This window comes from Chiroxiphia lanceolata, chromosome 19, assembly GCF_009829145.1.
Source record: "Chiroxiphia lanceolata isolate bChiLan1 chromosome 19, bChiLan1.pri, whole genome shotgun sequence".
Lineage (NCBI taxonomy): Eukaryota > Metazoa > Chordata > Aves > Passeriformes > Pipridae > Chiroxiphia > Chiroxiphia lanceolata.
In genome coordinates, this window is record NC_045655.1 from 2,907,291 (window position 1) to 2,975,311 (window position 68,021).

At 50.3% G+C, this 68,021-nt stretch overlaps 1 protein-coding gene and 1 long non-coding RNA gene across 2 annotated transcripts; both read right to left on the bottom strand.

Annotated features, from left to right (window-relative positions):
- Positions 1-2,609: 2,609 nt before the first annotated feature.
- On the bottom strand, positions 2,610-3,318 carry LOC116796278. Its single transcript, XR_004360304.1, has 2 exons — positions 3,029-3,318; positions 2,610-2,843 (listed from the first exon to the last, which is right to left on the bottom strand). It is a non-coding gene; the product is annotated as an uncharacterized LOC116796278 (long non-coding RNA).
- Positions 3,319-33,424: 30,106 nt separating this feature from the next.
- LOC116796324 (heparan sulfate glucosamine 3-O-sulfotransferase 3B1-like) lies at positions 33,425-60,155 on the bottom strand. The gene is made up of 2 exons (XM_032706852.1): positions 59,650-60,155; positions 33,425-34,487 (listed from the first exon to the last, which is right to left on the bottom strand). The coding sequence occupies exons 1-2, from the start codon at positions 60,072-60,074 to the stop codon at positions 33,869-33,871; spliced, it is 1,044 nt and encodes a 347-aa protein (XP_032562743.1). The 5' UTR covers positions 60,075-60,155; the 3' UTR covers positions 33,425-33,868.
- Positions 60,156-68,021: the final 7,866 nt, after the last annotated feature.

Here is a 68,021-nt window from a genome sequence, read left to right on the forward strand (position 1 = left end):
GGCACGACTCAGAGAAGAGTCTCGAGCTGAGCACAGCAAGCCTGACCTCCACAGCAGGTTGATTGATCTTTGCTAAAGGCATCAGTAATCTGATTTTCTCCTCAGGATTTTTTCCCCAGTCCTTAGCCAAGTGAAGGACATACAGTTGTTTAGACCTTGGTGAAACTGTGGGAAGGCAGATGTACCCCCAGTAGCCCTGTGCAACAACGTGTATTTCTACATCAATCCATTTTTTTTTTGATGTGCTGATTTTTTGGCAATATGTTAAACAGCAAAATTAATCAGACCTTTTCGTTTCCCTAACCAGCTTTAAGGGATTTGTAATATTATACTCAGTTACTGGAGAGCACAAGGAAATTTTTTGTCTGATTATGAATCTGTTATTTATTGCATATTAAGAGCAAAATCACCTAATGCAGGATATTTTCTCCCAGTTTTAGGGAGGTGGGAGGGGAAATCCACAGTCCCATCCCACCAAATGACATAAACCCTCTCTGATCTCACAAGTCACCTCCCGAATACTAAAGAGCTGGGACATAAAAGCTTTTAAAGAATATAGTTTCCAATTAGGTCATTGGTTTCAAACACAGGGTGCACTAAATTAGTAACATTTGGTGGTAAATTTCTTTGAAGTTCTCATTAATCTTGGTCTTGGATTTGAACTGTTCTTGGCCATGTTCCTCATAGAATTTGGATCCCAGTTATGTCAAAACAACTGATTAGCCCCCACAGTTTGAAGGCAGAGGGGATTAGGTAGGGCTGGGTGTTGGATTTCATGAAAGGCCTATTTACCTCGGCGTCGAGCACGACCAAACGGGAGGGCAGCCAGCAGGGGAGACGTGCTGGAAGGGTTCCAGCCCTCCTGTCTCATTAGAGATCCCCAAATGGGAGAGATGGATTTGTGAGAGCAGCCACTGTTCAGAGGCAGCTGCCCACAGGGCCCAGGCGAGGGCTGAGGGCTTCCCTTGACCTGTGGTGGCTCTTCTGCATAAAAAGGCTGCCCACCTCTTCAGCTGCTGGGAAGTCAGTGGAAAGGAAGGAATGCTCTCAAGGAATGTCTTCAGGTGGTGTCCTTTCTTCTCCGTGAATGGTCTAAAGCAAACTTCCCCCCAAAATCAATTGAACTCTTTCCATCTGTTCCAACACATTCAAAACCAGGCTCCTGAACATCTCAGAACCAGCAAAAAGCAAGAACTGTTAAGCAACTCAATGGGATGCTCTCATGTAGCCTCTATCTAAGGAGCAATAAGTTTAATTTGTGACCTAATGAACCATAACCCAGAGGAGAAAATGCACAGTGAGCCGTGGCAGTGGTGAAGCTTGGGAAGTTCTCCATGGGCTGTGCTGCAGAGAATCAAACCTGGGGCACACTCACGCCCACGGAGCACATCTCCTTCCTGAGGCTCCAATTAGTCACAGAATGAAGGCACTGGGAGGCCTTTCCTGGAGATCACAGCCCAGCAGCAGAGACCTGACGAGCAGAAGGCTCAGAAGCTGCATGAAGAAAGGTGCTGTTGTCTCACTGGAGCACGAAGGGACTGAGAGACAGGCTCCTGTCAGTGCCCAGGGGACACCTGATCCCCAGCCAGGACAGAGTGCCAGCTCTGCAGGGTGCAAGGCCAGCCTTATTTACAGGTCAGGTGGATTCAGGCAGGCTTGGCACAGCTTCAAGCCTCTTGTCATCTCTTGCACTTAACACTTAACTTCTGTGGCACCAGGACGGGCAGCAACAGCATTTCTGGGTGGTGGAGCTGTGTGAGACAGGAACCAGCCTTCCCAGGGCTCTCTGTGGGCAGTGCTGCTCCTGCCTGTGCTGGGAAACTGCCCTGGGGGGGAACAGCTCATGAGGAAACTACAACTGGTGCAGCAGCAGCAGGGCCTGAGGACACCAGTAGAGTGCTCAGTCACAACAACATGGTATAAAAGTGTTAAACCCATCTGTTCCTTGACAGGAAAAAACAATCTTCGTGCTTTAATTTGAGAAAATTATTGGTCCAGGGCTTATTTTATATAAAAATCTTGCTTCTATCTCTAGACAACCTGTTTTGAACACATCAGTGATCACAAAGTCTTCTCTTACACCAAAATGCAGTGAATGTCTTGTTCCCACCAGCCCTGATAAACACATCCAGCTTTCAGCCTTAATCCAACCTCACTGGTTTTAGCAGGAGCTCTTCCCATCAATAATCTGTACATATGTAGAGGTGTTTGCAGGATCGTGGCCACGCAATTAATAAAGAACTGACTTTAATAAGCCTAATTAGGGTCATTCCCCAGTAGTGTGAAAATAGCACTGATTGGCTGGGGAGGGAAAAATCACAAGTACTTTCCCACAAGTTGGTGACCTCAGGGTAGGACTTCAGAAATCTCTCCCATAAAAGTGGAAAACCCAGTTGGCTGCATTTTGATGGAGCCATTGGAAAATACTTTCTTTCTTTCTTTCTTTTTTTTTTCAGCAGAACATTTTGGCTCAGAACCATTTCTTCCACAGTTTGGAGCTCAGTAATGTCCCTCACATAATGATGTCAAAGCATGGAAAAAAAATAGCCGAGAGGAGGAGAAAGAGTGTGCAAGAGCCCTTTTGGAAGGATTCTATTCTGAAGACAGGGAGCTTTTTAGGGTATTTAATAAAAGTTACACAGGCAAAAAGAGAAGTGTATTGTGGTGCTCATTGTCTTGTTTTCTTCGGGAATACAAGCTGCAGCTGGAGGGCAGGTGGCACAAACCCAGTTCATTTATCTGCTGGCTTTGGGGCCTTGTTTTGACACCATTAATGAAGTTCTTCTCAGCAGAGCAGAGTCGTTTCCTCCACTTGTCCTCATCTCTCCAGCTCCCAGGACCTGCTGTAGAATCCTAGAATGGCTTTAGTTGGAAAGGACCTAAAAGATTATCTCGTTCCAACTCCCCTGCCACGGGCAGGGACACCTTCCACCAGAGCAGGTTGCTCCAAGCCCTTCCTGACCCGTCCCCAGAACAAACCAACCCCCCCAAACCCACGAGGTGCTGTGGCCTCTCCAGCACTGCCCACCTTGCCCCCAGCATGTGGCCAAATCTTCAGCGAGTCCAAAGCCCTTGAGCTGTCCCTGGGCATTCCAACAGTGATTTGGAAGCTGGGTGGTGTCTCTGTGTCCTTTCCTGAGGTGGAAACCTCCTCCTTGACCCACAGATGCTGCAGTGCTTCCATCCCGGTAGGACAGAGCGGGCGGCACACGCTCCAGCTCCACAGGAGAGGGAAGGTGGGAGTTTTCCAGGGTAAAGCATTTCCTCTGGTTCCCATCCAATTAAAAACCATTCAGTGGCCGACAACAGCTTCTCATCTGGCATCTCATCACAATAGTGGTTGTGAAACCACTATTTCAGCACAATTTACAGCCTTTTGGGGAAGGGAGAACTCGGTTATTTAGTAACTTCCCCGAACGCCCTCAGGAAGGTCAGATCCTTCTGTTCCCTGCCAGAACGGTGAAAGCTGTAAACTCACAGGAGGGGGGACGTGTTGGGAGTTTGTACTTCCAGTGCAGTGCACCTGGATAACCCTGCAAACAGCCCTACAGTGCAGGGAGGTCAGGCATGGAGGGGTGGGATGTTATGGGACTGGGGCATCAGAGCACGTCCAGCGGTGCAGAGGCAGCTCAGGAGCTCAGTGCTGCAACACAAAGGACGGGGTTGATGCACCTCACCAGGGTTTGGGTAAAATCTGCTGCTTAAAACCAAGCACCAGGAGGGGCTGATCCCCATTAATTTCCCCTTAGTAGCCTTTTTCCTGCTAGGAGACGGAAAATAGGTGCAGGTTTTCTTCCCCACAGCTACTGGCACCTCTGGAGCACAGTGTGGGACTCAGCTTTGCTCCCAGGCTCTTGTCAGCAGCTGCCTCAGCTTGCAGGGCACTGCAAAGCTTGTATGGGCTCAGAGCAGGGCAGGAAAACCCAGGGCTAAGGCAGGAATGAGACTAATTTGCCAAGGAGCTTCCCCACCCTGACAACATTTGTTATTTTTTAAAATTATAAGAGGGGAAAAAAAAGTTAGTGACATTATTTCTATGCTGCCTTGTGTCCAAAGTTTTGTGGGGATTTAATTGTTGTTATTTTCCACACCTCAGGCAGGTTCACACGACACAGACCCAACGGGGAGGGAGAAGCCAGTTGAACACACCACTAATTGTTGCACCGAGTTTTCCCATGAACCTCACTCAATTCCCAACCAGGGGTTTGGGGAACAAAGGTTTAAAAATCCTTCGGGCTCAAAAAATTCCCAAGGAAGAGAAGGAAACATCTTCCATTGTTGCTACACATTTGTTAACATTTCATTTCACCAGAAATCAATACATCCCAAACATTTCTGCCAAAAGCACAGAGGAACAATGGTTCAAGGGCTTCAGAACACGGAGATTTTTTTTTTATCACCTCACCAAGGTATAAAACAAACACTTTCCCTCTGCCTCCCTGTTTATTCTCAACAATATTTGTCCAAGAAGAGCTGAAACTTATCTCCAGGAAGTTTGCAGAGGAAAGATAATGGGTGAGCAGAGAATCAAGATCAGCATTTTGAGCAGCCCAGGCGGGGATGGCAAAGCAGCAGTTCCCAACATCATCTTCACCTCATCTTGCTTGTTCAGCCTGACAATCAACATCTTATTATGCAGCCCCAGCGTTGCTCTGCAATTTAAACAAGATGTGGGTGATGGTGTGTGATCTCCAAGGTCGCTTGCTGCAGAGCTCTCTTTAGCCCAGTGGTCTCCAGCTATGAAGGAATAAAAATGACAATTTCACCAAAGCAAATTACGTCCTGGAAGTGCAACACACTGCAGCAAGTGCACTGGGAATTATCAGATGGGAGATATTGGAGATCCAGCTTGGAATACCTTAACTTTTCCATGTATAAAGGAAGTTTCTGGGATCCAGAAGCGTTCCAGTGGAGCCCCCAAAGAAAGAGTTTCCCCCCTTCATTTGTCTCCAGGTACATGGATTCATAATTATAGCAATCTCTTCCCATTATACCTGGATTCATCAGCCTATTTGGAGTGTATTTCCTTGGATGTTCTTTACCTTGAAAGAATTCCTGTCTGCCCGACAGGGAAATATTACATTCTGCACATTAAAAGCTCCTTTAACCTATCATGAAATTTCCATTCTTTCTTTTCCCATGCTCTTATCTGAAGAGAATCTTTTTCTTCCTCCATTCAGCAACTGGCTCCTGTCTACTTTAGCCAGTAGTTGCCTGGGGCATCCCAGTAATTCCTGTGATGATTAACCCCTGTCACCAAGGCCGGGCTTCGACATCACAGAACAAGCAGGTTCCTTTTGGGAACAGATGGATTTATATATTAAGATTTAACCAAGGTTGGCAAATGCCACGTGGTGTGTATTTGCCAAGCCCTCAGGAAGGATTTTCTCACCTCATAGTGAGACAAACCAAAGTTTGGGAAAAGTGAGAACATTTGGCGGTGCGCATTCGAGTCAACTGGAAGTGATTGCTTGGAGGGATTGGTGGTCACACAGATGGTGAGAAGATGATGTAGGCCCATGGGTTCACTGGGACATCAAGGTGGTGAAAAGACTGGGGTTGGAGAAGGAACACATTTAAATTTACCTGCCAGTAACTCCCAGTGGGCAACTTTTGATGCCTTTCTCCATTTCATAACGACTCCATACAGAACGACTTGCAAATTTATCATTCCTGTCAAAGTCCCTATCCTACCAGCTCTGCTTTGCACATAAGTCCAACACATCCCAAGCCAGGACTGTGTCACTGACTCGACTGGAGGTGGCAGAACCAGCCCCAGAGCAGGGTGTGCTCCTGGGCTGGGTGAGCAGCATCCCAGGCAGCCTCACACAGAGAAACGTTCACAGTGTCTGGGCAGCATTCAGATTCACAGGGCTTGCATTCATTAACATGCCAATTTCTTGTTTAAGATGAAAAGGGGAGGAAACCTTTCAAATAAGCTTGTAAATAAGATTTTTTTTTTCCCCCTTAGCAGAATGACAGCTTTTTGTATGTTAAGTGTATTCCTTCTGGGTACAGCACACACGCAAAGAATTTTTGAGCAGTGTAATGCCATGTGTGCAGGTTGCTAATCTGGGAAAGAAACCCCCCAGAATAAAGGCTAACATCGAGGACAGACCCCAAAAACTGAGTTAGCTGTGGTCAGCAGACTCCTCAGCCTTGCAAAACCTTACACTTCAGTCAGCTCTTCTTAGAATCCGAGGGAGTGGAACCACTTGTCTTTTCAGTGTTCACCACGGACACACGGGCTAAATTTAAAGTGACAAAAGGATTTTAGTTGTTCTTTTTTGGAGGCATGGTCAGGACCACAATATCTACTGAACTGGACTGGCCTTCAGGTGTTTTTTCCCAAAGGATATAACCCTGCCAAAAGACCTCCTTAACTTCCAGCAGCAGGAAAGCTCTGAGGTTTCCCAATCATTTCCATGAAAACCATGTGTCAGTTTTCCATAAGAGATATCATCACAGCTGGAAAACCACAGCTGCTCCCTCCAAAAACCTGTGCTGGAACCTAAACCAGCCTCACCAGAACTTTACCAGTTACACCTAAAACAACCTCAGGGATGGAAAAAGTGCTATGGAGAGAACCAGCTGGGCCTGAAGGATGGTTGTGATTGGGATAGGGTGGACCAGGACATCACCCCAGCCTGGCTGCTGGCACACCTGTGTCACTGAGGACTCCAGGAGTAGCTGCTCTCCCCCCACAGATTACCCTGGTGCTGTTTTGGGGCTGGGCAATCCCATTGCTGGGGTACATCACATGCCATGGTGCCTCCCCTGGAAAAACCTTGACACTTTCACGGAACTCCAAGCGCTGAAGAACAGTTGTGTGATATCCCTGCAGTGCTTCCCAGGGCGGCTACAAAATTCCAGTGTGGCAGTCTCCAAGTCTGCCAACACTTTTTGGTCACAGGCACTGCCTCAGAGCATCCCCCTTTGGTAGGAGAAGCCAGAACAATGGCTTTATATTAATTTTGAGATTAAGTTGTTTTGTTCATCACAATCTCCCTGAGATGACACCCGTAGGATGTGCTGTGGTGACCACAGACCTCTGGCCACACTCCACCAGGATAAAAGCCACTGGGATCTAATGTCCCTCTTGACTGACCTTAAACCTCGAGAGGCAGCTGACCAGCAGGAAACACTTGGTTCAGGCATGTCACAGTGATTTAGATCATCCTAAAAAGACCCTAAATCTTCATGTATTGCCCAATTTTCTGGTGTCAACTGTCCCAGAAAGATTCAAACACCCCAAGGCTGGGAACGGGACCAATTTACCCAGAGCTCACAGACACGAGATTAAAACCTAAAACATTAAGAGCCTTCTGGGGTTTGGGTTTCCCCCCCACTTCCTCTCTTGCTGGAATCAGGAAGTGCAAAGAAGCAACTGTGAAAATAAAACTCAGTTTCTTTTCAGAAAGTTACTTGAACTTTCTGAACCTTGTGTTCATTCCCATTGAGGGCAAAGATCCAAGATAGTTATTCTTGTACTTAAACCAGGTTCAGTCATCCTTAGTAATTAAGGGCACTAGATCAAAAATTAATTTTATTGTACCAGTAACACAACCACAATGGATCTTCATAAAATTTAACCACATGGAGAAGTGGGTTGCCTGAGATCTGCCATTCAAACAGGCTTTATTGCATTTAAATATAGAATCATGAAAAATAAATTAAGAATGGGGATGACCCTTTGTCCACCTAGAGGCCCAGGAAAGATGTTTGCCTCTGATACAGTCTGAAAATTAGCATTTTATAGGGCCTGGGATGCTGCCTGACACACAAAATACTTTAAAATTCTGTAAATAATGTAAGTAAATTAACAAGAGATAGTGACTGCAATGAATAAAACATTAGTTAAGTACCTTTCCCTTTCCTCTGAAGCCTAGTGAAAAAAGTGACTAGATTCAGCTCTTTGGGGGAAAAAAATTGCAAGTACTTGTAGTGTTTGGTCAGAGAATACACAGATTATTCAGAGAAACACTGAAAAGTCAGGCTGAAACATCTTCTATTTAACTATGGAAAAGCCAGGCTTTTGTGGCAAAGACAAGTCCCTTGGGTTGAGTTTTAGCCTTGTCAGGGACAGTCCAACACCCATCAAGTGCTTGGGAAGATCATCAGGGATGAGTCTTCCCCTTTCCTCACTCCCCCTGCCCCCCTCACACCCAGCAGGCTCCTCAGAGGAGGCTGCTCCTGGGGAGGGTCAGCACAGCTCAGGGGGGGCTTTTTCCTTCCAGCAAGGGCTGCTGAGCCCTGCCCAGAACTCTTCTGCCCTCTCCAAAGCTCAGAGAGCCCAGGAAGAACAGGGAAGCATGAAAAACACGACCCTCACCAGCCCCAAACCACTTCCCACACTGGCACAGGGCTCTCCCTGCTTCCTTAAGCCCAGCTGAAAGCCTGGGCACACCTGAGCAGCCCTAGAATGTCTCTGTCAGCCAGGCAGCATGTGGCTGTCTTGTGGATCCATCTGGAGACAGAAATGAGCCTGGATCTCCTCCTTTAACATCAGTGTTTCAACGGGGTTGCCCCGTTCTTTGCACACCCTTTAAATCAGAGAAAAGTACCAAAAGGATTTGATATGACCCTGGACAAGAAAATCAGTCACCCACCTGTGAAAAAACCCTCATGTCCCAAAGGGGAGCTCTGAGGTCAAAGGCACTACAGCTGCTGAGGGCACCTGCTTGGCACAGCATCTACTTTTACATTTACAGTTTGGATCTGGACTTGGAGCCCTAAAGTGACAGCCCTGGTTAGGGCAGAGCAGGGATCCTGCAGCAGCATGCAGGCTCAGAGGCACGAGCCTTATCAGATGGGCTGGAAATACGACAGCAGGAGCCTCTCCCCGGATGTTTGGGCTTGTGATCCGGGATGAACACCTGGAAGCCAAGAGGAGCCTGGAACAGATTAAGGGAATTGGCCAGACTTTCTCATCCTGTTAACACGCTGCAGGCTTCCTTTGTGCTTTGGGCAGGGATTCAGAGTGGTTCTTTATTTGATTCAAACCAGATAGACCATCACGAATCCAAGACTCCTGCTCGTATCAGCATCACCCAGACGCTGTCTCTGCAGAAAAGGGCCTTTGTGACAAGAGCATCTCTGACAAAGTCAAACAGCACACACAGACCAGGGTTTGGCTGCAGGCAAGACCTAGCAGAATATTCCACTTTGTCTCTTTTTTTTCCACCTTTCATCCTCTTTGCTCGCTACTCCACGTTAAGTTTCACTGCCCCAAATCACAGGAAGATTCAAACCATGGCAGCTTCCAAACCTTGCAGCAGGAAGCTCAGCTGTAACCTCCCCAAGGACAAACACTGAGATCATCTCCTTGAAGAGCCTGAATTATGGTCATGATGTGCCATGGCTGGGATGTGGCTGGGGCACAGTGTCCCACCACCCCAGACAACACCTCCTGTTCATTTTCCTCCTGGACAGCAACACTCTTATCTCATATCCTTGGGGGTGACTCAGAGGCCCCAGAGAGGTCTCGTTTCTGCAGCCATCTCATGCCTTCAGGAGATGTGAAGCCAGGACAAGAACACCCAGATGACTCCAGTGGGTCACACACATACACACACTCTGTCCTCTGACCCACATCCCTCTTTCACCCAGCACTCACAAAAACTTTCTCTCAGGGATCACAGTGTCTTATAAGGTATAAGGAAGGACATGGAGGGGCTGGAGCAGGTCCAGAGAAGGGCAATGAGGCTGGGGAAGGGTCTGGAGCACAAGTGCTGTGAGGAGCAGCTGAGGGAGCTGGGGGGGCTCAGCCTGGAGAGGAGGAGGCTCAGGGGAGACCTTCTCACTCTCTGCAGCTCCCTGACAGGAGGGGGGAGCCGGGGGGGGTCGGGCTCTGCTGCCAGGAACCAGCAGTAGGACAAGAGGGCACAGCCTTGAGCTGCCCCAGGGCAGGTTTAGGTTGGACATTGGGAAGAAGTTCTTCCCAGAGAGAGGGATCAGCCCTTGGAATGGGCTGCCCAGGGAGGGGGTGCAGTCCCCGTCCCTGGAGGTGTTTGAGCAGAGCCTGGATGTGGCATCAGTGCCACGGTCTGGGAACCACAGTGGGGTTGGATCAAGGGTTGGACTTGATGATCTCAGAGGTCTTTTCCAACTCAGTTGATTCTGTGATTCTGTGATAATTTAATTTAAATGTAGTTGAGTGGCAACGTCCAACCAAGAAAGGTATAACACGGTGAGGACCCAAGACAGCAACACCACAGGCATGAAACGAGCTCTCTGTCTTTGCTGCTCCTGGACCAAGTGGTTTCATGGCCAGGGAAGTCCCAGCATGACTGTTTGCATTTGCAGGTAGCAAATAAAAGCCAAATGCTCCAAGAGAAAGGCAGCTTCTTCTCCTGCCCCTTCTCCTGCCAAGGGCCCAACATCTCATCGATCATTTCCACATGGTCCGTGCTGACAACATAAAACATGTTCTGTGCAGGAAGGAAACTGCTGACACCAATTACCAAACCAAGAAAAGGGAAGGATTTTATCAAGTGCCATTGCTGGCAGATCTGCCTGTGTGTAAGGCCTTCCAGTGAAGATATAAATCATTAGATAAATGGTTTGGAGTGAGGCATATGGCCATACTTTGCTGCTAGAAGAGAGCTTGGCTCCCAGATGAGGGAAATAGTCCTGACCTGCTTCCAGGAAAGCCCAGTTAGTGCCCTCTCGAGTCTCTGCACAGCCAGCTTGAAGCAGGAAAAAATTGTCATTTATTCATTTTATGATTTTGGGCAAGGTACAGCCCTATTTTTGCCTCAGTTTCTCTAATTCAAAGTTGAAGTGAACCCAGTCAACTTCTGAGAACTGCTTTAATACTCACGGGAAAATAAAAAAAACCCCGAACATAAAAAAAAAACAACCAACCAACCAGCCAACCAAACAAAACCAAAAAGCACAAACACTAGAAGACAAAAACCCAAACAAAAAAATAAACAAAAAACTAACAAACAAAAATCAAACAAACAAAAATTAATCAAACAAACAAACAAACAAAAAATCCCAAGGAATGGTCTTACAGACTCATCAGGATGAGGAAGCATCAACTATTTCTTTCCTTTGCAACAGCAGAAATTTCCAGTAAAGACACTCTGTGGGTTCAGGCTCTTGCAGCTGCTGATGGGAACACACAAGAAGTGTGGATTTCCCTGTTCAATGATTTTGGTCAAAGTTGTCCCTGCCTGGGGGCTTTTCGCTCAGAGGACACCAGGATTTAAAGTTCATTGTTTTACAGGCAGACAGAATGGGTTTTTTGCTGTTAAAACCATTTTCCACTGAGAACTGCCCGAATAATTTCCCTTCTCTACCCCCCTTCCTATTCCCTGGCCCTTGTACACCAACGCTGTCAATTTAGACCTAGATTTGTTTAAATGCTACTGAAAGCCAGCAAGAAAAATCTATCTGTCAGCATTCTGTCTGTCTATCAGCTTTTTTGGAAAGAAAAGTCCAGTTTTCCTTCAGCCAGCCCACAGCTCCCTCACTGGGCCAGGAGATCTGGGGCTGCTCCTGGTTCTCAGCTTCACTTCAACATCTCAGTCTTTGGGAGAGGATTTGTAGCCAGAAAAGCCCCTACCATGCTCATGGTGCTTTTCTGGAAGAGAGAGGGTCCCAGCGAACTTTAGACATAGAATCCCAGAGTGGGTTTGGGTTGGGAGGGACCTTAAAGACCATCTCACTCCATGGGCAGGGACAACTTCCACTAGACCAGGTCACTCAAATGTACGTGTGGGTTGTTGGGCCAGTGCTCTGGGGGAAATTTCCATTAAATCCAAACTGAATTTGACTGTCCCACGTTCAGGACTGCCCTGGCCACTGGCTGGGCAGCCCAGGGTTATCTGCTGGCACACACAGTGCTGCTCCAAGGCAGACAGAGCTGAAGGGGCTGCTCAGCATTCCATTATTTGCTATTCCTGCGGCACAATTTACACCCGGAGCTGCTCCTGGAGGACACCTCAACTTCAGGCACACATGAGGAGCACCTGATGCTGCCAAAGGGACAGCAGGAGCTGTGCTGTGAGACACGAGGTACAGGATGGTGCATAGGATAGAATTAAGCAGTTTGCTCTGACAAAGAAATTCTCCTTGCTGGGAAGGAAACAGCTCTGCCTGTGTGATGAAAAATTAAAGAACCCCCAGCCTGGTGCTTTCCTCCTGAGGGGACTTCAAGCAGCAGACTGGAGAGAGAGGCAGAGTTTTCCCTTTACATATCGATGCAGATACTCTGCCCATCTCAGTGACTTCCCTAAACACATTGCTCTCCTTGTTCCCCTAAAATCCAGGGGGATGTTCATTCCTTCCCCTCTCCAGAAGAGAATCAACTAAAAGAGGAAGAAATCTTGCTTTTCAGTTAATATTTTGCTGAGGCTGAACTCTTGGAGCTGCACCACCCCAGACTGAGCCAACCCAGCATCTCCCTCACCCAACATGAGCATTTGCTACTCAGATTTTGGAGGCAAGAGGCTGAATTTGGGCATTTACTGCCCTGTAAACCAGCAGACTCCCTGACCGAGGAGACTGTGTGGCTACCAAAAAGAGAAACGACAGCATTTCTTTGGGATTTCACCCCTTTCCTTTGGGATTTCACCTCTTTCCTTTGGAATTTCATCCCTTTCCCAAGCTCAAGGGACAGAAGCATCACCCTCCTTACAACTCAGGAGTAAAACAGGGATGATGGAGAGGTTACCCAGGGTGGGCACTCGTGGTGGCACCACATGGGCAGTGCAGTGGCTGTGCCCTCCTGTCCCATCTGTCCCTTTCCAGTGGGAGACCTGGCTGTTCTCTCTGCAATCCTGGAACACAGAGAAACCAGGGAGGGAATTTGGGATGAGGGTCCCTCTGTCCCTGCTCCATTAACCACCCCTAAACCCCTGAGCAAACCCAGGGGCTCCAGCAGACAGAGGTGGGGCAGCAGCAGCCCCCACAGAACAAGGGGGGCTTTATCCAAACATCTGCACCTCTGCTCCCAAACACAAACAAAGGCACAAGCTTTCCATTTTCTTCTTTTATTACCCACCTTAAAAAAAAAAAAAAAAACACAACCCTAAAACAAAACACTGGTCAGCCACAGGATTCCTGTTTTTATGGAGCCCATCCTGCCACGCTATTGCTCCACAAGGACATTATTAATGCCATTTACAGCTCAGCTAATAACCCAGCCCCGGCCCCTCCGTGTGGAGGAGCCATTCCAAAGGTGATCCCAGCAAAACCTCCTTCTGCCTGGCTGCAGCACTCCCTCTGCATCCTGGCTGTAAAATCAAATTAAATAAAAGATCCCATTTCAGCAAGGGCCTAATAGTAATTTGTGTAACATTTCCATTATACAGTGCTGCCTACAGAAAACATGCACTGGAGCACTTTGACGATTTAACAGGGAACATTCCAATAGGAAACATTATTAGATTTTCCTATTAAGCTGCTCAGGGCACACGCTCGCTTAATAGACGTTAATTACATTAGCAAGGCTGCAAATTCAGTCCTGGTGGAATCCAAGAGACTTTCGCAAAATTGACTCAGTCCTGGAATTTCTGCAGGGACAAAAGGTAAGGAAAAAAAAAACCACCAACCCCAACACGCAGATAGAAAATTGGAACAAAGCCACCATGTCACCACTTCCTCAGCAGTGGCTCTAAAACACTTTAATGTGCTGGTGTGTTTTGCTTTCACATTCCCAGAGTGGAATTTTCACAAATTTCCCAGCTTGGTAAAATAATGGGAGACAGTTCATAATATTTGAATAATGGAATTTTTCAATTTTTTTTTTTTTTTTTGCCTGCGGAAAGAATGGTTGAAACAGCAAAAAGGCTGAATATTTCAGTTCAGTCTCTTTGTGAAACCACTAAAAGTGTTTCAGATTTCCTCAGCATGTGCTTCTGTCCTATTACAGTCAATGGGGGTTTAAATACACATTTTGAGTTAACAAGGCATATCATGATTAGCCTAAATCAAGATCTAATTACAGAAGATTGTTGACAAATGATTTCAGACAACATGTAAATGCAAGCCAAACACTATTTCTCTTGCACCCAACAGACTTACTCTTTTTGAGACAATTAGCTTTGGCCTGGACGTATCATACCCAACCTTTGGGGCTCTGCTTCCACAGACAGCTCACCTCAGCCACAGTTTGGAAGCATCCTCAGTTTTCCACTGACTGCCAAGGGAGCCTAAGCATGGATTTGGGACTCCACAGCTACATAAAATTGCTTCTGGCTCTGGCATTGGTATTTTGGAGGTACAATTCCTCTTCAGTTGTGCTGTCCACCCTGACACTCGGGAAATGGAGCCTAGAAAATGATCCCCACTTGCAGGGCAGGGAATGGGGAGACATTTTCCAGGGGCAGGGGCAGAACTGGAGCTGAAATGTGCCCCCAGGGCCCCCAGCTCTGCTGCAGGGTGGGGACATGGGCATGACACCCCTCGGGGTTCTCTCCTGACCCTGGAGCAGGGGGTGGCACAGACCCCAAGGCACAGGGGCTGGGCAGGTGAGACCCATGGGGGGTCTCTGATGTTGGGTCTCTTCCCAGCAGCAAGCACAGGAAGAGGTCTCTTATAATGAAATTATATAATGCATGTAATTACATAATGAAATCTCCTAAATCTTAATTAGTCACACTTTACTTTAAATTCAGTAATGAGCTGATGACTCAGGGCCCTGGACAGACTTTTCTGTTCATTTTAACACGCCAGTGTTAGAAATACTAAGTACAGCAGACACTCCCAAACCTTGTCCTAATCCCTTCCCTCGCTCTGAGCTTACATGACTTCTGACAGATGTGTTGCATTAATAATTAAGATAAATCTGAAGGAAGATTAGGCCTGAGTGCAAGTTTCTGGAGAAGAGGGAGGTGATGGAGTTCGGCACAGTGGCATGGGAAGGTGGGACTCAGTGATCTTGGTGTTCTCCAAGCTTAGGGATTCTATGATTCCAAAGAAAAGGACCCACCTGAACTCATGTGTTACTGCCAGGCTGGAGGAACACCAGCCCTGTCCCCTCCAGCCTTCAGTGCTACCACTTCTGGCTACTGGGTTATAACCTCAGGGCAGTTTTATCAGCCTCAGGAGGGGGAAATCAACCCTGAGGTTCCTCTTCATTCCCACTTCTGCAGTGCTGGGGAGCTGAAACACAGCTTTTGGGGAGGACACTCTGGTGCTGGGCCCTGCTGTGTTACTGCTTCCCATCAAGGTGACACAGCGTGGGACATCTGTCCTCCAAAAGCAGTGACCACACTGGGGGTGACCACCACATTCCCTCACGGACTGGTGAACCTCCCCAGCTCATTACTTTGAATTAAATCCTACATGAATACACCTCTTGGCCTGACTCACCTCCACCCAGTGTAGATGGAGCACCTGGAGCTGCCCTGCTCCAGATCAAGACCTGTGTTTTCCCCATATTTCCATCTCTAAGACTCACAACTTCCAGAGTTGCCCATCTCAGCAGCCAGGAGAGACCATCTCGCCCAGGAGTCCCCCAGTCCTGCTGCACTCATGGGCTCTAACTCAGGGATTCCCAGTTGTCTCATTTTGACCTCTTCCAGTGAGAAACCAGCAGGGGAGAACACTGGAGGAGGAATTTGATGCCCAGCACTGCTCCCTTCAACACTTCGCAGCAGGACGTCCCCATACCTGGCAAGGAAGGGTCTCCTGGTGCCAACCACCACCAGGGCTGTGAATTGGGGACCATCTGGGCTGTGGGGAGCTGGGTGAAGGTGGGAAACCACAGAGGAGAAGGGCAAATATTTCATCCTGACAGTGCTGGGCAGACTCTGAGTTTGAGGGAGCTTTGGGTAACTCTGCTCAGCCCCTCGGAGCTTGTCCTGACCCTTCCCCAGCTGCAGCCAAAGGACTCCAGCTCCATTTCCACCCCCCTGGGGCAGGGCTGTGCCACACCAGACAGGAACAGCCATTTCCCAACATCACACTGAGGAGGCAGAAATAAGAAAGTGCTTGTCTCCACATAAGATTTCTGGCAGCTTTTAAGCAGGCAGGCTGGAACTGAAAGCCACCATTAGCAACCCGTCCCCCAGGCAATCCCTCACGTTCTGTCATTTGGGCTGAAGTGACTAATTGGCCTTTTCCAGAGGCCAAATATTACTTATGAACTCTCCCTTTAAACTACATACAGCCAGTGACATCCCCAGTGTGAAGTTTTTTGGGCTCAAAACATCTCATTAAGTACATGATAACATCAACCCAACTTCTGCAGGAGCTGTCATCACACACAGCCACTGTTTTCTGCAGTTTTTATCATGAAATCCATTATATTTGGCATTTCTCTGCAGTCCCCAGCACAAGGACATACTCAGTTATACATGCAACTCTCAGCTTTCTAATGTAACTCCAGTTCTACCATTAATGCTTGGAAGAAAGAAAAAAAAAAAAAAAGGCTCCAGAAATCATGACCTGAGTGTAATTGAGGCCTCAGAAGTAGAAGCTAATTCAAAGGAAAACAGACCACCCCCCTCCCTGCCATCATGCCCTCATTTCCAACAGCAAAGCAAGACTCAGAAGCACTTAAGATATTACTCAGCTCAAGTGAAGTGTCAGGAAAGCAGCTCTGGCTGCAGATAATCCACTGAAATCAGCACTAAACCCTTAAAAGCACGGATGGACCTCGTAGCATCTCCCACATCTCACTGTGTGCTGGGACAGCTCGAGGGACTGGGCTTAGCTGGACAAGACAAACTTGTTTCTTCACAACATTGAAGTGTTCCATCAGAGAGGCTGAATGAGTGCAACTGTGCCAGGTGTTTCATCCAAAAATAAGAATTGTGCAGGAAACACAGCCTGGGGCGAGACGTGGTGCCAACAAGTCAAAGGGCTGGAAAGGAGAGATAACCAGATAGGAGAGCAGGGCTGAGCCCAGTGAATGCTGCCTTTTTGGCAAGTTTTCCCAAGCACCCTTCTGAGATGGGAAAAAAACCCGTGGTGTTGAGGAGCTGATGGCAGAAAGGAAAAGCTCTTTGGGTTGCAGCTCAGCAGCAAAGGGCTCTGCCCAGCCCAGGGCAGCCAAGGCAGAGCTGTCAGTGGGCACCACGGGGGACAGGGAAGGGACATTCCAGCCTGAAGGGCATATTTTGCCTGGAACAGCAGATTGGTTTCCTCCCCCAGCTGCAACCCAGATGCTGTTTTTCACATGGCAAGATGTGTTGAGCTCTGCTCACAGCATGCACAGCACCAGGACATTGGGCTGGCAGCTGTGGGCCTCCTTCATGGGCAATTCCACAGTTTTAAAGGCTCTGGAGGCACAGCTGAGCCTGCTTTTAGGAGCAAGGGGGTGAAACTGAAAAAAAGCTGATTTTTCACCTCAAGAAATGCCTTTGCATCTATTCATACCTGTGCTCAAGGTAGGAGAATCTAGTTGTTGGAACAAAAAACTCTTCTCCTACAGAGATTAGGTGGATTCAGAACCCACATCTGGTCATCTCAGGGATTCCTCTGCTCTCCCTCTGCCAAAGCCCCACTGACCATCTGAAACTGCTTTATCACTGGGAAAACACGACTCTGCTTCCTTTTCATTAAAAATCTTCTGAAATCTGCTCCATCTCTGCCTCCTTCCTGCAAATGGCACCGACCAACATTTGTTTGGGTGTTTACACTTGCCAAGAAGCCACTCTGTCACCTTTCTGCCACTCAGCATCCCATAAAAACCCTGGAGTACCTCACAATATTCAGGGACAATCTCTAGGCAGCAGCTGTTGCTAATCCCCCGACCCACTGATTTTTGTCTAGGACTTCAAGATGATCGTCCTCGGGAGGTTGATGACCTGCCTGACACTCCAGCTGCTCTGAGGCAGGGCAGGAGCAAGTGGCCAAGCCCACAGGTACCAACACAGAGCTCCCACAGCGCTGCATCCACGTGCTGATCCTCACCCAGGAGCTGGCCTCGTCTGACCCTGCTTGGCTGGTGAGATCAGAGCCCAGAGAGGTGTGGCTGCAGGCCAGGGAGAAAACAGATGTCTGCCATAGACACCATTCATTGATACTTTCTTCCCATTTATTATTTATTTCATGCACACTGTGGGTCAATTAGGGTTCTGTTATTGTGAACTCTGCACTAACATTTTTATAAGCAAGATCTAAGAATAACTGAAGGGACCTCCCTGCCAGGGCACATGAAAGCTCCATGCAGTTTGTTGCAAGAGGAAAACTCTGAGTGATGCTTTTTTTTCCCCCCTCTCCTGTTTTGTGCTGTCCTTGTTCAGCCTGGAGAAGAGGAAGCTGAGGGGAGACCTCAGTGCAGTTCCACCTTCCTGGGCAGGGGCAGAGGAGGGGCAGGGACTGAGCTCTGCTCTGGGGGGACCAGGGACAGCAGCCAGGGAATGGCTGGAGCTGTGTCAGGGCAGGCTCAGGTTGGATCTCAGCAAAAGGTTCTTCCCCCAGAGGCTGGTTGGGCACTGCCCAGGCTCCCCAGGGCAGTGGGCACAGCCCCAAGGCTACCAGAGCTGCAGGAGGGTTTGGATGATCCTCTGGGGCACAGGGGGTGACTCCTGGGGATGGGCCTGTGCAGGGCCAGGGGTTGGACTGGATGATCCTTGTGGGTCCCTTCCAGCTCAGCACAGTCTGTGATTCTGTGATACAGTTTCTTGTCCTCTGGTGGGTAACACTTCAAAAGTTTTTTGGACCAGCAGCTCAGGGTCTTCTCCAGCCCAATGACACTTTCTCCAAGGCGGAGTTCAGTGTGAATCCAGTCTTCAGGATCAAGGGAAGTTGACAAAGAGATGCAGTGCCTGACTACCAGCTTTCCTGGCACAGCACATGGCTACTCCAGAGAGAGGCACAAGACACTTTGGGTGTTTTGCAGCAGAAACCCTCAGTTTCTAACTCAGCCTTGCCACTTTTATGCTGAAGACTCCACAACCAATATTTCTTCAATTACAATTGAGGGAGATGGGAGGAAAAAGAAACTATATGATAAAAAAATCACTGTGCCCTTTAACATCATAAAACCAGCTCAGTGGTGGTAAGTGCAGAGATTGACCTGTGAATATCAACATCATTGGGGGCAGAAAGGGAAGGAAAAAAAACCCTCAGTCCATGGGGCAGGAAAAATTTCTACCAGTGTTGGGAGCAGCCCCATGGGGAAAAGAAGTCTGGAAACTAAATTCTCCAGAGAGAGAGACAGAGAGAGATGTTGCATTGGTTGTGGTCTTCTGATGAAGAGAGAAATGTGAGTGCAAACAGAGCAGCTCTCACGTTACTGCTGCTTTGCTGGAGGGAAAACATCCCCTGTCCCCTCTGTCAGATCTGCCCCAGGACTGGAGATCAGAGATCAGCCATGGGGTTATTTTGGTCCAGACTCACCTCACTCCCATGAGGTTCCATCAGGGATATAACTGACCTGGAGCCCCCCCATCCTCACCAGCCAGGACAAGGCACCTGGACCCATCTACACCAATCCCATGTGCTGGGGAGGTCGAGGCTGGAGGTTGTGATGGGCATTTTGTTCTCCCTGTGCTCCAGGGTACTGCAGCAACATTTCCAACCCCAGCAGAATCTGTAGCAGTTTCCCAGCAATCCCCAGTGGAAACCCAAACTCGGTACAGGTGTGTCCCAGATCCCTTCCCAGCTCTGCATTCCAGGGGTGAGGGAGCAGCCTGTGCAAACACAGCCAGGGAGGCATTATCAAATGACATTTTCCTTTATCCAGTGATAATTGATGATCAGGCCATTAGAACAGAGATTAATGTCATAGGGTCACAGAAGATAGTCTAGAAGGGACCTCGAGGTCACCCAAATCCATCCAAGTGCCCCACAAAAGGCTCATTTCTGACAGATATTTGACCTCTTTGGAATGAGAAGGAAGTTTCTGACATAGATAATATTTTAAACAAATATTTTCTTTGGCTGACTACAAAATACTTCGTTCATTTCTCCTGTATCTAAAAACTCCCTAAAGGCACTTTTCTTCAGGTAATTTGGACATGGGATCAAACTCTCAATCAGAAGAACTGCTTCTGAACATCTATGTTGCTTCTAGGAAAATAATTCATCTTGGGGCAACAAAAACTCCGGGGGGTTATTTTTCTCTTGCTTTTTTTTTTGTTCGTGGTCGGCCAAAATAATGTTGTTTTAATTTAAAAAATATTTAGGATTTCCAGCAAAAAAAAAGTAATTCCTATCTGCACAGATGTGAGGATCTGGTCTCTAGGACCAGGGATGTGTTGGGTGGGGATGGGCTGAGACACCAGTGAAGCAGAAAGGACATGAGTTTTGGTGTAATAAGCTCTGGTTTGCAGCCTTTTCCCTCATCCTGTTTCCTCCTCAGCTCCTACCTGTGCCAAACCAGGGTATGGGGGCTGGCAGGGAGGGAAGAGCAGGAGGAGGGACCTTCATTAGGTACCTCAGTGAACGTGCCTGGGAGGTGCCACCCAAAGTTGCAGCTCTGGGATGAGGGATGTGAAAGTGTAACATCGTGTTTCCCTCCCGTAATTACAATTAAATCATGTAATAATAACGGGTTGAGATTGATTGTGGCCCTTCACCACTGCAGGATGTTGGTCATTAGGAAGAACTGATTGATCACTGGAGCTGTCACTTGGCCGTGCAGAGTCCTTCCACTGCCTTTTAGGTGGGGAATGGAAGTATCTTTAGGTAAATAAGACCTGAAAAACCCCCAGGTCACTCTCAGCCCCTTCCCACCCTCATTATGTCACTCAGCAGAGCAGGAGGTTGACAGAGAGCTACCTCCAAAGGCATCACTTGGATGCTGTAAGCCTACAGAGATCCTTCCTCACCACAGTCACCCTCCAGGTGGGGAGACACTGAGGTGAAGGACAGCAGGGACCGTCCCCTCCAGCCCCACAGGGACTGTTTGTGTTGGTGGCTCTGGCACAGGGACAGTTTCTGCTCTCTGATCCCTCTGGAGAGCAGAGGTCCAATCCTCAGATGGGATTTGTATCTGCTTAAATGCTTTAAAGAACTGTGGGCTGAGAGCCAGGAATCCACCTTTGATTGCAAGCCCTTCCACAGGGTTCCTGCATGTCCTTGGGCAGATCCCTTTGTGGATGCACTTGTGGTGCAGGGAGGAAACTTCTCGTGCCTGAATGACACTGATTTTGGAGACGAGGACTGACCATGCCAAGGGATACTGCCCTTCCATCCCCACGGGGATCAGTGAGACCAAAAGACCTGTTGGGACCTCCTGTAAGAGCCACAAGGAGCTCACACTCCAGGCTGCCCCTCTTTCCACCCCTGTGACAATCCCAGCAGCTCCCCAGGTGACTTCAGGCACCACTTGATGTCGGTACATTAACAAACAGAGAGATCTGCTGTCTGACAGGGACACAGCCCTGCACTCTGCCAGCATCTGCCAGGAGTGTTGTCAAGCAGCTAACTGCCTGTAATTGAGCTCTCAGAAGTGTCTGCCCCGAGGTGAGCCACGGAGAAATTTTACAAATGAAGATAATAGATGTTTATGTCTCACACACACAGCGAGAGGCAGCGAGCTGCGATCACTCACTTGATAAATCCACCTCCAGAAGCTGCAGTTTTGTCCTCCACAGCTGACTTAGGGCCTCTCTGGCAGCATGTGATGCCTCAGAAAGCAGGGTGGGGCTGCTTATTGCCCTGCATTGAGCCATGCCTGGAGCAGGTCAGAGTAATCCATGTAACACCATCCTTATCCCACAAATATTCATAAATTTCTGCAGATTTCCAGACAGGACTCATTATCTGCAGGCATTCACCAGAACATCTGGAGAAACAGGGCCAGCCACATTGCAAACATCAATCAATTCCTCTCCCTTGAAGGCAACACTGCTATGCCAACGTGCCCTTGCCAAGAATTAGTCAATCTTCTCTAAACTATAAGCTCTTCCTGAATTTACTGTTTATTCCCAGGACACATCATTATTTATACTTTAAAATAGGAGAATAAAGGCAGCGAACAGCAAAAAAGGATACACATGGGCCCAGCTGGAGTATCCAAGTGCTGCTCCAGAATTATCAGAGCTGTCAGGGTAAGGTAAAGCAGAACCGGGAGCTCAGGATGGAAACAACACAGAGATGTGCGGGCAGGGGGAGCTGCTTGCCAAAAGCACCCCATCCGAGCAACCCAGGAGCATAAACCAAGCCTCCCAAAGCACAGGACTTTGCTTCAGCTCTTTAGATAACCTCCTAAAAGGGTTGTGAACTTGTGAAGAACCAGTGAAACTGCCCAAGCACCTGGGGCTGAAGTGTTTGAGGCAACATTTTCAGAAGTGATTGGTCCTGAGGCCCAGATCCCAATTAGGCTTCTAACTGCCAGTATAAGCAAATTGCTTCTCTATTTTGAAGCTAGAGGCCATAGAAACCTAGTCCTCATCAGGATTCCATAGGAAAATGAGTGCCAAGAGCCCAAGTTGCCACTGAAAATGGGATTGTACGGAATTAGAAAAGCACCTCATTATAAACCTTCTGGAGTGCCTGTGAACTGCCAAGAAACACCCAGAAGACCAAAGTCTCCCCACTATCCTTCCTTGAGCAGGGCAGAAAGGGGAGTCCCTGAGACTGTCAGGACTTCTGGAGGTGACCTTCTGCATTGACCTCGTGGTTTGGTCTGTGCAGACCCAAATGCAGACCCAAATTCAGACCCTTGGCTTCATCTTTAAAAGGTTACACGTGAGCAAAGGGTTAATCCCTCACACTGGTGAGGTGGGCTCTGCCACAAATGGCAACACAGACACTAAACAAACGTTTCACAGACTCCCCTTCCACAGGTAATCCAGTCCTTGTGCCCCAGATCCCATCATATGGACCTCCTTACTCCGAGAGATCCTGCACAAGACCCCTCAGCCCACATCCCCCACCCCCTGTACCACTGGAACCACAGCCCTGACTGTTTGCAGACTGTCATTCCCTGTTGGTACATAAACACTGGGTGTTTCCCAGCACAATACTTGAACAACAGAGTTACCAAACACACTCTCAAACAAAGCAGTATAAAGCAAATATACACAGAGGGAGCATAATGAGATCCCAGCACTGTTCCCCCTCCAGGGATGGGTGATGCCAACCCAACACATGGCATATGAATTTCCTCAGGACTGAGAGCCAACTGGATTTCTGGTACAACTGTATCACTTCATGCATCTGTGGCCATGTTGAGGTAGATGGACTAAAAGTCAATCCCATCAGAACCACAAGGCTACTCAGGATGAGTCCCAGGCTGCCCAGGTGCTTGCTGCTGTGTTTGGAGCTCTGTACAAGCAGATCCCACCAGATGCCATAAGCCCTGAGGGTCCACTGAAGTTACCTGGAAAAAAAAAATAGAGAGGCTGATTCATACCAAGTTGAGGATTTGGCCCTCCACACTGGAATTTGTTGCAAAGACTTGAAAAAAAATGAATACAGTATTATTCTATGTCCATGTCTCAGAATCACCTGAGCAGCCCACGCTGCAGGTGGAGATGCAACACACCTACAGCTGCACACAGAGCCATGGAATGGTTTGGGTGGGGAGGGACCTTAAGGATCATCTTGTTCCAACCTCCTGCCATGGGCAGGGACACCTTCCACCAGCCCAGGTTGCTCCAAGCCCCGTCCAACCTGGCCTTGGATGGGGATCCAAGGGATCCCCAGGATCCCTTCCAGGGATGGGGCAGCCACAGCTTCTCTGGGCAACCTGTACCAGGGCCTCACCACCCTCACAGGGAAGGATTTTTTTTCCTCATATCTAATCCAAACATGCCCTCTGTAAGTCTGCAGCCATCAGCCTTTGGCCACATGACTGTGGCCCCAGGTTTTGGGTTAGTATCTGCTAAATTCCACCCTGCACATCAGCAGGGCTGCCCTCCCCAGGCTGAACTGGTGCTGCTGGTCCCCAGGAGATCTGTGCCTTGGAGCTTCCCATTGGCAGAGCTGTGTTAATACTTGGCCTGAAGTTTACTTTTTCCATCATTCTCATGATCAAAGAAAGCCAAGTGCTGTCTGACACTTCTGCAGTCAACCCTGCTTTAGTCCAGCACTGAAGAGCAGTTAGGATGGGTTTAATATCAGCACAGCCCCGTGGCTCCTGCACATCTCCATATCTGCCCGATAGACCTTCACCTGCAGAGCTGCTGAGATATAAATTGAGACATGGGGCTTTCACAGCCCTCCTGCTGCAGAGACACATCCAGCTCTGGAGGTCCCTGCTCCCGTCCCCCCTGCCCCATCTGGCTGCCTCATGCTGGGCCAGAATTAGCAGAAGTGTCAGTGCCACTCTGTTCTCCAAAAAAGTTGTTTTCTTACTTTTTAACTGCATGGAAGGTTCTGCACGGCAGGTTTCCATGGGTGAAGTGGATTTTTCCATAGGAAATAATGAAAATCTGGGGAGGAGAAGTGAGTCAAAAACTCCTCTGAGTTTTAGGGGAGTTTTCCTCATTCAGCTTTTTGATTTTCAAGTTTTGCTTTGGTTTAGGAGAAAGGGAGAGTGGGACAGAGAGTAGAGCAGCTCTGCATCTCCTACAGCAGGTTGTAAACAACAGGGTCCTTTCCTGTGCCTGCTGGGATGTGGGGCCATGGATTGAGACCAGGTTGGCCAGAGCCTCTCCCAGTTCTCAGCACTGACAGGTCATGGACTGACCAGAGTCCTCCAGTTTTTAGGCTGCAACCACAGGAATGTGATTTACCTGCTCACTTTCCCCTGTTCCTTCCCAAGCTCAGCTTTGGGAATTCAGTGCTGGAGGCTGGTTGGTCATCCAAGATGACACAGGTGAGAGACTGTGCTGGTTTGGGCTGGGGTAGAGTTAATTTTCTTTATAGCAGCTGATACAGGGCTGTGATCTGGATTTGTGCTGGGAACAGCACTGATAACCCAGGCATGTTTCCCTTACTGCTGAGGAGGGTTTCCACAGAGCCAGGGCCTTTCCTGCTCCCCACACCATCCCACCAGTGAGGGGGCTGGGGGGCACAGGGAGTTGGGAAGGGACACAACAGATAACACAGATAACTCTCTTTATCTCAATCCACAGGTTCTCAGACTTACTCTTCCAATCCTGTCCTCCATCCCACCAGGGGACAGTGAGCAAGTGGGGCTGAGCTGCCAGCTGGGGTTAAACCACGACAGAGAGGAAGACCATGGTAAATCCAACCTGTCACCATATTTATAAGCTGTTGGTGAAGCACTAGGGAAACACTGAGCTGTAGGTGATCTCTTAACCCAAACTAACCAGCAGTGCAACTGCACTCCTGTTGAGAGTTCCACGCTGAGACCAGTCACAGCCACCTTAAATTGTGCCTTTATTGGTAGGGTGGGCATGGGACCTCTAAGCATCCCCAGCCCATGCAAAGGGCACAGAAAGGCAATATTTGAGGTGTCCTTGCACAGTGCTCCCTTTCCCACCCTCCACACCATCCTCCAGCCTTCTGTTTACTGCCTGCAGCTTCCTCCCAGCTCAGCCTTTGAAGGCAGTGGATCTCTGCCAGCTGAGGCTCTGCCTGCCTGGCATTCCTGGCTGTGAGCTCGCTCCTGCATTCCCCAGGGAGGTGCTGGAGCAGCCCTTGCTCTCTGCCCGGGTCACCTGCCAGCCAGGTTACCTCGCAGCACCCCGGGCTGGCTGGAAGTGGCAGCTCCTCCCACGGGAGATGCTGCAGGAGAGCTCTCAGTGACTGGATAGCAGGATCTGCTTCTGCAGTGGTTGGAAACAAAGGAACTTTTGGGAGGTCTGGCCAATCTATGTAAAATCCCCAATGCTTGCCTGCCTTTTCTAAATAACCTGAGTTTGCTCTGCAGCTGGGACTGGCAGTACAAGTGGGATTTGTTGATCTCTTCAGGCTGTGCTCGAGGTCCTCACTGCCAGAGAAATCCAGGCAGAGCACAGACCTCCAAACTACAGATCCACCCCTGCTCACCCATGGGCAGCAGCAAAAGAAGGTTCATCTCCAGTTCCTTGCTCTTGGAGGAGGAGGTGGGATTTGGATGCAAACAACACATCCAAATCCAGCCCTGTTTGGGAGCATCCTCGGGGCTTGCTCCAGGGACTTGGAAACAAGCTGAGCTTCAGATACCAAACCACTAGTGAAAAAACAAGACATGAATCAGAGCAGTGAAGCAGAAATAAGGACATTTCCAATAGCCAGGACATGCATGCCTGGGACAGAGTCCTGGATGATCAGTGGAGGAATCAAATTTTAAGCCTCAGCAACAGCCTGTGTCTACAAGAAAAGCCAGGGATCCTGTGAGAAACAGAAAAGGCAGCAATGCTGGGTAAAAAAACACAGAGAACTCCAGGGAAAGGCCTCTTTTTTGTTGTTGTTGTTGTTGTCAGAATAAAAACCCAAACCAGAACCTGTTTACAGACCTTGGTACTAGAAGAGAAGCCTCAGGGAATCAAGGACAAGCTGAGATCCTGGGGAAGACCTGGGGTAGAGCCTACCAGGGTTCCTGGAAAGGGAGGCTGGAGTTGTGCCATGAAACCCCAGCTAAACTCCTTGCCCCCTTTCAAGGGTGATGTAGAATTATCCAGGGATGCTGCTTTTATTAAAAAGAAAAAAATTTCTTTGCTTCAATGCCAAAAAGTTACATAAAAATAATTCATGGCCAGATTAATGAGAGAGAGAGAAAGTCATTAGAAATCAAAAATGAGATAATTCTGCTGTAGACATGACTGATGGTGAGAAATAAATTATATTTGGCTGACATTACTTAATTAGTTGGAAACATGGTGCTTTCTTAAATTTTCTTTGGTGAAGCTTTTAAGCTTTTGACACATAAATTCCCAGCTAAATAACCTCAATGTCAAAGCAGTTGCATCTTCTCTGCCAAGCCATTTTTTTTGAGCACATCATTTTAAAGCTTCATTCCTTTCTTCAGGATTTTGGTTGCTACCAGGGCATGGCATGTAATCTCTGGCAAGGAATAGCCAGATTGTTCCAGAGGGCAGCTGGTGCCGATGTTCTCCCTCCCAGCTCCTGGTGGGATGGGGAAAAAGATCAAGGCAAGACAAATGGTGATGCTTTCAGTGCTGTGAGCAGCTTAAATAACCAGTAATGCTTAGCACTGCTCATCAAGCATCTCAGAGGACTTAATGAGCATGAATTAAGCCTCACAATTATAGCTGACTGTATAAATAGTTGCAAATAATATTCCTGGAGGACGACGCTCTTCGGTTCTTCAGCGAATTGTTCTGATGAGAGCGGCTGATTCCTGCAATCCTGTTTGTAAGCCCTTTCTCAGAGGGAGGAGGAAAATGGAGAGGCAGAAGTCGAGATCTAAAAGTCCTGCAGGACTGAATCACGTTCTGCTGGAAAATGAGGGAAAGCAACAGGAGGAAAAATGGAGCAAAGAGCTTGGTGAGAAGGGTTTAGAGGCCGCGAGACCAGCAAACCTCCCGTGGTTGGTACCAGTCACTCTCCCTGTGAATTAGGATGTAGGACTCTGAAATTATCTGGAATAGGTGTTGTAATTAAACTAATTTTAATCTGCAAAAGGGAAAATCCCAATCAGCAGAAAGATTTGAAGACTCACAGTGATCATGAGATTTTATCCCAGCTGAAGGTACCAACACTAACATTTGACACAGGAATTCCTCCCTCTAATAAAGAAGCCATTAAACAACGTGCTGAACAATTGCCTTGCAGAGAAATGTTTGAACGATTTATAACTGATTAGTCACTATTATTACTTTTTTAAATATATGCATTAGGAAAAGAGTTAACACCGTGGTTCTTAACCACAGAGAGAAATTGGAGGATAATAAAGTTTAGCTTTAAATAAAGTGATTAACGGACAGATCTGGTGGTTCAGTAACATTTTTGAAGGGGAGAAAAAAAATAACAAAAAGCCAGAAAGAGAAGCAAAGCACTTCCTACTGCAATGCCCTGGTGGTTTGCGAGCTGGGGCTGCCAGCAGCACAACCTCCCAGCCATCTGTACACCAGGCCCAAGGAAAAATACATACATATAATAATGACGTGTTCCCAAAGCCAGGCCCCAGTAAAAACTTTCTCAAGCTTCAGGGTTGTTTTAAATGCATCATTTTGGCCTGAAGCCAAATTAACATGGTGCTACCTATAAAATCCACCAGCTTTTTCAATGGCTTTGTTAGCATGGACTCAACTCCAAGCCTTAGCAGCACTTTCTTGCTTTTGCAGGTCCTGCCCAGACCTTTCCCTGGTGCTTAAAGGCTCTCCAGCTCTGTCCTCCTTCATTTCAACATTCCCTCACTCCCCTCAGAGAGGTCTCCACAGCCCCCAGGTGCCACACAGAGATGCCCATGGCAGCAGCCTGTTCCCTTTCAGGTGAATTCCTCCCTGCTCTGTGTATTCTCATCCCTGGTGTCTGTATCTTCACAAGGTGACACCTGTCTGGGACATTATCTCAGCACCAGAGCCCAGGCACCTTCCTTAGAAATGCCACAGTGACTTGCACAACCTGGAGACATGGTTGACTTCCAGGTGAAAGCAATACCTGGAGAAAAATTAAATCCACCTTGGTTAACACCATATTTAGCAGCAACCTTTCAGCAGCTTCAGCTGCCTCTTTACCAATCCATTCTCCTCCTTCAGGAGCTTCCTCCTTCTCTGGGGTTTCCAGGGCTATGAGAAGATCCCTCAGCCCATCTTCTCTGTATTCAGGACCCCACAAACAACACAGACCCCCTTAACCTTATCTTCTAGTTGCTCTTGCCAAAACAGCACCTGAGAATGGGACCCAGCCCAAACTGGGGATTGAATCCCTGCTATCCACAAGCTGGGGTACAGCTGGGAATAGCCCTCAGGGAGGTGCAGAGGGCAGGGCAGGTGCTGGATCCCATAAGGACTTGAGGACTAACCTTCCCTTTCCTCAGCAGCACGAGTCCCCCTGTGATGGAAAAGCCCCCACACTCCCCATCCCAGCACTGAGCAGCTCTTATAAAACACAGGAATGAGGGATAGGATTCCATGAGCTGCTGGGAAATCAGGTTGAGCTCAGATCCAGGCTGCCTACAGGACTGACATCTGCTGGGGCATTCACACCTGCTTTGGAACTAAATCAAGGTGAGGTGAGAATGAGGTAAGGAGCAGCTCAACTCCATCAGGCTGAGGTCAGCTCCCAGCACATCCAGCTGTGCTGCTCCAGAGGTTCATGGGAATGGTAAAGTAAAATCTACATATTTTAAAAATGAGACACCTATAGAGTTTAAGCACTGCCAGAGTTTGGGAGCAGCTAATTACAATCCTGACCAGCTGGAGCTTTCCAGGCTGAACTCTTCCTGAATCGCTAAATTAAATCTCGTGCTCCCTTTTGACTCCTTTTCTACAAGGTCTCTGAAAAATGGACAACCTAAAAGACTCCCATGGATTGCTCTGCACTGGATGCAAGGCTTGTGGAAAAAAAATGAAATTATTTTAATGTAATTATTTTAATTTTGAGTGGCAGTTACATAAATCTGTAATGCTGTTTAGGTGCTGCTTTGTAATAGCACTGGCCTAGGACTCTTCTGAATTTAATGATAATGAAGTTTTATATCAGAAAGTGCTGAGTGTGTAGGGAGTGGCAACCAGTGACCCCACAGGCTGGACCACAGAATCCCTGAATATGCTGAGTTGGAAGAGTCATCAGGATCATCCAGTCCAACTCCTGGCCCTGCACAGGCCCATCCCCAAGAGTCACCCCCTGTGCCCCAGAGGATCAGCCAAACCCTCCTGCAGCTCTGGCAGCCTTGGGGCTGTGCCCACTGCCCTGGGGAGCCTGGGCAGTGCCCAACCAGCCTCTGGGGGAAGAACCTTTGGCTGAGATCCAACCTGAGCCTGCCCTGACACAGCTCCAGCCATTCCCTGGCTGCTGTCCCTGGTCCCCCCAGAGCAGAGCTCAGTCCCTGCCCCTCCTCTGCTGCAGTGGAGTTGTAGCTGCAGTGAGGTCTCCTCTCGGTCTCCTCTTCTCCAGGCTGAAGTGCAAACCTTTTGGGAAGGAACTTGGCACTGGAGAGGTTCCCCCCATCAGCTGTAAAGGGCTGAGTTTGTCCTGCAGCCTCCCTGACACAGGAGGGTGGTTCCACCACCCCCTAATCCCATCCAGTTTTTGCACAGGGCTGAGGGCAATCCCTCAGGTCTCCTTCCCTCAGATGGTGTTGGGTGAAGGTGCTTCCAACAGGACAGATCAGCCCCCACAAAACCTGACTGAGAAAACATGGACATGTTCACCCCCCAGGGAAGCCTCTGCTCCTGATCAGCCCTGTGCTGGATGGGGATCATGTTGGGAATCTCATCCTGCTGGACTCAGCACAGGTTTCTGTGCAGCTACACGGACAGTGCTGGGATGGACATGCAAGTCCAGCACTTCCAAACCCCCGTGGGGGAGCCCCTGTGAATGAACACAGCCATGCCCATGGTTTCATAAAATAGAGCTTTTATTTGTTCATACAAATAGTATGAATTATCAGAGTTTCATTTTCCTAGAAACATCTTTCTCTGTGTAAAATTAATTTGTGTTGTACATACCACAAAATACTCCATTTACATAATTTTTTTCAGATTTTCTTTTTTGTGGTTTTTTGTTTGTTTGTTTGTTTTTCTTTCCATTCTGTTCTTTTTCTTACAAATTGGTTACTACTCTATAGAACCATGTTACAGACAACACATCACTACTACCTGTACTGCACTTCTGAACACAGGACTGAATGAAACTCAGCCATAAATTAATGTTACAATGTGAAAAAAAAAAAAAAAGAAACACAACCAAACTTTTAATCACACCTTAAATTAAAATAAAAAAGGTATTTTTAAAAAAATGATGACAATAGCACTGATTCCAGTTGTACCAGTTGTACACCATGGGGAATTCACCTTCACTGTCGTATTTGTTAGGTAAGGCTTTTTCACATTAAAAGTCCAGTGCAGACTTCATTATGAAGGATATTGAGTCAGGGCTAACAATTTGTTTAAAGTTAGAAGAGTTATTACTCACTCTCTGTATTTCCACTCTCCAGCAGGATTGTTTCACAAGAGCCTTCTGCAGCAGGGCTCGGTTTTACAAACCAAGCCCACACTCTGCTGTACAGCTGAGGAAGGCAGTGGGGTATTAAAAACCTGTTTCCAAGAAAGCAAGAAGGAAGACGTAGGGGATGCAAAACCCTTCTGGCATTGAGGAGCAGGCACGTGCTCCAGAGGGAAGCACATGGGAAGGAAACCACGGCAGGTCCTGGAGTGAAACCGCTCGGGGAAGCGGCACAGCCGCGGCTGGGAGCTCACCCAAAGGCCAGGTGGGGAGGTCCAGCTTCTTTCCACGCATTGCATAAGCTGCTAGTAGGAAGACTGAGGTTTGGAGAACCAAAAATCACTCTTTTTTTTCCATCAGGAAGTGTTTTCTTCTCGCTGCCTGCAGCCCCTTCCCCTCAGGTTTGGGATAAAGCAGACGTGCTGGTGCATCCATCACCTGTCCTGGCAGCAGGGAACAGGGCTGGGGACACGGCTGGAGCTGAAGCCAAAGCCCCTGAATGTGCATAGATCCACCCACCACCTGCACTGTGCAGGATGGGGGGCATGTGAGGGCTGCACAGCCCAGCAGGTCCCACATCCCCCCTGTGCCCCCTGAAGTGGGACTGTGTCAGCCCAAAGCGCTGCTTCCTCACTAGAAATGGCTCAGGGCAAAGAGGAGAACTTTTCCTGTTTGTGGGAAGATGTGCTTGGAGGCAAACCCCAAGGAGGGATTTGCATCTGCTCACAGCAGCTTTGCAGGTAGCTCAGACCTGATGTTATGCTCAACATCTCCCTTTCCTTGAGGTCACCCCAGTGCACTGACCCCATGTGTGAACCCACACGTGTCTCTGGCTGGTGGATTCACATGGACCCCATGGCAGGGGGCTGGAATGGGATGGTCTTGAAGGTCCCTTCCAACCCAAACCATTCTGTGATTCTTTGAAATCCCTTTGCAGATGTGACACTGCTGAGCCAAGTCCAGAGCCCTTTGGTTTAAACAAAGCACTGAAGTGCAGATCCCTGCAGCAGACCCGGAGCTGAGTCTGCTCTTTGCTCCATCTGCCTGAGCAGGACCAGATTAAGACCCAGAGAGAGCAGCCCAGGCTCTGAGGGAGGTTTTCATCACCCAACAGCCACAGCAGAGAGCTGTAAGGGACAGGCAAGAGCGAGGAGGCTGCAAAAGTAAAAGAAACATCTGGGAAATGCCATTGAATGCATCCCACCACAGCTGGGCACAGCTCAGAAATGATATGCTCCAAGAGGGAACTGTGGGTGACTGGGGAGAGGTGCAGGGCTCACTTTTATATAGGAAACATATATAAAATCAGATATTTTACCAATTGCTGCTGTTGCTGTTTCCAGTTTCACTCACACTGCTTTATGAAGTGCTTTAGTTACATCAGCAGACACTCAGTGAAGTGCATCATTCAGTGCTGCAGGTGAGGTGCGCAGGGTTTTGCTGCCCAAAGCCTTCATAGCCCTCCTTCTGTTAAAAATGCAAGGAGCAAACCACTTCAGCTGCCACCTTGCTCTGAAAATGCTCCAGCTGAGCTTGCAGAGCCTCTGACAGCAGTGCTAAGGCATCGGACACACACGGTGCTTATCAGGACCTCCTGAGCTCATAAACCATGGGCCAGAGCTCTCAGGAGAGCCCAGCTGACTGTCCTGAGTCCCACAGTATCTATTTCCACCCGAGGGGAAGGATTTCCAGGTGCTCAGAGCCTCCTATCCTGCCTGGCTGCCACCCTTGTGCTCAGCCAGGGCACCCCTGGGCTGCTGCAGTGCCCCAACCCACCCCAGTCTCCCCCCTGCTTTCCTACAGTCACCCTCGTTGCCAAAGCAACTTCCCCCTGGCTCTAGGCAAACCCTGCTCCTTTGGGAGAGACATGGATTGGGTGTTGGACCAAAAAGTGATGGGAATCAAACTGCTTGATATTCCCCAGGTTGATGTACTGGCAGTTGCTGTGGTGGCTGTGGGACTGGAGGTAGCGCTGCCTGTGCTGTGTCCTGGGCTGTGTTCCATGCTGGGCATGGTGTCATGCAGAGACCTGGGGTTTTTCCATGGCTCTGCCAGCTTCTCTGGTGGGTGGAGGCTGCTCCACGTGCTGCAGGTGCAGCCATGTCCCAGCAGTGCCCGGAGCACGTGGGCATCCCCGGAGCGACGCTTCCCGCACATCACTGCGACCAGCACCGTGTGTGACACACACAGACACAGGTACTTTGCATTTGTCCTGCAGTGAAGATTTTAAATGCATAGAGGGATCGTGGGAAACAGCCTCCTGGGCAAAAGGCAAGAGGGAAAAGCGGACTGAGGAGAGAGCTCTGCCCATGCAACAGGCTCTGCGGCTTCTCCGCTGGGAAAAGAGCCCTGGGTGTGAGCAGGAGCTCCATGGCTTGGGGTTCCCCAGGCTTGCAGTCACTGGGAGCACATGCTGCTGCTCAGCAGAGCTACGTGGGGTGAAAGAATTCCCACCCACCCCAGTGAAACCCCCCTGGGGCCGTGGGACTACCTGGAAAACTGTGGGATGAGGGAGCACAACACCAGAGCAGAGACTGGGACACCGGAGTAGGGAAAGCAAGTGTTTTATAAAGGCCAGATACCCGTAACAAAAATAAACCTGTGCTTTCCCTCCCTCCCCTCCCTTTTTTTTGATTTTTTTTTTCTTTTTTTAAATACAAATTTTGTTTAGGAAAAGTGGAAGCACTGTCTGTTACAAACCAAACCAAAAAGAGGAGAAAACAGAAGAGGGGAGAAAAAAAAAAAAAAAAAAACCAAAAAAAAAAAAAGGAAAATATAGAAAGATTAGAATTAAACACCGTGGAATGTTAAACAGGTTACGGGCTACCGTTCTAGCCAGTGCGGTTAGGCAGCTTAGTGAATTAATTGCTTAGGAATTAAAAATAAATTATTATAAAATAGATTTCTGTACATTTTACATACATATATATCTCTTTATATAAGCAAACCGTGCCGGGCAAGGAATTACAAGGGGGTCTTTCCCACGCCAGGCTCAGTCCCAGCCAAAGTCCTGCCCCGTCATCTGGTAGAACTTCATGTTGAAGGGCCGGTAGAAGTCCCGCAGCCTCTGCACCACCTCCTGGTCGATGTCGGGGTGGGTCCTGCCTTTGGTCTTCCCCAGGCAGTGGGGTTTGCTGCTGCCTTCCGCCTTCTTCAGGCACGGGAACCCCTTGGTTTTGTTGAAGTAGAAGTGTTTGTCGGTGATGATCCTCTTGAGGCCCAGAAAGTCCTGGACCCTGCCCAGCTCCCCCGCGGGGTCGCTGATCAGCCTCTCCCCGCTGACGAAGAGGATCTGCCCGATGGGGAAGTAGAGGAGCCAGTTCTCCAGGTGCTTGGCGTAGATGCCAATCTGGATGGCGCTCCACGAGGTGTCGATCAGGCCCGTAGTCCTGTTTTTGAAGGTCAGGCTCTCAAAGGTGGGGATGTCGGGCTTCTTGGAGAGCGTCTGGGTGTAGTCCGAGATGGCTCTGGTCACGGGGTCCCGCACCACCACGATGAGCTTCGTGCCCTTGGACATGGAGGAGATGCGGGCTGGGGCCTCCTTGGTGACGAAGTAGCTGGGGGTCTTCTCCATGGTGATCTGCCCCTCCAGCGTCCTGGGCATCAGGTCCCTGCCAGCAAAACACGAGGACGTGGGTCAGAAGGGCAGGGAACAGGGAAAAAACCTCCATAGGCATTTCTAGGTATGTTCACACATAGGTACACACGAGAATGCTTCTGCAAAACATGCCTTCACAGGCCATTTGGTTTGTACAGACAAATCCATTTTCCATTGATTTAGGGACTAGGGGGGGATTATTATTAAAGGCCACTGTATTAGAAATCCAGCTGAGTAATCTCCCAGTTATCCATGAGTGGATTAGCTGGGCTACACTGCACCTGGAGTGTGGCTACACGTACCACACCAGCTCCAGAGCGGTCAGGATGAGTCCTGAGCTGCACCAGGTGGCTTTTCTGGCTCATGGCAGAACCACAGAGCCCTCAAGCCCCAACCCAGAGCTCATTTCCCCGTAGGAACGAGAGGATGGTTTAGCGGAAAAGCAGGAGCTCATCGGAGCTCGTCCACCTCACTTTCCCTCAGCATCCCAAATGCAAAACTTTTCCAAATTCAGGCAAGAGGGAGCAATTTGTCCCAGGCTTATCAACAGCAGGACCTCACCAACCACAGGGGTCCTCTTGCACCCAGCTTTACCCACTGCTTTACTATTCCCTATTGATGCACAGATTTGTTCCCTCACATGAAGTAAAAGGAGAATCAGGAGCTGCTGGTGGTGGCATCTTTAGCACATCCCAGTCAAGCACCCAACAAGGACAATCCCTCCCCAGCACTGCCCCACAGGCTACAGCAGGTCAGGATACAGGATACAACCATGGAGAACACAACCTCAGCTCATGGGCAGGACGTACCCTCACAAAGTACCTGTCATACCTGAAGCTTCCAGCAATTCCACCTTCTTCCCTGGTTATTTCTAATTAACCATGTGGGGAAGCACTGGAGAGCTTGCAGAATTGATGGAAGTGGCACAAAGCAGGGAGAGTCATTTTTTCCTATCCTTCACTAGGCAAGCTGAAATATTTCACACCGTTTGCCAATTCATTCCTTTTATAACCCAACGGGACTCATTTGCTCTGGGTTGCAAGACAGTTGAAAAGAAAAGGCAAGAGGGGAGTCAGGCACGAAATTAAAGCTATAAAACTTGATTAAGTTTTCAAAGCATCCACCCAGCACAGAGAAATAACCAGCCAGCGTGTGATCTGCAAGTCCCAAGCTGAGCTTCCCTCAGCTTTACAACACCTTACAGAGGCTGTTCCCCCACAGCCACCTCCTCCCTCACTGCTTTTATGCTTCCACAGCAAAGATCACCAGGGTTCCTGCAATTAAAAAAGCCACTGATAATTTGTGCTAAAGCCAATGGTTGCCCTGATTAAGAGCTCAAGGGAAAAAAGCCTGACCAATCTGTTCTGAGGCCAAAACACAGGGAAACCAGGAATGAGAGGTCTGATTGCATCAAAAAATCATCTCATGCCCACGAAAGCTGGTCAGTAGCTGTTTATGCAACTCCTGGTGAGCTCACAACTGTACCTGGTGTTTTGCCTCATCAGCTTCTGGCATCACCTTTGGGCAGTGTGTTTACTGGCAAGGGGCACCCACTGGCTGCACCCTCACCCCGCAGGTGAGCTGTGCCTCGGGGATGCCCAAAAAACCCCTTCTCCAAGTGGTGGGAGATGGTCCCTGTGCCAGGTCTGCACAGGACGTTGGGAGAAGCGGTGATGGACAAGGTGGCCTGTGGAGGAAGAGGATGCCAGCTCGTGCAAACCTCCAGCCATGCCCAGGGGTTGTGGCAACCCCGAGGGCCGGGATTTCAAGTCCGCGCAAGCGGAGTTTCACATGCAGATAAAAATCACGCTGGTCTACCAGACACCTGGGACGTGACAGCTTCTGGAAGTCAGGAGCCAGCATGTGCCAAAAAAACAGTAACCAAAATAAAACTCTGACTAATCCTTTGCCTTTCTGGCCAACTCTGCAACCCCGCGATGCCGTCACAGAGCTGGGCCAGTCAATAACGCTCAGGGCAACTCCTAAAGCTGCCGTGGGTTGATGTGGATTTCAACATTTGCTCATTAAGTGGTGTCTCCTTTTATGGCCACATTAAACCCGAGTTCTACATCCTGCACTGGCCACCAACTGCTTTCCAGCTTGATTTAAGAGGTTGGTTTCAACCCATGAAGTCCTTAATGGTCTGGGACCTGCCTGGAGCGGAGAACGGTTCCCCAGACATCCTCAGGATGGCTGTGTTGCACTGGAGCCCTTTGGCTTCAGGTCAGGTCCATCAGATTGCTGGTTGTATGGGGTCCTGCACCTTGGCACTGACTTCTCCTCCAGGGTTACTACAGTCAGTATATATCCACGTACTGGGAATGATGCAAGGCTTGTTTTCCCTTCCTTACACAAGAAAGGCACGGGGTAGGGCTGGGCCGTGAAACGGGAGGAAATTGCTGGGAATGCAGTGCCAAGTCAGTTGATCCAGTTGGGAAACACAGGTTCCTAATTAGCATTTCAACAAACACAGAGGAGAGCACTGTGTAAGTGGGAAAAAGCAGGGAGAAACTCTTTACTTAACAGGCATCCACTGGCCTGGTGTCAGTCCCTTTGCAGAGCTGTCATCTCCTGAAACCACACCTCAACTGTGACTGAAAGCACTCAGCTCTGTGCAGGTCTAGACCCACCAGATTGTTATCTTGGGAGAGGATCTGAATCCTTGGTGTCTGCAGAACATCTTGCTGGTGACCCATTGCAGCAGGAGAAGCAGGACAAAGCACATTGATGCTGCTGCTGCCCTCAGGTTGGCCAGCACAGGTTGAGATGAGCAGAGGTAGGAATGGAGCTTTCAACCCAAGAAGAAGACCTGGAACCACCAAACCCAGCCCTCAGGCCCTTGTTCCTGCCCTCCCTTCATTGTACCCACACAGGTGGCAGGCATAGCCCAAAACCAAGATCCTCAAGATCGTCTCAGACGCTGCCTTATTTGAAAAGTGGCTCCCTGAAAGCGAGACAGCTGCAAGTGAAGCCAAAAATTGTGGCCCACGGATGTGGTTTGAACCTCTGACAGCATCACATCCAGGAAAGCAAAGTTTTATTGCATGGGCATGTCAGCTGTGAGGAGCTTTCCCATGGTTTCCATAAGCTCCCGCGGAGGCTCCATCCGTCACGCTGGCAGCCAGAGACAACAGAGCCTCGGGGACAGGAGGAACTGGTACTTTGGCTGCTCTGAACTCACAGTGGTGGAAAAGTCACCAAGAAGTGCTTGTTCCCATTCAAACCACAACTGGAGAACAGCAGCTTGGCCCAGCATAGCTCCAACATGCTGGACATACGTGTTGGCGGAAGGAGGATGAGCTCCCTGCTCCTGGGGCTCCACGGCAGCAAGGGCCACACTAAACCACAGCTGCTGCAAAGGGAGGGGAAAGAGGAGCTGTAATGGTCAGAAGCCACAATGTCCTGGCAGGATGCAGCTCCTTGGGCAAAGGGAGTGGGGTTCAGCACAAACCCACGTTCAGCTCAGCGGTGTGTGCACAGCTCAGCCCCGGGGCAGCTCGTGACAGATGGGGAGCCTTTCATTCCTATGGAGGCTTCAATTCCCATGGAGCCTTCCACTCCCATGGAGGCTTCACAGGCACAGTGGAGACCTGGGCAGCTCCTGCCAGCACTCTTTGGTGCGAGGAAAGAATGGCAGAGGTGCAGCCACCACTGCTGCCCTTATGGGAGAGCAAAGGGACAGGAGAAGGGGAGTCAGGCTGTGGGAAACAGGGAGCTCAGCTGAGCCCCAGTCAGGACAGGGCTGGATGAAGACATTGTAGAGGAAACTCGTAGTGGAAAATAAAGATGGCATGAAAAGCTTGGCAAGCAATCCCTCCTGCCTTGTTATCCTCCTGCCTTCTGGCAACCTGCAGTTCAAAGACCTCTGGAGCCAGCATCTGCATCCAAATCATCTCATTTCATAGTGACTATGAACTGTCTAATCCTTTCAAACCCATGAATACTCCTGGCCTTGAGAACATCCCACAGCAGAGAGTCCCAGCACTGAAGCATTGCCTCTACCCATCATCTCAACCCTCACCTTCCTTCCCTTCCTGGGAAGGGATGAGGCATCTGCTGCTGAGCATGGAAGGGGGAAGTGAGGATGAGGAACAAGCTTCCAGCATCTTTTATTCCTCACCCAGCCCAGCCAGCAAAGCACTGGTGGGGCTCAGTGCTGCTGACTCGGGCAGAGCTGCCGGGGGTCCCAGCGAGGGGAGGGAGTTGCTGTGTGAGCACAGCCAGGAATTTTGCACAGCTATGAATTCTGCACAGGCAGAGAGCAGAGCCCCTAACCCTGAGCTATTAACATGTCAAGAGGGACAGAGGAAAAGCTTTTCCTTTAATGAATATCTCCTCCGCGGAGCCTGCACCCTCCGTAGGCGAAGTGATAGGCTTAGTCTAAAGATGGATTGGCCTACTTTACCTATTAACCACTTAGACTAATGTAATAAAGGCTCTCTTCATTCAAACAGCCCTAATCCCCAGCCCCACACAGCTCTGAAGCCTGGAATAAGAAGGGATGCTCAGACAAACACAGCCAGGCTGCTGCTTGGACAGGCACCGGGCGGGGGATTTTATGGGACAGGTTTTTAAAGTGCAAACTTCTCCAGTGTGAAAACCGGGCATGGAGCGAGATAAATTTACAAAGTGGGGATGACAGGTGGCCCCACAGTAATCCAATCCTGAAGCCTAATGCCCTTTGTGGCAGCTTTTGTCTGTGCAGAGGGGCTCGGGGCTAATCTGCTGCCACGTCTCAGGGAGGGGCAGGGGGGGCCAGGGGACCCCCACAACCTGTTGCTGGTTATTTGCCACAGGTAGGACAGACCAGAGCGCAGGGCAGGGCACAGCAGTGGTGGATTTATCCCTGGGGATGTCTGTTGGTCCCCCCACGCACCTCCTGCCATGGCAAACACCTGCTGGGATAAACCCCTCCGGGGTCTGCTGGAGCCCTGGGGGGCTGCAGAGACTCCCACCCCCGTCCATCTGCCCACACAGGGGTCAGCATCAGGCTGCCCAGCCCAGACACAGCTCACTCAGATGAGTTTGCCTTCCTGGGGAGGGCTTCATGCTGGATATAATCCTACCCAGCACCTGGAGCCACCCAGCATCACTTTTGGGGCTGTTCCTCAGGCTCCAGCACGTTCAAGAGTTGAGTCCCACTGTGCTGAAATCAGGGCGCCCTGTGCTGCAGCAGTGGCACCCTCCAGCCTCAAACCCCTCCACCCCACGTGCTCAACCCCTCAGTTTCCCTCTGCAAGGGTGACAAAACTCTCCTGGAGGAGTGTACAGGGTATTGTAAAAGCAAGGGGGATAAAATGCCACAGCACCTGGATGCAGCTACAAGGTGCAGACTGGGGAGTGCTCACAGCAGTCCCTGCAGCAGCTCTGCCACCAGATACAGCAAGAACTGCCTTTGGTGCAGAATTCCTAGACTTTCCCCCCATAGCTGTTCCCTAGAAGCAATAAAAATAGGGGAAATGGGAGAAATATGAAGTCAAACTGTTTTGGACATCAAACAAGTTCAGGTCTGCAATCCAGAACCATCTGCTTTGCAGCCCAGCACTGCACACACAGAGCACCCAACCTATTTCTGGCCAGTTTCTGCCCAAATTCCTGATTGGTGTCTCAAAAAGTGATTTCTTCCCAGAAAAGTGAGTTTTGGCAACCTGACTGTTTCTCACCCCAAATCCTCCCAAAGGGCTGTCCTAGAAACCACATAAATTAGGTTGAAAGGTTGTGGTGAGAAGGTGAATAGAAATACAAAAGATAAATATAAAAGTTCTTCTTTCCTGGGGGGAAACAGATTTTTAGCCTCCAGAATCCTGTCAGAGGGTTTGAAAGGTGACACCAAGCTCAGGTAGAGCCAGAACCAGAACAATCCCAAAAGTGGTACAATTTGGTGCATGTGATAAATGTAAGATTTTTGCTGCATTTTTAATTTGCAGGCTAGAAAGCAAACAAGCCCACGGATACCAGCTTGGAACAGCTCTAGAGGGACTAACTGCAGAAGATGAAGCAGGTTAAAGCTTCATCCCCTCCCACATTACTGCCCTATTCCTGGGGACAGTTTGGTTCCCTGCTCCATCCCAGCATGGTCCTGCTCAGCTTTGCTCCACTCAGGATCCCACCAAAGCCAAAGGGCTCATTTCAAACCACAGTCCACCTGCTGCCTTAAGTCAAACTCACTTCTGAGGAGGGTTTGACTGCCACTCCCACCCTGCACAGCCAGTACTCACTCTAATTCCCACTGCTTCTCTGCCTCTTCCTCTCCTCCCCCATCCCAATAAATAAATTTAGGTCAAGTGAGCTGACTCCAGCACCTTGAAAAAGAGCTGTAGACACCCAGGGGTGTCTCCATGGGAGTGGCACTTCTGGCAGCTTTGCCTCCCAGCCCACTCACTCTGCCCAGGCAATACCCAGTCGGTCCCAGTTTCTGAGGCAGAGTTTTGCTGTCAGAAAGCAGGAAAAATGGACAGTGGTGAAAAGAGCAGCCAAGGGCTGGATTAAAACCACACACTTGTAGCCCTGTAGGGGCACCTGGCAGCAAGCAGGAGCTCTGCAATGTTCTGGGAAGTAAAAACTCAGAGCATCACCAGCTCAGCCCTGAGGCCACCACATTAGTTCCATCCCAACCCCTCATCATGGCAAGGCTGATCACAAAATCATCAAATCCCAGCAATATTCCTTAAAAGCAGGCATCTGACAAGCCCGGGGAAAGACTGTTAAAGTAATAAAGCATTTTAATTGCATCACAGAACCTGCCACCTGCATCAAGGTCAACTGGCTTCAAAATTACCCTCTTGGCTTTGATTCCGCTTTCTCGTGGCAGAAAGGGGATGGGAGAATGAAGGAGGTGGAGGAAGAGGAAGAAACAGGGGGAAGAGGCAACAGCAAATTCCTCTTTGGCGTGGGAGTGCTTGCTGGTTTGTTATTTGCTACATCACATTTTTCTTACCAAAATCCTCCCTGGCTTGGGCTGTTGTTGCACCACAGACCTGTACAGTAGCAGGCAGCCTCTCCTCTTTTTTATGGCCAGTGGTAAGAGCAACATGTGTGCCTTTGTCTCGAGCAGGAGCCTGTTGTTTGGGTTGGCAAATTATACAACAATAAAAGGGAACGGCTGGGAACCGGGCTCGGCCTTTTTGAAATGGGTGTAACCCAATCCAGCTCCGTGGAACCCTCGCCACGACGCTTACACAAACCAGATGATGGGAATTAATGAACTTTGGGGGTGAGGAAGGGGTGGGTGAAGGAGGAGGGAAAGGAGAAAAAAAAAAATATGTGGGCCTGAAATGAATGTTCTTCTCCCGCTCCTTGCCCCCTACCCCCGGAGCTGCCAGGTGCCCTTCACCTGTTCAGGGGATTAAAGGAGGGAGAGGAGGGTGATGGGGTGTGAAGGCACCAAAGAGCTGGTGGCCACGGGTGGCATCACCACACAGGCCACAGGAACAGGCTCTGGCCGGGCTGTGGAGGCTGATCCGAGTTCCTTTGATGCGGATAAAAAGCCCCATCAAAGGCAGGGGGAGCAGGGAGAGGCAGGACACCGGCAGATGGCCCTTTGGGCCCCACCCCGGCGGCAGAGCCGGCACTAAACAGCCCCAGCAAATCAAAGCCGGCAGAGCCTCGAGGAGGGGGCAACACACTGCTCCAATCACCAGGGGGCGGGGGCTTTTTTGGGTTCATTTTTTTTTAATAGAAGGATTTCTCCAGCTCCCCAAAAGTCTCTGCGTTCAAATCAGACCTCGGAGCCACCACAGAGGTTTGACCCTCTCCAGGCTGCAGCAGAGCTGGTCCAGCCAGAGCTGAGCAGAGGGTTTGCAGCAGCATCTGAGCACCCACCTGGACAAAGCAGGGCCTGATCCATGCACAAAACCTGGAGGGTTTGTGCCTGTGGGAACAGCAGTGGGTGTGATGAGCTGAACCAGCCTCTGCTGCCAAGGCTGCCTCCCACCCTGTGCCAGCCCAAACCCATCTTTCACCCAAATGCCTCCCCCAGCTGATGGGACTAAGTGGGTTAATTAGAAGCACAGACTCATAACCAAGATAATGACATGTTATCCCTTGCAGGGCTGCTGCCTTCTGCATCCAAATGCCATATACGGTGCATCATATAGTGCAGCCCATAGGGCAGGAACAACTTAGATCAGCAGAAATAGCTGATGGGAGTCTTGTCTGCACAGGACAGGGCTTGTGCATTCAACAGTGAGCAAAATAAAGAGGCCCAAGAGGCACAAAGACTCCATGGAGGCTGCTGGGTGGTGTGGCCATCATTCCTGGGACATACCTGTCCCTTGGCAAAGGATACAAAAGCATGAAGGTGGCCTTGGAGGTGGCTGATTGGAGCAACCTCCCTTCCCACCCTAGAGCTGATGCTCCATGTGGGGCAGCCTCTGGGGGGAAAGGCTCAAGGGGCTGGGACCAACCTGAAACCCTGGGAGGATGCAGACCCCTCCTCCAGTGGCCTGGGGGTCTCCAGCCCTGGCCATAGGAGGTCAAGGGCAGAGTAAGAACAAGGACACACCCCATCCCCTACTGTTCTCCCAGCCTCCATCCAAAATCAGCTCAGGGGCTTTCCTGTGCCTGATGCACTTTGCCCACCCAATAATCTTCAGTCAGTCACTCTTCCAACCCCTTGTCCAGGTGGACGTGCTGTGTCTCGATAAGGCCAGGTTGGATGGGGCCCTGAGCAACCTGATCTAGTGGGTGGCATCCCTGCTCATGGCAGGGGGTTGGAACTGGATGGTCTTTGATGTCCCTTCCAACCCAAACCATCCTGTGACTCCCCCTGACCCCACGCGGACCCTCCACGTGCACAGCCCACCCCAGCCCCTGCCCTTAAACTATGCAAAGATCTTGCACCATCACACCAGTCCACCCCCACCTTCATCTCCAGCCTAGCTCTGAGTCTGTAGAGTATCACAGCTTCACCCTGGACTTCTCTTTGCCAGGCTGAGGACTCCCAGGCTATTTTGGTCATTCCTCAAACAGGAATTCCTCCAGCCCTGAAGAACAAACCCAAAATGCTGCCACTGTCACCTGGTGGACTCGTGCACCGACTGAGCATGGACTGCAGAGATGTGGGGCTTTCTATGGGCTAGGATGGGCCATATTTCCAATTACTTTGTCCCCTCTTCCCCCAACATCAGCCCAAGATGTTACAAGTGCTAAGCAAGAACTTTCCCTCCTCCTTTGCAGGAGCCAGGCACGATATTCATCAACTTCAGCAGTTCATTACACAGGCCCTCCTCTTCTCTTTATGTAAACACCGAAGCCTCTTTCTGCTCCCCATCGTACTTAAAAGCTCTGAACTTCCACTAAATAATTATCTTCACTGGGGGGGAAGAGGGGCAGCACTTTACATATCAAAGGGCTGCTTTGGAGGGATTTACAATAATTTAAGATGAAGTGGTAAATATTCTATTCACTCCAGTTCATCTCCAGTAATAATTATAATCCTATTAGCAAGGTCCCGAGAAAGTGATTGCATTATCATCTAGCGAGCATCTATGTGGATTTCTTGGAGGGGTGGGATGGGGGAGGCCGTAGGCAGGGAAAGAAGGAAAAGCAACAAAAGATGCAATTGCCAGCACCTCCCTTCCCCCCGCAGGATTTGGGCTCCATTGTCCCGACGCTTCAATAGTGCTTTGCTCTGAAAATCAGAGCTTTTGAGCGCACCAAGGGGGTGGGGCTGAAATGAGCATCTTATTCCTGCCGGTCACCCCCGGTCCCCTTTCATGGCCGTGGGTCCCCCCCGGTGCTGCTCCGGCCCACAAAGAGCGGCCGGTGCTGCTCCCGCGGGCGCGGGGCCGGCAGCCGAGCCGCAATTAAAAGCTAATTGCCGTTTCGGGGTGAGTTCTTTAGAATATCGCCCAGCGGCCCCGGGCTGCGCTGCCCATCGCTCCAGTCATGTGAGATTACTCTAATCTGTCTCCATTTCCCCCCCAAAAAGGAACAAAAAGACTGGTTTTGTTTAAAAGCAGAACGGGGCGGGGGGGGGGGCAGTTCTGTGGAACTCATGATTTAAGCGGAGGGGGAGAACCCCTAAACTCAGCAGGAAACATGACTGAGCTAACTGGTAAACTGGGACTAAAGACCCTTTCTCAGCAGATCGCAGCGCCAGCTGTCTGCCCCAAGCTGTGTGTTTGATTCCTGTTCCATGTCACCTCTCCCTACACCCCGCCGGAGTGTTTAACTGGAATTTATCCCTGCAGGAGAGCCCCAGTTGCACCAGTGTAATCCTCTTCCCTCTCTTCTGGCACCTGGAGGCCACCAGTGTGAGTCCCCACCACCTCCAGCAGGAGCAGGAGCTCGGCTCTGCTTGCCCTGGTAGCTCAGCAGCCACTCCAGAGTCGTGCCCACGCAGGACTGGAAGAAGCCAGGATTACTGTCACGGTGTCCAAGAGCTTATTGCAAAGCAGTAGAAACATTTTTCCTAATAAATTAAACAGACAACAGCCTGAAAGGGAGGAAAGAGGAAGAATTTTAGGCATCTGCAGAGATTTCAGTGCTCACAACTCACTCCTGGGGAAAAAATAAATTCTCTGGACTGCCTCTGCCTCTTACTCTATCAGGACCAGAAAGACCAGCAACTTCTCCTCCCTCCAAAATTTATAGCCTACAGTTAAAATTACATGTAGTACACTCCTACCTACAGTTAAAATTACATGTACTAAACTCCTACTACACAAAGGTTTGATAGATCCACTTACGGATTCATTGCAAGACAAAGCTCTGCTCTCAAAGCCTCTTGGACAGCACTGGTTTAACACATCCTTGCACCAGAAGTGTGAATTCCTGAACTCAGCTTTACTTGGGTAGCACCAACCCTGCCCTCCTGGGAAGCTGGAACCAGTATTTGCTGAGCTTGGACTGGCTTAGCAGGCACAGAATGTCCCTGCCCAGAAAAAAACTCAGCAAAGCAAAGAGTCGAGGTCTGGAATTATTGGCTTAACTGTGGAAATAAATAAAAAGGGTAAACCCCAAAATGCAGCCCTTGCAAGGCTTTTGCTATCTCAGAGTAGGCCTGAGCCTTGGCCTGGCTTGGAAGAGGCTTAAAAGCAGATAAAGAAACCATAGCTGGTGGGACACCCAAAACACATCCATGCTACCCAGGTGAACGGACTGTGGAATGTGGGACTAATACCCTGATCTCAGGGGTTTGGCTTCAACTCCATCAGGAGAACAACTGGGCTCTTCCCACAGCTCCTCACCAAAGCCCAGCACTTGCTGTCAGCTCTCCTGCCACGCAGTAACTGCTCAGCCATGTCCAAGTGGCACCAGTGCCCACTGCAGCCTCTTCCCTCTGGCCCCTGCCCTGCCACCAAGGCTCAGGCACAACCATCTGGTAGCAGCAGCAGCACCAGCCAGTGCTGGCAGCGTGTTCAGCCATCCCAGCACTGAGGCTGTAGCCCCAAACGCCTCCCACACCCACCAATTTGCTCTCTTAATTGCAGCAAGGGCACTAATCCTCTCAAAGATGTTAAGCCCCCCAGGCACTGCTCCTCTCTGGTCTTTAAGACACCTCTCCTGCTCGTAGGTCTTGGGAAAATGTTTCCTTGCAGCAAAGGGAGCCATCTCTGTCAGGTTAAACCCCAGGAATGTGGGGATCTGGGATCTGGGCAGGCAGAAGCTGGGGTGCACAGAGCTGGCACTGCAGCCAGGGTACAGCCTGTTGGCTTCCTTCTCTTGTCCCAGAAGAACCAGGTGTTTCAAGAATTAGATGCCCAAACCAAGAGCCAAAGAGCCAAATCACCCATCCCTGCACATGGAGCAAAGCATCCTCCTGGCTCATGGCCTGTCACACTGGGGCTCCCGGGGCTCCTGCCCCTGGCTGGGACACCAGGAGTTGTTCCTGACCCGGGTGGCCCATGGGATGCTATCCCACCTGCCTCATCCCTGCAGTACCTGCTCTTCAAGACCCTTCTCCAGCAACTCCTTATGCCTGTGCTGGTGCTGGGGAGCCCAGTGAGTAGAACACACCTCAGTTTGGACCCAAAGGGCACATCTGGTGTAGCCAATGCAGGGGAGATGGTCCCTTCATGCACCCCAAGTTGTCTGCAAGGCAGCTGTGCACCCTCCCAGTGTTTCTGTAGCCATAAGGAAGCTGCAATAAGGAAGCTTCCCAGTTTCAACTGGGATTTTTACAGAGGTCAACCCCTAGCTGGAGCCATCCTGGGGTGGGGGTCCATATATGCATATAGATTTTTATGGCATATACTTACAAATTAACTTGCTGGTGAGGTTTCATGCAGTGACCATGGTAGCAGCCTCTCTCCAGCCACCAAGAGCAGCTGGATGTTGGAGGCCAACCCTGGTCCACCACAGCTGAACACTCAGGACCTCCTAACAAATTTCCACCCAGGACAGCACTACAAGGAGATGAACTTCAGTGTCCCTTCCCAGGCTCTCCCTCTTCCCTGGGGCACTGCCAAGCCACCACATTTCACCTGCTCCAATTCTGCTGGGGGGAAAATAAAACCCAACCCAGAAAGCAAAGAGCCAACCCCCCAGAAATGCTGCACAAGTCAACAGGCACCAAACAAAACCGACCCAGCGAGACACGGGCAGGCCCACGTTCCCCTAATGCCACATCCATAAATCACAGCCCTGCTGAGAGGTCTTTTGTGTTTTTCCCACACCAAACAAATGCCCTAATCCTGTGCCTGCACGGGCAGGTAACGAGTCACGCTGATAATGCCTCCCTTTGTTAAACACCCGCACGAGTGGCCCAGCCTTTGCACAGGGAGGACTTTGTTTGCCACCTTGACACACATTTCTGCTAATCAAGCCCAGCCTTCCTGCTCTGCAAAAGCCTCCTGATAAGCCCCAGAGCCTCTTTCTGCTCTGAGTGACACCCCAGCTTGCACCCCTTGGATCATAATCAATGCAGGGGGAGCATTCCCAGTGATTCACCTGCCCTTGGGGTAAGACATGACAAAGGAGGGCTTAAACTACTGTCTAGACCCCCAAAAGGGACTGGTGACAGCTGTGCTTCTGCTCCTCTTCCTCACCATGGGCATAACAATGCAGGGAGGGGAGCAGGGACTTTATTGACCCAGCAGCACTTTCCTCTGGGCACTGAGAACCCCTCGAGCATCTTCCATGTGAAGTCTGAACCAGAGCCCACCAGCTCCTCCACAGCATATGGAAAGGCAGCTCACAGGGTGGCAGGGCCAGGGCAGGCTTGACACAAACCTTGAGACATATTTACATCTACAGGTCCTCAAGAAAAGCTGTGTAGGATCTCCAGGAATCCACCTTCTACACCTAAAGGGATCCTCTGGGCATCCAGCACCGCCTGAACAGCAGAGACCTTTGAGACATCAGCTCAGAAAGTCTCCAGCTTTCCATTTGCACCATGGAAAAAGAAAGTTATAATTTTTTCTGCCCTTTCTGGTCCTGAATCCGTGTTCCTAAGACAGGCCAAGCGCTGCCAAACCTCAGCTGCACGACTCCACCTGCCTCTTCAGCAACACCCGAACCAGCCACGAGACCACACAGCACTGAGGCTCCTCCTCAGCTGCTGTAAAGGGAAGGGGATGTCCCCTCTCACTGTCAGAGGATGGGTCACCTTCCCAGTGACCAGTGAAGAACAAACCCAGGACCAGCTGCACAGGATGGTGCCCAAGGAACCAAGCATGTCCTGTACTCACCAGCTGCTCATCACCCCCAGCATCCCATCAAGTGGGTCAAGACTTTAAAATTGGTTTAGGATTTTATTCCCAGCTGAGCCACCCATTTAACTCCTTAAAATCTCCCACTTCCTTCCCAGAAGGGAGGGGTGGCACCAACCCCATCCCAAACCATCAGTAATCTGGACACTGTCCCAGTCAGTGTGACCCCCCTTGGGATGAGCTATATTTGCCACCCCCTGGAACAAAAGGCCTGGCAAATTAATACACCGGTGATCCTCTCAGTGCTGATCCCTAAATGCATTTGAACACAAATGGGATTGTCACCTCAACTCATTTGTTAATGGATTTGTGATTTGCACTCATGAAGGAGTGGCACTGGAAATTAAGATCTCTCCATGGTAAACAGAGCAGTAACATATTTGTCCAGGATAGGATTTTTAACTCAACATCTCCAGTCAGGCCAGGATGAACATCCTGATTCTCTCCTCTCCTTTTTACACCTCACACTGGACATCGAAGACACAAAATTAAGTTCCAGGATTAAAAAAACATCGTGCCCATTGAGGCAATCAAGCTGCAGGTTTGTGGTGCCACCACACCTCAAGATGGGTCCCCAGTGACGCTGCAGGACTCAGGGTAGAGCAGAAGGAACCCAACCAGGCTTGGGAAGGAGAGAAATTCCCAGCAAGAGAGGGAGACAGGCACCAATTAGGGAAACAAGAAGGAGCAGGTCTGTCTGCAGACTCCCTTCCTGCCCCAGTCATTACGTGGGATCATGACGTGGTCACAAACAGTCCACGAAACACAGTCAGGAGCTCTTTAAAGAGCAGGCTCAGCTGGTGGAGATGCTCTGCTGCAAGTACAACAGATGCAAAGCACTGCTGCTCATTAAAAAGGTATTCACATAATTAGAGACTTCACTTGGCCATACCAATGATTTGATCTAGTCCAGAGCACTCAGCCAGTATCTGACAGCTCTCCGTGCCTGCTTCCCACTCCTGACTGCTTGGCTTGTCTCTGTGTGTAACCCTGCCCACCTCCTCACACCCCATACACTGCAGGTCCACTGGTGACAACCAGGAAGCACCTTATGGAGCAAAGCTACACATGTCAAAACCCATCACCAACCTTCAGCATCCCACCCTGCTTCCACCAAGAGCTGATTTCCTTCCAGAGCCTGCGATGGGGCTGAATTATCCCCAAGTCCTTCAAGCCCTTCTACGTAAAGAGCACAGTGGGCCGGGCTGCCAAGGCCTTGGAGCACAACCCAAGTGAAATGACTTTTCCCTGAACACTGAGGGCTCTGAATGACAGCTATTGTTATTCAGATGAAACCAAGTGTCAGATTAACAAATCAATGGGCATAAGAGATATAAAATGGGTGACCATAGAAGCCTTTCAAATACCCAAACATATGGATGAACCAAACGTGGATTGTAATTGACTCACCCCCACCTTTGATCTCTGCACCCTTGGGTTCCCAAAGGGACAGCCCAGCCCCCTCCGACCCGGGCTGAACCCACTGGGGGCCCCATTGTGAGCCCTCACAAAGTCTTTTCTCTCTGCCTCCATCCCCTGGACGTAGATCCAGCCTGAGGTTTGGAGAGTGAGACCAGCCAGCTCTGCCTTGGAGAGGTAGGGATGCTGGAGATGGACAACCTGCATTACCTCCCCCGGAGCCTGTCACCCTGGGCACCGTCTCCACCAGTCCCCATCCCCAGTGGTGGCCCTCAGTCAACTGGATGTGCACGAGAAGAAGGTCTGGGAAGCAGCAGGAGTGGCCCCAGAGCAAGTGTGGGCAGTACTGATGCTCACTCCCCCACAGCTCCCGGAGACGGATGTGGGATCTGCTCTGTTTTCCAAGGATTTTCCCTGTGCAAAGCCAAGGGTCAGACTTTGCTGATGGGTTCATGGCATGCATGTGCCCCTACTACAAAACTTGGGCCGATCTGGAAGTGCTGGAAGCTGCTCTGCTCTTCTCCAACAGCCTCAACAGCACATTATCACCTATGCTTGATTAAGAAATGTGATTTTTAACTTTCCCCAAGCTGTTTCTCCAGCTACATTGAAATTAACCCAGTTTTTAAATAAATATTATGCCTAAATGTTTACTTATGGGGTTTGGAGCGAGTTTTGACCAGTTTCAGATGGATGCAAGAGACAATTAAAAAAAAAAGGCATAATTTTTGATCCTGTACAAATCTCAACTCCCCAGGAGTCGCAAGGTTGGTTTGGCTTTAGTTTCAAGCCTCATTACAAACTTTCAGTTGCTGTAGCTCTTCCAGGAAACCCAGCCCAGCTTATTCTTCCACCTCCATGCTGCAAACCCCCCACAAATGTGCTTTTGGGGAGGTTCTGAACCCCTCACTGAAGTTTCCCCATCACAGTGGTGGGGAACAAACCGGGCAGCTCAGCTCTTGCTGTACCGAGTCTGAAAGCAACAGGAGCTTTGGAACGCCTGTTGCTGAAGGCAAATCCCAGCAGCTATTCCCAGCGTTGGATTATTCCCAGCACTGGATTATTCCCAGCATTGGATTATTCCCAGCATCAGGCACCACGGCAGAGAGAAATGACGGAGCGATCCGGGCTGGGAGGGCAGAGGCTTCGCACGTGTCCTGCCCTCCCCCACCAGCGAGAGGAGGGGGTTTGACGGGCGAACCGGGCGAGGGGAATCCATCGAGCAGCCACTGCTCTGCCCCCATCATTTCTGGGCTCAGCCCCGGCTGTGCAGCTGCTTATCCCAACTGGTGAGCCCTGCTGGGACAGCCAAGCCCGCGACAACTGCGGGGCTCCCCCGCGGAGGAGCCCGGCAAGAGGAAGACTCGCGGGGAGGAAGGCGCAGAAGAGGAAACTCCGGCGCTCCTAATCTGCTTTTAGGACCACGTGAGCCTTGTGTTTATACATAGCTTAATTAATTATTACACTGCATTTAGCAGGGCGACCTTGGGAGCATCTCTGGGGGCGCAGCGGTGGCGGTGCCGGCGGGGCAGGCGGCCAAGGCGCCGGTGTGTGCCCAGACACCCGCGGCTCCTCCCGCTCGTCCGGCTGTCCGGGCAGCGCCAGCCTGTAATTACCAGCCCTCGGAGCAGACAGCAGCTCCCGGCCCCTCTCGGCTTGCAGCAAACCCACGTTGAAACCCTAACCGGCTATTCCACTTCTGCTCTGGCAAGGCTGATATCTTCCTTCCCTGCACAACATCCCCCCTATTAGTTATTCCCCTCTGCTTTCTTGCAAATGCCATGCAGACAGCCCAAGGCTCATCAGCTACCAGGGCAGCTCAAGAGGGAAATTAAAAAGAAAAAAAAAAAAAGAAAAAGAAAGAAGTTCCAAGCTTTGTGTTAAGTTGCAGCAAGTTCAGTGCACTGCGCTGGGGAAAAGGAAGGGGATGGGCTTTGCTGAGCGTGTCCTGGAGAAGGGACAGTGCTCGGGCTGCCCTTTGCTGCTCCCTTGGGTCGGTCCAGCCATGGAGAAGCCGGGGCAGGTGCCCGGGGGTGATCACAGACACCCACCACTGCCGCGCTGGTCCCAGGTGAGACCTCGGTGAGCTTCCCCCGTCCCAATCCTCTTGCAGAAGCCCCGGCACTGGGGGACCAGCTCTGACCCGGCACAATTCACTGACCGTGGCACCAGAGGTGCGCGCAGGGGGTCAGAGCAGAGGCTCAGCACCTCTGTGAGAGGCATCACGTTCTCTCCAACATGCGGAGAGACGGGGCAGAGCAGAGTCACGGGGTCCCGCTGCAATTCAGGTTCAGTAACAGCATTCCCAGCCCCGCGTCCAACCCATGTGCAGCCACTCCGGGATCGAGGGCTGGGACACACCTCCTGTTTACTCCAACACCTCCTGCCTTCTCTCCGAGCCTGATGCACCTTTAGAAAAACAAACCGAAGGCATGCCAAAGCTGCAGGCCTTGCCAGTTTTTAAACAAATATTTAATAGCTCAGTGAAGCAGCAAAACGCTCTGTGAGTAAAACGCCGGGGTTTCGTCCTCCCCCTAGTGACGAGAGGATCTCCGAGCCCCACCGAGCCCAGCCAGCGCTGCAGCCCCCGGACCCTGCTCCGAATCAAAAATATAAACGCAATTTAACCCCAGAGCAAAGCTTTTCTCGCGTTTAATTTTTCTATTACCGGATCAACAAATTTCTAAAGATTTTCTTCGCTCGCCTGCACTTCAGAGACTTTCACATTTTAAGGCAAGTTTGTGTTCCATGCTCAGAGACACTGTGAGCTCAAGGCTTTAATATAAAGCTTGTCAAGCTGCTTTATTGACGTTAATCATTGTAATGGATTTTGGCTTCTGTGGGGACACTTTCTGCACTCACAGTCACATGGATACACACCGAGGGCCTGATCCTGAAGCCTTTCCCCTGGCAGAGTTTTGAACTGCATTAAACACGGCTACTTTTGGGGACCTGGTTCTCTCTCTGCCACTGCACACTGCTGAGGACTCATCTTTTCATCACAGAAAAGTTTCTGTGTGAAAAGTGTGTCTTTTAAAGGGAGTTGGTGTTTTTACTGCAGCCATATTCAGTACTCTCACACCATGCTTGTGGCAGTGCAGGATTTGGCCTTGAGTTCACCTTCAGGAAGGATCTATAAAATACATACATCCACCTATAATGTTATACATCAGCATATAAAATGAAAGGCCTTGCACAATTCCCACTCTGTTCTGGAAGAGCTGCCTGCTGCTCTGCCAGGAACACACACCGGAGGGGAAAGGCTGTGCCAGCTCCAGGGAGAGGTTACAACTGCTCACTTTTATTACAAACCAGCCACTTTGATGGATTCACAGAAATCCCCAGCAGCACCAGCAGAGAGGACTGGCCAGACAACAGCTCTGGCTTAAGGAATTTTAGCAGCACAAGACTCACAAGAAGGCCAGGATGAGGGGAGGGCCACCCCCCTGCCCCCAGCACAGTTTAGCAAAGCCAGGCTCTGTGGGTGACTCTGTACAAGCCACATCGAGGGCAGGATGAGCCACACGTGGCCCTGCACCCCAGACTGGCTGCAAATTAAATTCTGGGTCAGACCTGCTGCCAAATCGAGCCACAAGTCCCTTGATGCCAGTGCTAAGTCACAGCATCCCTCTGCAGAGATGTCCTTCCTCCCTCCCTTTTCTGTAGGGAGTGGAGAAAACTGCAGTGCTGTTGAAGCAGGGTAGTTCCAGGGCGTTCCCGAGGAGGTTAACACAGATGTAAAGCATTTAGCAGAACCTGGCATTATTTTTCTCTAAATAAAGTTCTCCCAGCCACCACGTGGCAGGGCACTGCCATGCTCACATATTTTGACAGAAAAAAAAAATTAAAAAATGGAATTATTCATTTACTGGAAATCAGTGTGAGGTCTTCTGCCAGCAGCACTTGTACACCTATTTTCCTCTAACATTCTCACCAACATCATCTAAAGCCCCAAACTCCCAAGTTTCTAATCCTCTCTGAGCGACTCCTGTGGCCACAGAGCCAGGAGGAAAGGTTGGGCAGCCAAGCAAGGTGGGTCACAGCTCCTACAAGCCCCTCCTCACCTCCCAGTACGAGAGCTCCACGTGTTAAATCATCACCGAGTCCATTTTCCTCCTCAGTCCTCAGAGCGTGGCACCGGGGGGGGGGGTTGTCTCCTTCCTACCACTTTTATGAATGAACTAAGGTCCACTGCACATCACAGCTGAGGAGCCTTCACCATCCCCAGGTGGAGAGATGCTCAAGACAGAGAGAATTCCACTTCTGCCTCTTGTCTGACCCCCATCATGATGTGATGCGCTTCCTGACTTGTCTCTGGGCACCTTGCAGCCACCTCCAGACTGGGAGCAACTTCCTGATGGCAAAGTTATACCACCCTGTCCCAAATTACCCACCCCCTTCCCTCTGAGCCTGCTGATAATCAATATGTTTCATCACAAGACTCCTTGTTTCCATTAAGAAACCTGGGATAAGGTCCACTTACTCTCTTGCCCTCTGGCTGCCGCTGGGCCGAGCGCCTTTAAAAAGCACACGGTGCTTCTCTGAGCTAATTAAACACACAGGGAGCTGCTGAAAGCCCTGGAATTGCCATGGCGTGGGCAAGCCCCAGTACAGTCATCAGCAGCAAGTCAGGACCCAGCACAGCTCTTAGTCATCTCACACAAACCAAGGGAGAAGCCTCTGCTCCAGCCCCTCCTCACACACCGCATGGTGACAACAGGTAGCAGCCGATAGCCCCTGACCCCCTAATTACAGCACTGAAACAATGTGCCCTGCTATTTGTTGTTCTTTGAGCACATATGTTACCCATCCCACACAGCCCTGGCCCATTCATTATCCCCTGAACCCATTGGTCACCCATGGTCACACCACCGGGAGACACGAATCTCACGCTGAACGATCACTAAATTAGACTTCTTCTACTTAGGATGGATTAATAGCCCCAAACCCAGGCTCAAGTGAACAGAGTAGCTCAGCGAGAGAGGCCTGAAGGTAGGACAATCCCATCATCAGGCAGCTTGGAAATACAGCTCCAAAGAATGGTGCTTTGGGTAGGGTTTTTATAGCCACCACACCCGGGGCTTGCTGGATGCTTTTGAAAACAAAGCCTTGACTAGAAGTGCCTTGAGATATCCATAGCTTGGTGTGTGTTACAGACATCTGCCATGGCCCACTTGAAAAAAAAAAAAAAAAAATCATAAATCCCAAACCCAGAGCTGAGCCCGTGGGTTTTCATTCCCATGGTTTTCATGCCAAGGAGCACAGGGCTAACACGATTAGCCAGGCAGATCCACCACCCGCATCCGTCACCCCCAACGCTTGGGCAACTTTTGAAAAGTTCAGCAGCTCGACAGGTGAGGCCATGAAACCCGAGCAGGGCAGACAATGTCGTCCCCCCCCCCCAGCGTCGTGCTGGGAAGAACTTGTCACGTGCGTCATATCGGGCAACATGCTTGAAACAGAGCAGTGCACTGAAACCCCAGCAACACGAATAATCTTTGCCATCTGTTTGAACAGCTCAACCCTCCTCAGATCTGAAGGAATGATCCCATGCAAACACAAGGGCCTTGCTGACTGATTTCAGCAGCCCAGCCCTTCTTTTTTGGGGCCATTTTCTTCCCAGCGTCGCCCAGCGGTTGAGACACATCGTGGGGAGCCGCTGCAATGGCCAAGGGGGCACTGAGCCCTGTGTAGGTTTGGAGGGGACCACTAAAAGTCCCCACTCGCTTAAGCACAACACAGTGCAAGGCCAGTAGTTGATTTTTTTTTTTTTTTTTTTTTTTTTTTACGTCAAGAAAACAAAAATCTCAAAGGCAAAGTTATTCAGCAAAACCATCCCAGAGAACGCAACTGTCCTTTAGGACACGCTCGTTCCAGCCCAGCGCAGCTCATGGGAATGCACTGAAGGAACTGGTCTTTGCTCAGATGCTGTCATTTGCACCCAAAGTCCAGTTGGGAGAAACAGGGCTGTTCCCAAACTTCCTGGGGCCAGCTAAGCTTGTGACACTCAGCGGAAACCAACACGTTGAGTTTTGTAAGCACCCGGCTGTGCCCACGCTCCGGGTCCGTGTCCCACCGGGAAGCGAAGTGACAGTGGCAATTAAACAGCAGGGATTAAACCCTCCCCAAAGTTGAGATTATAGAGAATGACCAAACACAAGGGCCAAACCCTGCTTTGCTCAAGATTTAGCACAGCAAGGCTTTCACCCTCAACTTTAACCATCATTTCCTGACTCTTCCCTTGCTCACGGCCTGGCCCGTTGCAAGCAGGAGCTCGCACCCCTAAACTCTCCTTAGGGAAAAAAGGGAGGCTCCCAGGGAAAAATAAAAAATAAAAAAATGAGGAAGTTTCTGCTGATTCAGGAGATGCTGTGAAGCAGCTCTTTGCACATTAAGGTCCCCAGTGTCATTTAGGTGATTTGGAAGTCTGAGAAAGGCACGTTTGAAGCAGTTTGTCGCACACCACCAGACCTCGGGGCCTGATCCTGCTGACCCAAACCACCCAGTCTCACTAAGGAAAATGAACTAAGGCAACTTAGCAAGAGCGGGAAGACAAAGCACCAGCACTTTAAGAATTTTCCACGGAAAAAAAAAAAAAGAAGGAAAAAGGAAAAGAGGTCTCCTTGCTGCACTGCTAGTGGCAGAGGAGCTCGGTCTAGCCGTGGTGTCGTGGTTACAGCCGGCACAGCCACGGCTCAGGGGTTCCAGCAGAGAGCTACAGACTCAAAATATAAATCAGTGATGGTGAGTAGGGCTGGGAACGCCCAGCCCAAGGCAGGAGAGACTGGGTATTACAGCCCACTGGGCTGAAAATAATAATAAAAAAAGGAAAAACCCCAAACGTGTAACACTAGTGACACGATCTCTTTTTCTTACGTTAGTTACAGGACAACAGGCTTTCAAGTCCCAAGGACGTTTCAAAATGCATCACTGTTGAATCAATTAAAGAAAACAATAAAAGAAATTCAACAATTGATTTTCTAGGCTTGCAAGAAGTATTTTTTCTCCCCCACCAAGCCCTACGGTAAACCCAAAAGAGAACAACGACATCCCCACAGGCTGCTCGGCCGGGCAGTCAGACACACAGCTCAGAATTCCTTACTGCTCCAAAGAGGGAACTTCTCTACTATCCAAAAATTCCAGGCGCTGCTTAAAATTTATTTGCAATAGTAGCTGGATCCCGTTTCTCCTCTGTCATGGTGCATATTTTCACTTGAGGCAGTTAAAACATTACTGGGTGCAAACCCCGCAACGTGCGGACAGAAGTTATTTTCACTAAATTTTAGTTGTCTCACTATTGAAAAAAACAATGTAATTTTTCCCCTCTTTTCCCTCTGCTTTTCAGGAATGGTGGTCAGCACCACTTGATGCTGTTTTGCCTTCCACACAAAGGAAACAAACCAACAGATTTCATTTCACTTGACAGAAAATGGAGCAAGGCAAAACTTTGCGTTCCCGCCTTCAGAAGTTATTTTCTATAGATGAAAACTTGAGACAGAGATCAGTGGTTAACACAAACATGATTAATTGCAAATATTCCCAAAAATAAGCTAAACAAGCAAATTTGTGATGCCTTATGCATCTTGGGAATCTGAAAAAGCAGATTTTGGATGGCAGGAACAACTTAAATAAGCAAACAAAATCTCCTAATGGATATGATCAAATTTAGCCAGTTGACTAAAATACACTTTTAATGAGATGGGGGTCAAAAATTGGTCAAAAATCTTTATAATTTCAAAGGCAGGCAATTGGATTTACACTGAACACACAGGGTGCTGAGGACACAGTAACTCCCCCAGTTCCAAAGTTCAGTTGATTTGTGCAAAAGTATCTGAAAAACAGAGGCGAGGCTTGCCCAGCTCACTGTGTGACACTGGCACCACTGAACTTCTATGGCACCTTTAATATGATTTTATTGGGCCATCAACAAGAAAATACAAACACATCCCCTTATTGGCATTAAGATAATAAATAAAAGCCTTCTTAGGGCTGGGGAGAAATAAGCGTGCTCTTGAGGAGGGCTGAGAAGCCAAGATTTGCTGAAGTCAGTGGGAGTTTGGAGTTACTACTAGACAGGAACGGATTTTTAAATGCCAAAATTTATAGGAACAAACTTCTGCATCTAATTCTAATTGAGTTAGAAATAATGCAGAATATGTAACAACTTGTCTGTTGTTTTCATCCTCCTCCATGTATTTTGCATTGTTTAGTCCCCCCTAATCGACCCTGGTCCCTGTCCCACAGACAGCCAGACACGCTCCCATCCTCGGGGTGAATCACACTCCAGTGATTTCAAGACTTTCAGCATCACTTGCACTGGCTGCTTGGGAATATCATCATTTAGATCCCAAGATTTGCTGTATTTCAGCTAAACCAGCAAAAATACTATCGAGAAACCACAATGTGTTTGCAGGGATAGGGCCCACTCTGCTTAAAATTCAGCAGCTGAGAGGAGGAAACGTAAAGAAGTTAAACACAACTTTGATACCTGTTGTCCAAATTTAAAAATAATGTGTATCCTTTAAATATTGACTTTTGCCCACTGCCTCTGGGATAACAGATGAACGTGATCATAAGCATTATTCTCTCCTTCTCCCCTTCCACCTCTTACTTGTAAAAGATTAATCAACCATTTTATGGTCTAATTTAGGTGCCTAATTAAAAACAGAGTTCAACACGTACAACACTATTTTGCTAATAAATCCTGACAGGTCTTCTGGTCTGTTATATGCAAGTTCTCCTTCAAAACGCGAGATTATTACTTTTTAAAACCCAACTGGATTTATAAAGGTTTCATCTGAGTCGCTGTGGGACGACACGCTGCATCCTCCACCAAACTGACAGAATTTCCTAAAACGAAAACAGCTTTCAAAAATGACTTCCTCCTCGCCAGATCTTATCCTGCACTCATTTCACTAACTGCTGAGGGATGGCAACATTGAAAAAAGAGACATAAAGCTAATCGGACTTGCCGGGTGGGAGTTTCAAGACTACAAAGAGGTTACACTTCGCAACTTCACAGCTCTCATCTGGCTTCAAAGTTTCCATCTCTGCTCCTTTAGCATTCCTGTAAACACTCAGTAGAAAGACATATTCAAAATATTCCTGATAAAGGAACTTCAATCGGAAAGGGGATGAAAAGGCACCGAGACGCGGCTCGCCCCGCGCTCGGTGTCCGACAGCGCTTCTGCTCCGCACCCAGCGCCTCCCGCTCCGCCGAGCCCACCGGCACACGGACACCCCGCACGGGGCTGCTCCTCGCGAAACCGCTTGGAATGGCATCCATCCTTGCAGGATGCGAGCCAGGAATTTATAATTTTCTCCCAGTCCAAAGGGTTCAGCCCGTCCCCGACGCGCCCGTTCCCCCCCGCAGCCGCAGCTCCCCGCGCCGGGCGGGCGATCGCGACCCCGGGCGATCGATCCAGAGATGATTGCGGGGTAGGAGAAAGTTAACGGGGATGGAGAGCGGGGAGGGAGCGAGGAAGTTTTATCTGGAACGCGGAGCTGCCGCCTGCCAGTCCCGGCTGCGGCTGCGCTCCTGGGACGGGTCAAAAACCCTTACAAAAATCCCCAAGCGTGTCAATGCCCTCCAAACCGGTTAAAAAAACCAAACAACCGAAACAACAAAAACCAAAAAAAACCCAAATAGGTCAACCTCCACCCCAACGGATAAAAAAAAAAAAAAAACACACAAACGGGTCAACGCTCCCCAAATCTGCGGTCGCCCTCCGGCCCGTGCCGGCGCGGGGGACACACCACTCATCCCTCAGCAACACCACGAGCTGGAGGAAAAAGAACGGCTCCAGCAAAGCCCTGGAAGCACGGCGGAATAAGAGCGTTTAAGAATATTAAATTGATATTTAACCTTCATATGAGAATCAAACACGGTTTGGCTCGCTTCAAGCCCGCCGCCGCCTGGGCTAACGGGGAGCGCAAGCTGCGCGCTGGGTTGATTATATTTTTGAGGGGTTGTTATTTTCGGGGGGGTGGACATTGAGAGGACTCGGCCCCGGGCGCTCCCCGAGCTGCTCCGGAGCCCGCACTCCCGCACCGGGGCGGCCGGGGAGGGACAAGGGGACCCCCCGCACCCCCGTCCCGTACCTGTACCAGGCGAGTCCCCGCTCGTAGTTGCGGTCGAAGAAGTGGGGCTCTGCGCCCACGGCGCGCACGTCGGGGTGCACCCGCAGGAACTCCAGCAGCGCCCGCGTCCCCCCTTTCTTGACGCCGATGATGATGGCCTGCGGCAGCCGCTTGGTGCCGGAGCCGTTGAAGAAGCTGGAGATGGGGCTGGCGGCGTCGGGCGCTACCCGCTGCTCCTCCAGGCTGCTCTCCTCGCCCGGCTCCCCCGGCGGGGCGGCGCGGGGCGGCGCGGGAGAGCCGCGGGCAACCAGCCCGGCGCAGGAGCCGGCGCACGAGTAGAACATGTAGAGCCAGAGGAAGAGCATGATGAAGAGCAGCAGCAGCCTCCGCCTCAGCGGCGGCAGCGCGACGGGGACATCGAGGCAGCGGTTCAGGCGCTGCCCCATGTGCCCGCGGGCGCGCCGGGATGCATGGCTGGAGCCCGGCCGGCTCGGCTCGGCTCTGCCCGGCGCCTCATGGGCACCCGCGGGGGCTCAGCACGGCCCCATCGGTCCCTCGCCGTGTGCCCGGCGCTGCCGCCCGCCCAGCGCCGCTCCCGCCGCCGGCAGCGCAGCAAAGGCAGCGCCGGGGAGGGACACGGCAGCGGGGACGGGCGGAGCCCGCAGCCTATCACAGACACACGCCGGTGCATAATGAGACGGGGAGGGGAGAGGCAGGAGGAGGGAGGAACTCATTGGTTGGTGGCGCGGGGAGGGATCGCACCGTCGGGGCGGTTCGGTCGCTCCGTCCCGGAGCTGCCGCTGGGTCCGCACGGGGTGAATCCCGCCGAGGGCTGTGCGCTGTACATTTACATTCCCCGCTCTCTGTCCCCCCAGGGCTGCAGGGAATCGCCAGCTGGGGCGTCACGGTGCTGGAGGCAACTCAGTCACTTTTTCCACCTCCTTCTTCCCAATATGCTGGGATAATAAGGTCGCCGGGGAGACCCTGTTGCCGTCTTTCAGCACCTAAAAGGGGGTTATAAGGAAGGTGGGGGAAAACTTCTTGGCAGAGACAAGGGATGACATTTTTAAACTGACAGAGGGCAGAATAGGTATCAGGAAGAAATTTTTACAATGAGGTGCTCGAACATTGCCCAGAGAAGCTGTGGATGCCCTGGATGTTTTCAGAGCCAGGCTGGAAAGGGCACGGAGTAACCTGGTTTAGTTGAAGGTGTCCCTGCCCACGGCAAGAGATTGCAGCTGATGGCATTTGAGGTCCCTCCCAACCCAAACTATTCTGTGATTCAGCGTTTTACCCCCTCTTTTGATGAATTGCTTTTTCAAGGAGGGTAAATAAAGATTGAGGGGAAATAAAGGGAAATAAGGTAAATAAGACCCTGAGAAGTGTACGACTTCTCTAAAAGCTGCTCAGTGGGTTAACACAGAGCTTGGGCCACCAGCTCTGGTGTCACTGGCCCCCATCCTTCCCAGGACCAGATATTTGCAAAGCAGATTTTGGGATGACGCAAGGAGAACTTTTGTACTTCAGCTACAGAGTCAACAGCAAACAATTCCAAAGACTCTCTCTGCTGTGAGAGAAAATAGGCAGCACTGCTGGGCTCTCTGTGCTGTGAAGGGTGATCCCAACCAAGCAGAGCCGAAGTGCAGTGGCAGGAGGAATTGCTTCCCAGTTTCCCTGTGTGTGCTGGCAGAGCTGTGCCAGCTGGCCCAGACGGGTAATTGTGAAGGGAATTAAAGAGGACAGTTCCAGGCAGAGCATGAATCACAGCTGTGGGCAGCAACCCTTCCACGGGTGACACAGGCTGCCTCTCCTGCCCCCAGGTTTCCTCACCTCTGCACTCGGTGTTTTGTGCAATTCCAAACACAAGACCTGAGGCTTCCACGCACAGGTTGCTCCACGGCACATTCCTACGCCCATGAGCTGAGGGAAACCCTTCAGATGGAATAATTCTCCTTGTTCCTTACGTCCACCAGCACCAGCCAGGGTAACATCAACAAAATGTCACGGAAAGTTTGGTTTAAGCCTTTAATATATGTCAGCTGTAGCTTGTAAAAGTTGGATTGGCTTTTTAAGAAAAATAGCCCCAAGATAGGTTTTACTGTAATTGTATCTTCAACAGTTGGATGTCAGGAGTTTTCTCCCCAGGAATGGCAAGTCAGTGATCAGAAACGGCATCCAAGGAAAGGTAGATCAGGAGGAGGGCTGAGCTCACCCTGGAGCAGGGAGTGTGGGTGAGGGAGGTTTTGACAAGCAGGTTGGGAACCAGTTGTGGTTCCATCCTCCAGACTGACCCGCTGCCTCCAGCTGTGGGTGAGTGACCCACAGGCTGCTGGGTAGGGCACAGGTCTCCTCTGTACCTGCTGCCACACTGAGAGCAGAGTTCCAGCCAGGCCCAGCACATATTCTTGGCTCCTGAAATTCATTTAATATCCCACATCAGCAGTTGTGGCAGGAGAACGTGTGCATAAACCTCCTGAAGAAACAGGGTTAGAAGGGAAGGGGAACAGAAATGCACAGCTGGGTTTGCTCTGTGCCCTGCAATCACAAGAGTGACTGTCCTGCTGGTTGGCTGGTTAATCAATAACTAATTGAGCTGCATTGGTACAGTCTCCAGATCCTATTTCTTGATGACTGATTGATTGATTGATTACACAGACAGCACTGGGAAAGTGCAGCTCCTGACAAGGGGTCATGGTGACACTTAGTGGAGCACTGCTGAGATGGGCCTGGAGGGTGCCCAGCTCTGCAAAACACACTTGTTCAATCAGGGCAGAAAGCAGAGAACCCAAAACACCTTCAGTCAGAGACGATGGTTGCCAGAGAAGCTGTGGCTGCCCCATCCCTGCAAGTATCCAAGGCTGGGTTGGATGAGACTTGCAGCAGCCTGGGACAGTGGAAGGTGTCCCTGCCCACGGCAGGGGTTGGGATGAGATGAGCTTTGAGGCCCCTTCCAACCCAAACCATTCAGTGATTCTGTGATCAAATCCTCACCAAGACAGAGGAAGGGGTAGCTCTGTGGGCTCACCTCACCAACACCCACCCTTGCAGCCATGTGCTTTCCAGCATTTTTTGGAGTTGGACATGAGGCAGCAATTCCCAGTGCTGATCCTGTCCTGCTGGCCTGATGCTGAGTTCTCCCTTGTTGCTTTTTCTCTTTCCAGCTAGAAAATCCACATGTTTGAAGGACAAAGACTTCACACACAGCTCTTCAAAGATCTGCAGGAACCTGTCCTGCTGGGGCGACAAACAGGAGCAGATACCCAAAAATCAAGCCAGGGTGCTGTTGGTCCCAATCCAGACAGGATGCAGTTTTCTTACCATGGTCATAGCTGTGTTTGAAAAAAAGTAATTTGCCATTTCATGGTGTTAATCAAGTGCTTGATCATGGGAAAAGGAGGCAATCTGGAGTGTGTAACCCTGCAGTGACCTGGCCAGAGAGGAGGTGACCAGCCAACACCACCCCCTTTTGGGGAACATACAGCACCCAGCACACTGAGATGTAGGGCTTTGGTGTGGGGCTTCTGGATGTTTTCACGTGTCCTCTTCCATCCACATGTATCTATAATGGGGTTTTGTCCTTACTGCAGCATCCTGAGATGTTCCTCAGTCATGAGTCCATGTCCCAGCCCTTGCCCCCTTGCAGGGTCCCATGGAGAGAGGTCCTGCACTTCTTTATTCCACTTCTTCTCCCCTAAGAAGTCCTTGGTGCTGACCCCTCCCCTCCCCTCTGCCATGAATGCCCTTTGCAGTGCACCCCGTGCTACTCCAGAGCAGAGGGGAGCTGAGGATTGTTGATGGATAAACCTGGTGTGTCTGTCAGCAGCCTCCTCTCCATCCCTGCCCACATCTGCTGGACTCATACTGATGCCACAACAGTGAGGGGAGAGCTGGGGGGGAAAGGGCCCAGGGCATTTGGGATTTTGTCCTGAAGAACACATGTATGTTAGCCCATGGAGGCACAGCTTGCAGGGAGTGTTCTGTGGGTCAGGGCTGCTGGACCAGCAGCCAGTGACCATCCCAAATAGTGGGGCTGGGCCACCCTGGGGGTGACAGGCCCTGGACTCCAAACAGCTCAGCCACGGGCAAGACAATTGCCTAGGACTTTATGCAACCCCTTTGCACCCAAGCCCAAGTGCCACATACTGCCCTAGAGCCCTCAAGAGGCTCTGTAACCCCACCAGCACCCAGGGACACCCCAGGGGCACCCCAGGCACATCCCAGGGACATCACTGCCTCCTGCAGTGTCCTGGTGCTGCGTCCCAGGCGTGCTCCCTCCGGGGCCCTGGGCAGCACCACTGTACAGATGTAAGAGGAGATCTTGTTTCTCTCAACCTGAAACCATTTCCTTTCCCCCACTGCCCTCCCTCCCCTCGCTCCCTAATTCGTCCCTGGGGTTTTAATATCTATTTCTCCAAGTGCCACGGGCCAAATTTACTGCTCACATAACTGCCCCGACTTCAATGGAGAAGAGCGTTTAGGGTGCTCCGAGGAGGCGTAAGTAGGAGTGATGTGATGGAATTGAGTAAAGGAAAATATAGTCTGACTGTCAAGAAGAGTTTCCTACCAGTGAAATCTATAGACTGTGGAAGTTTCCCATGGGAACAAGCAGAAACCAAGTTGCTGAAGTCATTTTAAACCAGCACAAGAGAATAGGAAATCAGGCCAGTGACTGGCCAGAAGGAAAGGAGAGATGACATAATGCTACTTCTCCTTCTCTAATTTCTGTGGCTGCATTGCTTTGTCCGTGGAATTACTTTAACGCAACTGGATTTCTCCTTGTGTTCTGGGTGATGTGAAGGCTCTTGCCGCTTCTGGAGAGGTTTCAACTCCTCTGCTAAATTCTGTCCTGGATTAAAGCAATACCCACTGCAGCCCCTGTTGGCCCTGCTCTTATTCCTGCTGCTTGCAAACCTCTTCTGGGATCTTGTCAGGCTTCTTCCCTGACTTACCTGAGCCTCTGGATCCAGTTCTCTGTTTATTGGGTTGTGCAGAATGGACCAACCCCTGGGAATAGTGTCAGGGCTCCCCAGGCCAACAATGCCATGTGGGGCCGTGGAAGGTACCAGACACAGAGCTGTAACCCAGGAGAGAGCCCAGGGATGGAAATCTCCCTGCTTTCAGGGATCCTTCAGGTAGATTCCTGCTAAATCATCTGCTGGAAAATCACAAAGGAATGATTTTCATCATTATATACATTTCCATCATTATATATTTCCATCATAAAGGAATTATTTTCATCAAGGCCCACAGGGAAACGTTGCTTTCCCTGGTGACTCCTGGCTCTGGTGACTCCTGCCTGCCCTATTTGGGCTCTGTGGATGACAACAGGGCTGCAGATGCAGTGGCCATGCCCTGCTACCACCCAGTGGCTTTGGCAACCTCTTGCCCATGGAACTTCCTAATGTATTTTCGAATGACTTAACATTCGCTCACCGTCTCAGCATTAGCAACTCACAGCTCGCTGTGAGCAACCTCCTACCTCGCACAGTTCCCAGATAATTACAGATTAGAACCGGCTAATTTTTATTTTTGTAAAGCTGTCAGAGATCTATGTTTGTTATTATTGTCTCCTAGGTTGCCAGTTGCATAAATACATATGTAAAACCCCCTTTGATCTCTAAGTATAATGACACAGATTTATCAAATGTTTGCCTTTTTCTGTCTCTTTGAAAAGGCTGATTTATGGAGTGCAGTCCCTACCTCCCTTCCTCTCTTGAAATATGAAGTGTTTGTGAGCAGCCAAGGTAATATTTAATATCCTGCCAAGAATCCTTTGCACTTCCTAACAAATGAACTACAACCTAACCAAATGGTTCACATCTGTTTAGCCTCTTCTCCTTTTTAACTAAACAAATTAGCATTAGAATACCTGGGAGGCACACAAAGTCCCTTTCTAGATGACAGAACACAGACAATTATTAGCAAGGGGAGTAACTGTACTGAAAGGAGCAGGCCCGGACCCAGCAGATGTTTTCACATCTCCTGTAGTGTCCATGAATGACCCGCAGCGCAGCGGACACGCTGCCACGGCCTTTTGAAGTGGGTGAGGAGTCCATTCACAGTCCCCTTCTGAATGAAATTAAAGGCAGTGGCCCCAGTGAGTTAAGTGTTCCATTTAAACCACTTCCAGCAAAGATACGTTTTGTTGTGGGGGAGTTTTCCCCCCCATAAATGGCTAAAACAAAAAGCATCGCCCCACTCCTCCCCACCCACGGGCTCAGGATGCTCAGGAGGCAACAACCTTGGGTTTATTTCTGGTTTCACCAGTGGTTTCTCACCCCAAGAGCATCAACCTACCCATCCTCATTGCCCTCCCTCTCTGGGAAACAAGGTGTGAGGGGTTATTTGGGTTTTAGGAGAATCACGAGGCGCGAACAAACATCTGCAAAGCACGGTTTGGATTATTGCAGGCTCCCCCAGTCTGCACATGGGCAATTACAAACTCACACCCCTCCGACCACGAGGGGCCTTTCAAGCACCCCTGTTCCCGCTGGGGTCCCAAACACCTTTAAATCAGAGGTTCAGGAGGGGCTCTGGGGCGGGACGGGACGGGACGGGGCGAGACGGGCTCTGCTCCGAGCGCTCGGTTAATTGGATTCATCGCTGGAGGAGGGAGCCAAAGGAAACACGTGTTTTATTAGGGCTAACACTTAGCTTTTATTATAAATGTTTTGAAAAAGAAAACACTCTAAAGCTTCACAGAGATACTGCTATTAATACATCATCCGAATAACAAGTGATTAAAACCAACAACAGCTACTATGAAAATGTGGCTTTGTAGCCCCGGACCGCATGGGACGCAGCCGGGAAAATCATTATGAACACACCAGCGGGGTGCAATTATAAATAAAAACAGCTCCGTAAAGGCTACAAAAGCAGCAATAATCAGTCCGGTCTGTGGTTTAGTGAGGGCTACAGACATTACGGAAGGTGCTATTTATTACCAGAGCCAGGGACACCGCTGGCTGAAGGGGTGCAACTTCAGGAGGAGTCAACAGAGGGAGTTCCCGGCCACCGCGGCCGAGCGAGGCACAGCCCGCACAGCCCGCCAGCCGCCCGGAGCGCTCCGTGGCCCTCTGTTTGTCCGTCCGTCCAGCACGGCCTTCCCGCAGTCCCCACCACAAACAAGGATGGAAAGGGCTGGCGGCGCTGGACGGGCTCGACGGCTCCGAGCTGCGGGGTCAGACGGTGTCTCTGGCACGGGCACGGCCCCAAGGACGGACCCAGCAAGGCTGAGCCCCGCAGGTACCTCGTACAGCTGCGCCTCTTCCAGCGGGGTGGGTGGCTCCTCATCGCACCCACGGGCACCTCACGAGCACCCTCACGGAGCAATCAATCCCCGCGGGAAACCCAGTGCTGCTGCTCCTGGCGGGAGTGTGGGATGCGGATGCTGCGTGACTCCTGTGGATCACCCCCCCCGGGCATCAGTGACAGCACAGAGGACAGACCCCAAACCAGAAGTGTTTGTCATCTCTTGGCAGCCCTGGAGACACTGCTGGGCCTGGGGACAGAGCTGTGGGGGAGGAGCACAGGACAGAGACACCACGGGAACATCTGTCTGCAGATGCTTCCTCTGCACTCTTCCCACGGCTCAATTTTGAGGCGAGAAGGGTTAATCAGCCTCACTCCCAATGTATTCCCAGCTCCTGCCAGTCCTTGCTCCCCGTGAAAGCCAATGCAATGTATGTAACAATCAGGTCAGGAGCATCAGAGTGGGGAGAAGACATCTAAGCAATATTCCTCTCTCTGCTGCTGACTCTGGTGACTACGTGGCCCCGGGCATCCCGTTTGCCCCCAGCATCCCTCGGTGTCCCTGCAGTGTTGCTGGGAGTGACTCAGTGCAGGGATGGCCAAGAGCGTCGCTCACCCAGCCCCTGGTGGCTCCGCACTGCGAGTGTCCCTGCGAACCTCGGAGCTCAGCTGATAAACTCGGGCTGTTCCCTTCCCCGCTCTGGACGCCGTCCAGCAGCTCCCCTGGAAGCACGGCGGAAACACCTTAATCGCCTCGTTTGCATCTCCGTTTCAAGTTTAATTTGATACAGCGCCTCCTCTCCCCGGAAAAAAAAAAAAAAGTAATAAAAAAATCCCAAACATCTCCCAGACGCACAAATCTTGATTTTCCCCCTTGCTCAGAAAACAAAAGGCAGGTCCCTGTGCCAGACACTTCCTTGCAAATGAGCTTTGAGTGTCGTGTGTGTCTGCATCCTGCACTTTGAGAAGGGTCAGTGGTGGAGCCCATCCTGCCTGGCTGCGAGCTCTGTGCTCCCCTGGCACCAGTCTGGTCTCTCCCCACCCCACCTGCAGGGATGCCTCTTCCCTCCTTCCCTCTTCTTGCTTTTTGGATGAGCAAGATGTGCCCAGGGGTCCCAGTTAGGGACAGGTTGGTCAGTGTG

What these genes read in the sequence shown, in the direction of transcription:
- LOC116796324 (XM_032706852.1), bottom strand. Translation starts at nt 60,074, where the DNA reads ATGGGGCAGCGCCTGAACCGCTGCCTCGATGTCCCCGTCGCGCTGCCG. An exon ending in CGGGGACTCGCCTGGTACAG is followed by an intron (nt 34,488 to 59,649) that starts GTACGGGACGGG and finishes TTTTGCTGGCAG; the next exon opens with GGACCTGATGCCCAGGACGC.